General features: G+C 49.8%; 3 protein-coding genes across 3 annotated transcripts; all 3 read right to left on the reverse strand.

The window, feature by feature from the left end:
• Positions 1 to 16,161: 16,161 nt before the first annotated feature.
• LOC125686020 (maestro heat-like repeat-containing protein family member 2B) lies at positions 16,162 to 27,083 on the reverse strand. The gene is made up of 31 exons (XM_048929633.1): positions 27,010 to 27,083; positions 26,592 to 26,713; positions 26,319 to 26,441; positions 26,015 to 26,180; positions 25,770 to 25,868; positions 25,462 to 25,613; positions 24,953 to 25,096; positions 24,336 to 24,428; positions 23,995 to 24,064; positions 23,768 to 23,881; positions 23,610 to 23,683; positions 23,157 to 23,276; positions 22,919 to 23,026; positions 22,570 to 22,729; positions 22,404 to 22,444; positions 22,027 to 22,168; positions 21,570 to 21,622; positions 21,164 to 21,271; positions 20,760 to 20,879; positions 20,443 to 20,565; positions 20,152 to 20,307; positions 19,804 to 19,926; positions 19,428 to 19,507; positions 18,880 to 19,015; positions 18,671 to 18,763; positions 18,185 to 18,271; positions 17,884 to 18,007; positions 17,573 to 17,682; positions 16,963 to 17,115; positions 16,552 to 16,706; positions 16,162 to 16,397 (listed from the first exon to the last, which is right to left on the reverse strand). The coding sequence occupies exons 1-31, from the start codon at positions 27,032 to 27,034 to the stop codon at positions 16,346 to 16,348; spliced, it is 3,426 nt and encodes a 1,141-aa protein (XP_048785590.1). The 5' UTR covers positions 27,035 to 27,083; the 3' UTR covers positions 16,162 to 16,345.
• Positions 27,084 to 29,329: 2,246 nt separating this feature from the next.
• LOC125686024 (maestro heat-like repeat-containing protein family member 2B) lies at positions 29,330 to 40,257 on the reverse strand. The gene is made up of 31 exons (XM_048929647.1): positions 40,181 to 40,257; positions 39,762 to 39,883; positions 39,488 to 39,610; positions 39,183 to 39,348; positions 38,938 to 39,036; positions 38,630 to 38,781; positions 38,121 to 38,264; positions 37,504 to 37,596; positions 37,163 to 37,232; positions 36,936 to 37,049; positions 36,778 to 36,851; positions 36,325 to 36,444; positions 36,087 to 36,194; positions 35,738 to 35,897; positions 35,572 to 35,612; positions 35,195 to 35,336; positions 34,738 to 34,790; positions 34,332 to 34,439; positions 33,928 to 34,047; positions 33,611 to 33,733; positions 33,320 to 33,475; positions 32,972 to 33,094; positions 32,596 to 32,675; positions 32,048 to 32,183; positions 31,839 to 31,931; positions 31,353 to 31,439; positions 31,052 to 31,175; positions 30,741 to 30,850; positions 30,131 to 30,283; positions 29,720 to 29,874; positions 29,330 to 29,565 (listed from the first exon to the last, which is right to left on the reverse strand). The coding sequence occupies exons 1-31, from the start codon at positions 40,203 to 40,205 to the stop codon at positions 29,514 to 29,516; spliced, it is 3,426 nt and encodes a 1,141-aa protein (XP_048785604.1). The 5' UTR covers positions 40,206 to 40,257; the 3' UTR covers positions 29,330 to 29,513.
• Positions 40,258 to 42,603: 2,346 nt separating this feature from the next.
• LOC125686120 (maestro heat-like repeat-containing protein family member 2B) lies at positions 42,604 to 44,251 on the reverse strand. Its single transcript, XM_048929783.1, has 4 exons — positions 43,912 to 44,251; positions 43,302 to 43,454; positions 42,891 to 43,045; positions 42,604 to 42,736 (listed from the first exon to the last, which is right to left on the reverse strand). Exons 1-4 carry the CDS (start codon positions 44,206 to 44,208, stop codon positions 42,685 to 42,687), a joined length of 657 nt encoding a protein of 218 aa, XP_048785740.1. The 5' UTR covers positions 44,209 to 44,251; the 3' UTR covers positions 42,604 to 42,684.
• Between the last annotated feature and the right edge of the window lie 24,990 nt (positions 44,252 to 69,241).

The following is a 69,241-nucleotide window of genomic DNA, read 5'->3' on the forward strand; positions in this document are numbered from 1 at the left end:
CTGAGGCCACCATTTCTTGTGCCCTCTATGTACCACAGTCAGGAGCAGTGGTAGTAATTCACTTCCCGGCTGTCAGCTGGCACACTGAATCCCCATGAGATCTCCCTCCCTGGCACAGAACACTCACATTTCTCTGGGAGCTTGTTTCAGCTCAGAGCAAGCTAGATCAGCTCATTAGGAAGAGCCATAACTGTGAGACAGGTGGGGGTGTCCAGATCAGCTGAGACTGGTGCAGCAATCCCTGTAAACTGATACTTGCCAGCCTTCAGTACATACTTAGTTCTGAAAATCTGGCTGAAAAGTGGTTGTGGCTAAGGGAGGGATGAGATGTAAGGAAATCACAGAGCTGTAAAAGTGAACCATGAGGCTTCACAAATACACCACACTGCTGTTTCAGCCTATTGCCTAAATCCTTACTTCTTGCCAAACCAAGGCTCCCGTGTGTCAGTCATGGGTAACAGCATGACAGGTTAAGGACTTCTTTTCATCGATTGAGCATTACAGTGGATACACCGTTTATTTACTTGCCTGCACATGCCTTTTGCAAGCTGTGTCCAAGAAATCCTCCCCACATAATGGCTTAAGCAATCCACTATGTAATGTTCTTCCTTCTCTCTGTCAAAGGAAAATAATCAGAAAATTATGTTAATTCCTTCAGCGTTTCTGTATCTGTTTCCTTCCACATCCTGTACTTGAATCAAAACCAGCAACATAAAGTGCTAAACGAGTCAATTAAATCTCTATGAAACGAGAAGAGTGTTTGGCCCCTGGCACAAACCTGCTCATTTTCTGCATGCCCTTCTGCCGCAGTATTGCTGTCACCATGCCAACTCCTGCCAGCCACTACAGGCCACTCCTCAGCCTTCCTTTGCATACTTGGGAGGACAGAATTTCTTGCTCCCACACTAACAGGACAAGAGCTCTTTTCTCTTGGAAGCTGAGGAGCAGCAGAGCCTTGAAGTGTTGTGACCAGCTGGGGAGCACTGTAGTAACAAAGCTCCTTGTCCAGTACCAGGCTGGGCACTAGGGACAGGAGTCCTAGAATCATAGAATCACAGAATGGTTTGGGTTGGAAGGAACCTCCAAACCCACCCACCCCAACCCCTGCTGTGGGCAGGGCTGCACCCCACAGGCTGCCCAGGGCCCCATCCAACCTGGCTTTGAGCACCTCCAGGGATGCACAGTGAGACCACAAACATTTTATGGGAATAGCAGTCAAGTGCTGCAGATGTAGAGAGCTTTGCAGAGGTACATGCTTATACACTGGCATTGTTAGGACATAAAGTGTGAGGTTAGAATAGCAGCAGTACATTCCACAATAAAATCATAGCTGTTTGATATCTAAAGATTCACAGCTGAGCTTGCACTACATAGAGATGCTCCTACTGATGATCCATGGCAGTGCTAATACATAATCAAAAATATCATTATGAGAGGGTTTTTACTTCTGCAGGAGGATAATTTTTAGTTGTGCTTCATTCACCAGACAAATGGTTTTATTTTAACACTGATAGAGGAGGTACTTCTTTTGCACAGAAGATTAATGGCCATTGCCAGTATCATTCCCCACTGCACCCAGCAGAGAACATCTAGATAAAGGGCTGCAACCAGCTACAGGTGATAAGGCATGAAACTGCTACTTTTTTTTTCCTACCAACCACCAATACAAGCTTGGAAATCCATGGTCCTGAGAAAATATTAGTAGCATGAGAATAAACAGTATCTACATGCATCTATGTAAATATGTGCACGCACAGACAGAGGCTGCTTGCACATGCACACACGCACACACGGAGCCCTTTGCTGTGCTGTGCCTGTTAACTGCTCTGTCAAAAAAAAAAACTCAGCCCACCAAGCAAATCTGGAATTGTTTGTGTAGAGATTCCCACTGACACACCTGGCAGAACCAGCCTAGCACAGCCATCTTGGCAGAAGCTGAAGACATGAAGACACTGCTGAGCTGTGCCTCCACGCCAGGCCCCAGCCCATCCTACTGGGCTCCCTGCCTACTCCTCAGGCACTGAGGAACTCAGCCCTTGGCAGGGCACTGCACAGTGCAGGAGTCGTGACTATCAATTTTATTAGTGGATTTTGTTCGTTCCATGGCTTGCATTTTAAGCCAGGGGTTGCCAGCTTGCTGGGCTGGGCTACAACCAGTCTGACGGCAGCCCCTGTGAGCCTCGAGGTCCTCATCCAGTGGTCCCATGGGTGTTTGTGCTCCATGGAGTCAAAGCACTGACTTCACCTGTGGCATTTAGGGACCTGGGCACGGGACATGGATCCCACTTTGCTTCTCGCCTAGGCTGGGCCCTGTCCCTGGCTGTGAGATCTGGGCTGACGCAGCCCTCAGAGGCTCCATGATGTGGAGCTGTTGCCATGGGCACCGCAGCAGCAAACAATGATAGCATTGAGGCAGATGAAGGGGAAAAGGGCAAAATAGGGTATCTCTGTCCCACTGCAAATATGGCTTCCAATTAACTGTGGTAATTACCTGTGAAAGAACAACGTGGTGATTCCACGGTTTAGAAGGAAGTCCCTTTAACAGCACACTGCAAGAGCCACTCTCTGTTTTGCCTATAGTAAAGGGGCTTTTTTTCTTTCTTACAAGAAAAGAAATCATGGCCATTAAGTAACTCCCATCAGTTATTACTAAGGCAGCTGTTTCATTATGGCATGCACTACTCCATGTTATTTTTTCCAGACTGTTAGCTGTTGTGCTCTGATGGTCTTCCTGCCCATTCCCCCCAGCCCTGATGGAAGTTTTCCATTTCCATGGGTAAGGGGACATTTGCTCAGCCCCAGTGCACTGAGTTTCTCTCCAGCTGGGCTCTGCGAATGACCCAGAGACTTCATTCCTTGCCTAGCATCTGCATGATGGTCTTGCTAGCTGACCCATCCCATTTGTACCAAGTAGTTGAGACCCATTGCCCTGCCACTGCCCCCTTTACAAATGCACTACGGAAGTGCTGTCAGCCATGATCTTACCTTTTCTGCACTTTCCTACAGCTTCTCTCCAGCAGGTGAGTCACGACTGTGACCTGACCACATGTGACATATGTGCTGTGTGACTGCTTTATCCATCAAGAACCTATTTAACAGAATAGCCTTCTTTTCTGCCAGGTCAGGCATGTTCAAGAGACACCTTCTTCCTCATCCCTTTTCTTCTGCTCAGAGTTGTGTCATTCACAAAAGGAATAGCACAGAAGTGAGCCCTCCCATAGGCACTGCATGCAGGAAAAGGCTCAGTAAAAAATCCTTTGCTTCCGTCATTATGCCCCATGCAATATCCCGGAGTGAAGACTATCCTCTTGTCCTGGGCTCTTCTGCCCTGGGATGTAAAACTTAAGAACACACTGTGTATAGCTATATACAGGACGCCGGTGGGACCTATTGCTTCTACACAAGGTGAAGTTTCTGGCATTAAGAAACCACTCTGCCTCTTTTTAGAGCTTGGATTTTAATTTAAGGATGCTACCTATGCTTGGAACTTCTTCACTGTGGGCAACAGAGAGGTTGTGGTGTCTCCTATGGAGATATTCAAGATCCACCTGGAAACCTGCCAGTGTGACCTGCTGTAGGGCTCCTGCCTTAGCAGAGGAATTGGACTCGTTATCTCCTAAGGTCCCTTTCAACCCCTGTGGTTTTGTGATTCTGCAGACAGTTTCATTTACAAAAGAAAGGCTGTCAAAGTCAGGGCTTTGGGTATTGCCTTCATTCTGGCAGCAGTGTGAAGAGTGCTCCTTGGCTGGCTTCACCATGCACATTCCTGCCCACCATTGCAGGATTTAGTGGTACTGCCAACACACGTGTGTGGCACTCAGCTGTATCAAACTTGTTGTGTGTGCACAAAGTGCTGCTGTGAGCAACTTTTCCTCAGCCAGATCACAAAAGGATGGCAGCATAGCATGCAGAGTGCAACAGTCTCAAGTACAGTGCAAAGGAGCTGTACCTCTGCATGACAACAGACTGTCTCAGTGTAACAAGTCCTTAGGGAAATACAGGATGCCAAGAACTAGATGGTCACTTTAAAAACCTTAAGATCCTGAGAGGTAGTGAGTTACCTGTATATTTGTGTGCATTTCTGCACAAGAAACGGACAAATCCTACAGGTGTGATTCATTATCTATAGCCTGTGACGTGGAGCAGAGATACAGGCTCATCCCCAAAATATCCCTCCCAGCAGATAAACTGCAGCAAGAAGATTTTGAAGCTGCACAGCATGAAGGATAACCTATTTAGGACAAACGTGTGCATGATGCTATCAGCATTACTGACACAGTTACCAGAGCTCACGGAGAGCTTGAGGAAAGGGTTAATACATCAAGTCACCTTTTATAGAAGCACAAAGCTTCTTTAGGTAGACTCAGAACAAAGTCACATTATTGATGTTATTCCCTTAGCCCCAGGGTGCCCCCCTCTCATGTAGTGGGATTATCAGCATGGGAAACAGCAAACAAGGGATGGTTCGTGCTGGAGTGGGTGCTGGAGGGGAGCTAGTTCACCGGATGGGGTAGATGACAGAGGAGGTCAGGTCTTTGTGTGGGTCCAGGCATTTCTGAAGATAATTTCAAGGTCAAGCAGACAGTAGGAAACTTCATTTAGCACGTGCACCCACAGCAGAGGCTTCTTTAGGGCAGAAATGGTTGAATTTATGAAAGGCTCCTGGCTGAGGCAGGAGCACCAGCCGACTGCTGTTTTCCAAGGCAGCCATTCATTAACGTGCCATTTCCTGATTCTCCTCTGAACTCCACTGAACTCTGCTAAGCTCTGATGAGCACCATTTCTGTAAGCACAAACCAGCATCTTAATTTGGAGCACTTGATTGTGCTGTAGGTTTCACTTCAGTTATTCTCCCAGGATGTGAGGCCCCACATTGTATTCTGCACTCCAGCAAAGGCAGGAAACGGCAGAGAAAGGAGCAAAACATCCCTTGCTTGAAACTTCTCAGCTTCTGACAGACAAATCTAAAAGAAAAAAGCTTTAAAACTGTAGGGGCTAACAAACTGCCGTGAAACACACTCGCTCCCACACACAGGTAATATCTCATACAATGTCTAGGCACAATGTCATGCTGTTCTGTTGTGTAAAACCATGACTGATCACACTAAACACATCCATATATGATCATCAAAAATCCCTGCACATAGGGAATACTCTCTTTAGTCACAGCTAAGCAAATAAATATTTCTCTCCCTGGCAGCACAAAGCTGCTGAGATCTGTAGGCAGCACAGCTCCTTTACCAGCCTTTGGTGATTGCACTGCAGTTTGCTGAGCAGCTAGGGGCACAAATGTGTGTGGAAGCAGCAAGGGTCACATAGAAAAATATATATCTAATCAAACTTTTATTAACCCATGCCCTTCCAGCTCCAAAGGACACGGTCAAACCAGTGATGATTTACAGCAACTGCAGCCTCCTGACTGAGTAGCAAATCATTTGAAAACCACTCCTGACTTTCCGCAGGGGTTTTCACTACTTGTCAGTTTGCCAGACACACTGGGCAGCTCTGTGACACTCTTTGGGCAAGCAGCCGCTTGCTATTTGCTCCTTCTGGAAACCTTTCTCACGAAGCCAAGTGCTGTCTTGTCTTCAGCATTACTCCATCTTTAAGCACATGTCACAAACAAGCACTGCACCTGTAAAACAGCGCTTCCCTTCTCCAACTCTCAGCTGCCCTCACCCCAACACACATGATGTCTAACTTGATGGAAAACCATTGTCTGTTCTGCAGCCCACCCTACAAGACCAATGCCACTGAGCCTGTGAGGTGTGTGGCACAGAGGTGGCAGTGAAGCAGGGGAGCAAGGCCCAGTGGCCATCTTCGGTGCCAAAGAGAGCACTGTGTCCTGCTGGTGCACAGGCCCAGGTGCTGCCTGGCTTACATAGCAGTTAGCTCTAGCTGGCACACATGCAGATGGATGAACTAACTGAAACAACAGGTTTATTTATTATTTTCCCTCACATCTGGTGGAAAATTCAGCTAGCTTTTGCCCTTTTCAGAAGGAAAAGCAGTGGCTGGTGGTATGCATCAGCCAGGTGTTTCACACAACAAAGGCTTGTCTGTTACAGTTGGATGGAAGGAAGGGCAAACAATCAAGTGTCCTTTCCTATTTTTCACATCTCCTTCTGTGATACTGATAGAAAAAAACCAAACATCTCCAGGCAGGCGGTGCCTATCTGCAGCAGGCAGGCAATTTCCGAACATATTACCAGCGCAGAGTCAATACAGAAATAGCAGTCCAGCATATCATCCAATTTTCAAATGTAAATAACCAGACCGCTTTTAATTTGGAGGGCTACTACAGGGAATAGAACTCTGGAAAATGCACACAGCGGTGACCGCTGACTGCAGTGCATTACCTTCGGGTGTCAGGTCTCTGTTATTTTTCCCCACTAGCAGCCATGTCATAATGTGGAGAAGAAACATCAGTCTCGTGTGCAAGGAGAGCCTCCACTGTTGGCCTGAGGAGCGCCAACATATCCACATCCAAGCTTGTTGCATATTGGAGCAATATGCTTTGACACAGCAGTTATGGACACAGCAAAACAAGGAGTAGGGAAAGAGCAAGAAACCTCAAGAGAACTGCTAGGCTTGCTGAGAGCAGAATTGTCCCTTTGCTTGCATGGCTGCTGAACAGAGGCCTGTTGTGCTCTTATCTTTAAGGGCACACACTGCTTACAGCACAGACACCAGCACAAGGGCTGTGCTGTGACTCACTGCCGAAAAGAGAATGGGACAGGGCTGTGTAGCACCTTCTCACTGTGGCTGGACTTGGTGGATCTGGTCCTTTGGGTGCCCAGTCCAAAGCAAATGCTAGCAGCTCTTCTGCTGAGTCAGGATGGACTTGGCACCAGGAAAGTCAATGACAAAACCAATCTGTTCAAAAGAGGAGGTTATTTCTGGTGTTTCAGTGTGCCAGCCTCTGCTATGCGCTGCAGGAACAGGCAGGGCCAGTCTGGCTGAGTGAGGGCACGCCAGGGCTCCTCGTCCTACTTTGTGCTTTCCTTGCTGGCATTATGAATCATCGGTGAATATTTATACAGCATGTTCAAGGGAGGGACATGCTGGAACTGCTAAGCATCAGTCTGCCTCGTGACAGCATTGCCAAGGCATCTTTCAAACACTTTCCAAGCTATTAAAAATACTCTGGAAATGAAAAATAAATATCCGCTGTAATGCCAAACACTCCCAGAGGTGAACCTGCTCTGGAGGTGGAGGTGACATATGGCTGGCGAGGAAATGTTGCTTTGGGAAGACACTGGTGATGCCACTCACATTGGTGGGGACGCTCTGAACCACAAAGCTATAAAACTGAGCTATGTGAAAAAAACAAAAAGTCTAAAGCTAAAGACTAAAGAAGGACTTCTTTCCCTAAAGGCTAGTCTGTGCTTTTTTGTTGTTGCTTTCTTTCCCCAGACTCATGAAAAATAAGCCAGAGACAGAAAGTAAAACCCCAGACAGAAATGATGGATGGCCTAAGATTTCTCATGCATCCCGTGCCAGTGGGAAAGGGAGGGCCCTACTGCTGCCGAAAAAGTGATGCAGAATGCTTGCACACTATTTCAGAGGTGTGAGAGCCCCTTGGCTGCCACAGCAGCCTCAGCAGTGTCAGACCTGTGAGAAGCAATGGGTCAGCACAGCCGCATCCCCAGCACAGCAAGGCAGGAGAGCCCGGGTGATCCAGCTCTGAGACTTGCACTCATTTGTGGAGAAGATTTTTCTTAGAACCAATAAAAAATAACAAAGAAAAAGAACAGTGCATAAAGCTGGAAACTGTTAACTGTCTGCTCTTTTTCAGACTTTATCTCTCATCTACATCCACCAGTGTTTGGCCCTGCATGGTTTGACATGAGTCATGACAGCATGGTGCTGAGGTCCAGCCAAGATTAGCTGCTTTGTATAGCATTGTGCTACCTTGCAACTACTGATTCACTGCAGTAGAAATGATAGATTGTTTTACAGGAGGAAGAGAAGGGGATAATAAAATAAAAAAAACCCGGCGGTACTTAAAACAGTGGATGTGCTCCACCTACTGGCTGGTAACAATAAAGTGAACCATGATAAAGGTGACCCTAAAGAACGCTTGATGTTGCCATCTTCTCTGCTTTTTACATTTAGAGGGCAGTCAGGGGGAGGAAAAAAGGAAAAAAAGGACGTGAAGAAAAAAACGAAAGAGTGAGAGAAGATGAGGGCTGCATGGCCAAGGAAAAAAGTATAAAAGAAGATTTTGTAAAGAGACACTTCAAGCATATGTAAGCTTGCAGCAACCTTGGGTATGTAACGTGATTTTGATGTATTTCAAAATTCCCCAAAGGAGAGCACTCTGAATGCTGCATCGCATTTCTGATTGACATCAGCAGAGTTTATGGCTAAGACAGCAGAGAGCAGCTCCCACACCACTCTCTGCTACCTTTGGTTGCCTCTGCCTTCCCCTCCAGGGCTTTGGGTCTGGAGAGGGAAGAGGGACAAATCCCACAGGTTGGTGCCTCGGGGTGCTCCCTCTCCACACACTCCTTGCCAGTGATCGCAGCTGCTCCTATTGTCTTCACAGCTGGAGCAGTTGCAAGTTTGTCTCCCAGGCAGAGATATGAAGCAGACTGAAGGCAACGTGTTCAAAGGAGTGTGGTGTCCTTAAGTCTCTATTCTGATGTAAGAGTGCATACGATTTACACATTTAAGTGCCACCAGGTTGGTTGAAAATAAAATTCTTGGCATTTCCTGGACTTAGCATTGTGAGGACCAGGTCTGATGGCTTGTCAAGCCCACGGCACAGCTGCTGCTTGAACTGGAGGGAAGAGGGGAGCCATCCAAGAACCCCCATCAGCCAAGAGGTTTGTGCACAGGATGCAGTCAGGGAAGGAGAGAAAAGGAGAAAGGGGAACTGTAGTCTTCACTCCAAATCCAAAAGAAAATCAATTTTTCAAAACAGTACTTCTGCAGTGCTCTGGGGTGTGAAAGATGTATCTTAATCACCACCTAGGCTTTTCTCCAGGAAAACACAAACCCTCAGTATTTAAAAAGTATGTCCTGATTCAGAAGCAGATTATTTTTTTTTTTTTAATTTAAATGTATATTATACACATACAGAAAATATTTTAACATTCTGTATATGCTTATAAAAGCATACAGGTATTGCACTTATACACATGCATACATATACGAACACACACAGATGCCCTCACAAAGGAGCCAGGAAGCTCCTTTCAGCCACGATCTCCTTTCACAGTCTTCAGTGCATGGCTGCACACACATGGTCAGCTGTTCCTGCCCTTGCACTGTCTGGTCACATATTCTCTCCACGATGGTGTCACACTAATGAAGACACATGGCCCCAGGGTGGCTGTTGCTCTGCCCAATCTACTTTGAGCATGGCCAGAGGAGCACCGCTCCGTGTATGCCCAGCCATACCAACATGTCTGAAGTCATTCGGATCCCACTGTCCTAGAAAGCCTTGTGCAAAGCAATTGCCCAAAATGGTGCAGCGTGTTTGCAACAGACAGGTAACTAACCATAGGTTAATGCAATAACAGTATCACTTAATATATCTTATGGGACAGCATCTGAATATGTTTCAGAAATACAGATATTACCAGAGAGTTGTAATTTGTCTCTGCCTTTGCCTGCTGCTGCTCCTTTCTATTATTCTAGCAAATATTACATAAATGCAGAAAAGCTACGGAAGAGTAGTAGGTGTATGAAGTGCACTCCTGCTACCATTTCCTGCTGCCATTGTTCTTGTTATTAATCTAATCTACTTCTTCATCATTCTGTATCAAGACTGTCTTGTTCTAAAAAAAATATCTTCCCATTTCACTTTGCGAGGAAGTGTGGGACAGTGATATGAACCTTTAATTCAAGCCTGTCTGCCAGCTTCAGTGCTGCCATGCTAATTTGTAATCAGAGTGAGGGTATGACACTGCTCGAGTATGTACAAAATATGAAGGGTATGGGGGAAAAAAAGAGGAGAGGAGATGGGGGAGAGAGCACAAGGGCATAAGAGCAAAGTAGCTGTTTCTGATGTTTCATTCAACTTCATGCACCAGTCACAGAGGTACACTGAGGGACATGGAGAGAGATATATGCTTGGGGAAATACTACTTCCAGTCAGAAAATGACCATGCTGTATGTCAGTGTATTATCACAAGAGGACAAGTAGGGGGAAAATGAACAACAAGGTCAAGCGGGGAATGAAATGGGAGATAGCAGGGATGGCTGAGGCTTAGGAGATGATGGAGATGCAGGTGGAGCAGACAGTGGAGCGAGGAAAGGAGCAGTATGTTAATGGGGAAGAAGAACAAAACAAGAAGAGAAAGAAAAACATGAAAAACAAGAAAAGACCAAAATGAGCACAGGAGGAGCAGCTGTCCAGACAGCTCTCTGCACACCTCTCACTGGCACTGGCCACCTCTGCCAGACAGACTTGCTGTCCCCAGCCAAGCATGCATGGGGCGAGGAGCAACTGACAATTGGAGCTGCAGCACCCTACATCTCTTCTTCCTTTTCCCTGCAACCCAGAAAGGCCTGAGTAGAAATAGGTGAGGTTTTTGCTTCTGCCGTGTTACAGCTTCCCTCTCTCTGTTCTTGGAGGCTTGGAATAACCCCCCCCCCACACACACACTCCCTAAAAAAGATAATCCTGTTGATTAGGAAGCCTGGGAGGTATCTAAGCCACCTATTCTAACATGCACTGCAGTAAATGCATTTATTTATTTTCTCCTCACTTTACTAAAAGTGCAAACTCCAGTGGCCTTTTTGCACGACAAATCCCTGAGGCTGCAGAGCAATGTCTATTTTCTTTGAACTCCGTTGAGGGGAAATACCTCCCTCTTTTGCTGTGTATGTGAAACAGCTGATTACATTTGAGTTAGTAATCTGAACACCAAGGCATGCTGTATAAAAATTGTAATCCAAGGGCACAGAGATTGAGTGTTGCAAGTTATTAGTGACTTTTTCTCATGATTTCAGTCCAAAAATGTGATCTTAGTGATCTGTCAAGGAAAGGGGCCTTAGGACCTAGGCAAAAATAGAATTCAAAGCTACTGATCACAAACTTGTTTTTTTTTTTTCTGCAAAGAAAACCAATATGCAGGACTGAGCAACAGCATGCTGACTTATGTTATGGCTTTCCTTTTTTTTTCCTCTTGTGAAGAGGTTTCAGCGGGGATTACAGCTTTACTGTGTAGAACTATGTTTTCCAAGTGAGTTGAAGCAGGATTTCTTTGAAGTCTGACAGCACGTATCTAAGCCTTCCTCCATTTCAGATGGTGTCTGTAGAGTTTGGAGCACTTCCAGCAATAGCCCAGCTCATGTGGACAGACTCGCATAGATGCTGGCATTAAGGGGCTGCTTGTCCCTATGCAGCTGGGAGCAAGACTGAGCCTTGTGCCACTTGGGCACATGCACTCATACATGTGCACGCGCATGGATTTCTCTGGTGACCTCCAGGAAAATGGTTAGAAATCGAGTGTGATGAGAACACAGAACAGCCTGCACTGATTAAATATGGGCAGACATGGGCATGGGGAGACAAGCACAGTGGCCAGAAACTTATATAGGTACAACTTCCCCCTTTTTATCATTTTTTCCCTCTGTTTTTTTTACATGTCCCACCCCAAACTATTTTGATCCTTCTCACCTCCAACCTCCTGTTCCTCCTTCATGTCGTGTGCAATCCAAAGATGTTCTATTTTACATTCCATAGTGAGTCCAATCCTAGCCATCAATAGCCGCATTCCAGTTGTGGGAATCATCCCACAATTCCTTAAATCCTCTGAAGTCTCCCTGTTGCCTTCATCATCAGCAGGTCAAGGGCTTCCACCATCACCTTGTCCCTCTAGCTTAGCTAAAGTATCCTGCACCTCGTTCTGGGCAGGCTCACTATCACACCCTTCACTCTTCAAACCTAGTCTAAAGCCCTGTAAATAAGTCCAGAGAGCTTCTGGGCCAGGATCCTTTTCCCCCTTTGACTCAGGTGGTCCCCATCCATTGCTAGCAGGCCTGGTGCCAAATAAACCACCAAAGGATCAAAAAAAAGAAAAAAAATCCCCCCAATGGCACCAGCCTCTTAGCCTCATGTTGATGAGAACAGTCTTCCTCCTTCTCTCAGCATCTTTCCCTGCTAACAAAGGGATGGAGGAAAATACCCCCTGAACTCCTGCTCCATCAACTAACTGTCCCAGCACCCTGAAGTCCCTCTTGATCAACACAGCCTATCCGAAATATCAGGAGTGGTAATAATCAGAGGGCCGCACCAGACTAGGGAGTTTCCTCCTAATGCCCCTGGCCCAGGCCAAGGGAGGTAGTGGATGTTCTTGTGAGGAGGACCTGGTGGGCATATCAGAGCCTCACCTCCCGTCAGAAGGGAGTCTCTTATGAAGATCACCCTTCTGTTGTGCTTGGTAGAGGCTGTCTTGAGGCATGGGGATGACTGCCTCACCCTAAACAGCCCTTTGTATGGGCTTTCTTCATCTTCCCTTACCTGTGCTTCGTGTCCCAGGGCTTCACACCAGTTATGCAAGGACACCTGTGGAGGTGGGGCAGGATGGGATGAGGATCAGCTGCCACCCCATGCAGGAACCTGCCTCCATTTCTCCTTACCCTCCAGACCCATCCCTCTGTCTGGCTGAGGAAGAGGTGAGGGTCCACCACTACTTGTGGAGTGTCCCCCCAGTGCCTTACAGGGCTGCCAGGGAGCGCCTCTACCGGTCGATCTCTCTTTCACACTCTCAGATGCTTCTTAATATTTCTATCTCTACCAGAGGTAGTGGAGCAGATCACCCACCTGCGCACACTGCGGATGTGTCATCCCCACTACCTGCTGGTACTTGGGCCAGGTCCAGGCACTCCCTGCAGACAGAGACATGGACAGCTGCACATTCGGTCAGGGCAGCCACAGTCTCCTAGGTAACAGGTTTTTGCCCAAGTGGAGAACAGGTTCCACTGACAAGGCAGTCAAGTTCAGTTAAGCAAACCAAATGCTTTCAGGGTGAGAAAGACCACAGCCACTGCCATGTTCACCCTTTCTATGCTCTGCACTCCCTGGGAACACTCCCACTCCCAGGGATCTGATCTCCTCATTCCTGGCTCTGCCCTCAGCATGTCAGTGCTGCATCTGCGCACAGGGTTGGCTCTTCCAGCTTGGGAGTATTGGAGTGTGCTCACTCTCCCTGGAAGGAAGGTGTAATATATATCAGTGTTTCCCTGTTTCCCTTTGCCTGCAGTCCCCCACAGTCCCCAAGCGCATTCTGGGGAAAGCGCCAACTGGAATGAAAGCTGGTAACTGGCAGCCAACTGTATCGTCTCCCTCCTGGCTTATGAGCTCTGTCTCCCTGTGCTGCAGAACACTGTGGCAAGCCTTCTGTGCTGCGGTGGGGTTGTCCCCTGCCGCCATTACCCTCTGGCATTAGCATGCAGTTCTATTTGGATCGTGACAAAAGGTGTGGGGCTGCTCATACTCCTGGTGCAGGGCAACCTCCAGCACACACAGGTAGCAAGAGTTGCTCACTGGCCTCTCTTCTGGTATGACAGAGCTGTGTGCCTAATACTGCAGCTAAGACCTTCCTTTTGCCTTGGAAAAGGGATTGCCTCAGCCAAATCCATCCTCTGCAATTAGCACGTGGTTCTTGTGGTTTCTTTCTCATACAATCTCAGAACCATAGAGGTTGTAAGGGACATCTGGATGTCATTGAGACCAATCCCCCCGCTAAAAGCAATTCCCCACAGGAGGTTGAGCAGAAGAGTGTCCTGGATCACCCCCCTCAAGCTGCTGGCCACAATCTTTTTAATGTGCCCCAGGATACCATTGGCCTTCTTGGCTGCAAAAGCACACAGCTGGCTCACAGCCAGACTGATGTCCACTGGGAAGAAGGAACTTCTCTGCAGAGCTCTTCTTCTGCAGGTCATACCCTAGCACAAAGAGTGCACAGCTGTGCTTTCTGTTTTGATATCGGAATTAGAGAATAGGTTTAAAGTTTGCCAAAAATTCATCAACTTTTTTGTTTCATTGCAGCTTCATTTTCCATTGACATAAATTCATTATTGGCCCATTTTCAAATGGCACATGCAGAGCTGCAATCTAAAGTCTGATCTCTTCATTAAACAAGAAAAACTAAAACTAAAACTAAACTAATTAATACAATAAAATTTAAAAAAAGTTTTGTTACTTATTCTATTATCTGATGCAATTTCTGAGGGCTGCTCTGAAAGTAAGGCCCTCCAATGCTGGTGGTGTGGCAGTAGGAGTTGAACTTTCCCACCAGTATTCCATGGTGTGTTATTGCCGTGTGACAGACGGGAGCAGAGGGGTAGTCTGACTCAATGGATCTGACGTGGAAGTGCAGATGAAGCAGAGGTGTGTCACTGAACTCCTCCACGTGGAAGAAATGTCACCCACTGACATTCATCGAAGCACAGGGAGCATTGAAAGAGACCAAGCAGTGGATGTGAGCAGTGAGGTGGGGGGCAGTGGCAACAGCAGGAGTAGGTCAGCTCCGCTGGTGCAGATTGTTACAGGTGCAGCATGGCGTGCAAACTCTTGTTCATTGCTGGTGAAAAGGCATAGCTCATGGTGGTGACAACTTTGTAGCTGAGAACGTGAAGAGGCTTCAAGATAGATTACAGCTTTACTGTGTGGAACTCTATTTTCCAATTGAGTTGAAGCGGGATTTCTCTCCAAAAGTCTGGCAGCCTGTATCTGGATGGCACGGATGCTGGCATTAAGGGGCTGCGTGGCCCTGGGCAGCTGGGAGCAAGTCTGAGCCTTGCTGCCTCTGGGCGCATGCACTCACACAAACAAGTGTGCATGCGTGCAGGTGCACACACACACACCCCCAACTGCCTCAGTGACAGAAGATATTGTCCTCCTGTCTTCCCTGTCTCTGTCTATACTGCTGGAGGCTGTCCTGAGGAGCCCTGTACCCTGAGGTCCCAGAGGAAGTCAGGATCAGGGGAGGAGTTTGCCTCAGTTGATGAGGACTGGGTTAAGGAGCAATTAATCCGCACATCCATAAATGCATGGGTCCTGATGGGATGCACCCATGGGTGCCGAGGGAACTGGAGAATGTCATTGCTAAGCTGCTCTCCATTATCTTTGGTAAGTTGTGGGAAATAAGAGGGTTGCGTGAGGACTGGAGGAAAACAAATGTCACTCCAGTCTTCAGAAAGGGCAAGAAGGAGGACCCGGGTGACTATAGACTGATCAGCCTCACCTCCATCCCTGGAAAGGTGATGGAAAAGCTTGTCCTTGGCACTGCCTCTAGGCATATCAAGGAGAAGAGGGTTATGAAGGGCAGTCACATGGCTTCACCAAGGGGAAGTCGTGCTTGACCAACCTGACAGCCTTTTATGAAAACATGACCAGATGGATAGACGATGGTAAAGCAGTGGATGTGGTCTATCCTGATTTTAATAGAGCGTTTGGCACCGTGTTCCACAACAGCCTTGCAGTTAAACTCAGGAAGGGTGGTCTGGACAATTGAGTAGTGAGGTGGACTGTGAACGAGCTGAAGGAAACAAGCCAGAGAGTTGTGCTCAGTGGGACAGAGCAAGTCTAGTTGGAGGCCTGTATCTAGTTCCTAGTACCCCTCCAGGGTCGCTACTAGGACCAGGACTATTCTGTATATTCATCAATGACTTGGATGAGGGAGTAGAGTGCACTGTTAGCAGGCTTGCTGATGACACAAAGGGATGAGGGAGCTGGGTCTCTTTAGCTCGGAGAAGAGGAAACAGAGGTGGCCGCGTTCACGTTTATAAATATGCAAAGGGTGTGCATCAGGAGGATGGAGCCAGGCTCTTTGCAGTGACACCCAATGACAGGAGCAGGGGTAAAAGGCGCAAGCTGGAACACAGGAGGTTCCACAAAAATAGGAGAAAAAACTTCTTCATGGTAAGGGTAACAGAACACTGGAATGGGCTGCCCAGAGAGGTTGTGGGCTCTTCTCTGGAGACATTCAAAACCTGCCAGCACAGGATCCTATGTGACCTAATTTAGGTGTTCCTGCTAAGGCAGGGGGATTGGACTAGATGATGTTTCGAGGTTCCTTCCAAATCCTGACATTCAGTGACTCTGTGATTCTGAAACAGGTATGGAGAAGGGACAGCAGCTATTAAAATGAAGACTTGGTTAAAAAAAATACTCTTTTCACATCATAGTTGGGATTTTGGTGTTTAATTATTCAAATAAATAATACAAATTTTTAACTCATCTTTTCTTCCCTCTTCCCTCTTCCCTCTTCTCTCTTCTCTCATTCCCTTCCCCTTCCCTCTCCTCTCCTCCCCTCTCCTCCCCTTCTCTTCTCTCTCTTCCTCTTCCTCGTCCTCTTCCTCGTCCTCTTCTCTTTTCTCTCTTCTACCGCCCCCACCGTTGAAGACAAAACTCTCTTATTCTCCTCCATGTCTCACTAGAAAAAGGAGAGTCTCAAGTTGTGACTGAGTCATTTTTGCCTCAAATGGGCTTTAGAGGACAAAAGAAAAGCTGCTTCCTCCCCGGCTCCCTCTGGCAGAAGCAAACTACAAGTGTGACCAGAGCAAGAGCAAAGGCAGGAGTACCAATACCTGTCTGTGGCCTTAGGCAGCCGGGAGAAGTTGTCAATCATGACCTCTTTGTGACAGCGGGTGAGGATGACCACCGCCTGGCACAGGAAGGGCATGAACGTGCTCTGCTGCGCGGATGATGTGCAGCTGCGCAGAATGTAGAGGATCATCAGCGCCTGAAAGAAGAAAGGAAGAAAGAGCAACTTGCTGCATCCTTGACTCTGCAGTGAGTAACCACGGACATTCAGCACATGAGCAGTGCCTGCTCCTTTGACATGCTGCCAAGGCCTGAGCCTAAATTTCATGCCAGCCACCCTGTCCAAGCCCTGGCTCTGCACTCAGGCTGTGCTTCTTTAGCACAAGAGACAAACAGCACAAGGCGTAGTGCAGCAGCCAGCAAAAGTCCAAGAGAGGTGGAAGAAAGTCTCTTACGTCCCGACAGATGTCCTTCCCGTACATCTGCAGAAAGGTGATCAGCCACTTCCCAGCTGCACGCACACGCATTCCCCTGGCTTTCCGGAAGGTGTCCTTGATGGCCGTCATGAAGTCGACGGTTTGTTCCAGGGGGAAGTTGCTGCACACCACCTGCAGAGAAAAGAGAAGCAGGAGAGATCTCATCACTGCTCTGTGGCAGCTCTTCAGAACAGAAAGCAGTCTGGAGGGCGTTCTTAGCTCAGCGGTTTGCTGGTCAGTCAGGTAGCAATTGCAGTGCTCCTGCTGTCCATACCTTCCATTCATATGTATGGGGGTTGAGCGTTCTCTCAGCTTCTCCATCCATGCTGTTTGCTTACATGCAAAGCCTACCTCCCAACAAGCCACAGTCGCACATGCACACGCACACACACACACACACCATGGAATCAGCTCCTCGCTCTGGGCGCCTGAAGGCCAGACATAGCTCAGCGCCTCCTGCTACTTGCTGAGAAAAGTGGTCTCAGGGTGGCAGCTCTTTCTGGAAGTGGTGGGACAGGCTGGAGGGAGCAGAGGGATGTGCAGAAGCCTACACACTGAGATCCTGCCGCTCTTTTTTGGGTCCACTTACCCTTGCGATTTTGGATGAGGTCTGGAGCTGAGCGATGGTGCTGCAGTCATTCAGCCCCTCACACTGGCTCCCAATGTCTCCCATCTCAATGACTCCGTTGGTCACCTTGGCTGGAAAGAGCACGGAGAGAAAATGGAAGTCATGCTTCTGAAAACAGAACCTCTTTCCACGGGGGATAGACAGAGGACAGGGTGGCGACAAGAAGAGAGCTGTGCACAGTGCATCTCCCTCCTGTACACAGGGCCCAGCCTGTGGAGCTCTGGTAGCGCTGCGGAGGAGAGCACAGGGCTGGTGCATCCCGCTCTACTCACCTTGGATTCGCAGAAGGGAGCTCAGGCAGGTGGCGGCCAACTGGCGGGATGCGGGCATGGGGTCACATGTCAGCGGAGCCAGCAATCCCACCAAGGAGCCAAAGTGCTTGCAGGCATCTCCTCTCTGCAGGGATGAGAGGCAGGAACAAAGCTGTAGGCAGCCCCAGCTCTCCCTAGCTTCTCCTGCCCGTGCCTTCCCCACACATGGGTGACACAGCATGCACAGCTGGGCGGAGCTTGCCTTCCAGCTCAGGAACACTGGGGAGGGAGCAGGGGGCATGCGAGGGGGCTCTTTACTCACTTGAAGCTCTTCACAAGCAGCCAGCAGCTGGGAGCAGGTCTGCAGGGCCCTCTTGCGCTCCCACATGTTGTCTGATGTCAATGATCTCTGCAGGACCTGGGGCAGAGCATCCGTCTCACTACGGACATCTTTTCTTTCCCTTCCTGCCACCCTTCTCCTTCTCCCTGTCCCTCCTTTCCTGACACGTTCCCTCAGGGCTTGCCCTGTGGCTCCACATGGCCTCACTGAGCAGCAGCACTGCTGCCTGCTCTCTCTGCAGACACTCCTGCCTCCTAATCCAGGAGCCTTTCCTCAGCTGCGGCCTGCCAGGGGCTGGCTCCTGCCTTTTCTCATGCAGGGCCCATTTCTCTGCCCATTTCTGAGCTCGCAGTGAGCTGGCACGTCTGCAGGAGATTTCTCCCCCTCTCATCGTCCTCTCAGTCCCCGGATCTCTGTCCCTGCTACCAAAAGGCACCATGCTTTCTCCCTTTCCCCACCAGTACTCACGTGGACTATGTTCTGGAAGAAGCTGAGGGTGGGCTCTGTCTTGAGTAGGACCACCATGAGCTGGCCAAGAGCTTTCAGTGATGTTTGCTGAAGCTGAAAGTAGAAGAGGGGATTGAGGTGTGTCATCATGGCTGGTGTCAGAGCACAGGTCGTGTGTGCTGAGAAAGGGCTCCGAGTGAGAGGTGGCTGGGAAAATTGCGGCAGGTTACCTGCAGGTACTGTGCTGCTTGCCGTGACTTCTTGATCTTCAGCATCATCCTCGCTGAAGGGTGCGTCACAATATTCCTGCAGCACAGAGTCAGCATTTCACTCATGTCCTTGCTTCCTACAGAAGGCTTCAGCTTGCTGACAGGAGAAAAGGGAGAGAAAGCAGAAAGAGTCTTTACTAGTGCTCTCCAGAGTGCTTCAGACAACATCTGAGATTCTCCTGATCAAAAGCTGCAAAGCCAACACCCCCAGTCTGTGCTGCTGAGCGCTGTATTCAGTTCCATCAGCACTCGCCTCCTCCCTGGCAGCAGTGAACAACCTCCCTCTCTGAAGGGAAGGAGACCCCAGGTGTCCCTTCTCTTGGCTGCCTGGGGACAGGAGCACCAGGGCCTTTCTCCCTGCCCAGAACCTCAGCTTAGCTGGGCACAACAGCCCAGCCTTCTCTCCTGTAGATGTGGCTCCTCACCCCCTACCCCCTCCAGGCCTTCCGAAGCTATCCTAAAGGGGGACCACCATCCTGCCTGGCAACCCCAGAGGCTCCAGTCCTTACCTCAGCTGCTCCAGGGCCAGAACCACCTTGAGGGGCACTGGGGATACACGGGTGCCCAAGTAATACTTCTTCAGCAAGTCCTGCAAGTACCAGAGAAACATTGTCAAAGTGGGTAAGGGGCATGCGAGAGCTCTTCTGCCCGGCGCAGAGACAGACACAGCTGCCACACACCGGCCCCATCACTCCCACATTTCCCACCGAGGCACTGCAGGATGCAGCAGCTCCACAGCTGGTGGACCTAGCCCACTGCCCAGCACCCAGGGTCCCTGCCAGCTGGAGACGTGTGGCTGAGGGAGACCTGCATGGCTCCAGGGATGGGAGCCTCGTGGCACGGCCCGGAACTCCTCTGCAGAGAGCCCTGTCTCTAGGCACTCACCATCAGGATCTCCAGCAGCTTGCCCTTCAAGGAGGGGTTAAGGAAGGCGGAGCCACCCACAGCATGGACGGCAGAGCTGAAGTCAGTGATGCTCTGCACCAGTGCGAGCTTGTTCTGCAAGTCCTGGGGCCCAAGAGAGAAGAACATTCTTAGAACTGTGGGAAGGGTCAGTGGCTGCAAGGGGGACACATGGGGGCAATGCTAAGGGAAGGGCTTGGATCTTCGTCTGGGCACAAACCGTTCTGTGAGGGACCTTTGGAAAGAGAAGGCCCATTGAAATGGACATCCCCCCACGTGGAGGGGCTGCAGCTGGGCGCTCTGACACCCTGGCACGCTGTGAACTCTCACCTGGCAGCTGCAGCTGTACAGCAGCAGGATGTTGCCCACAATGTCTCCCTCCAGGCGGGCGAGCAGCTGCTCCTTGGAGGCTCGCAGTGCCAAGCTGCCATGGGCGAGGATGAGAGCGCTGCGTGTAGCCTGAGCTCTCGTGCTGTCCAGCTCCATCTGTGAGGGGAGAAATGCCTTGAGACACTCGCTCAGCAGCCCCCAGTGCCCTGCGGTGCACCTGGGCTCCCAGGGCAGGAGCTGCTGTGAAAATAAGGCAGAAGAATGCCAAGATGGAAACCCGTAGCACTTTACCTTCTTGCGCCTGGAAATCCTCCCATTGCGGCCTTTGCACAGCCTGGACGCAAACACGGTGAGTGTGTCCAGGACTGTGTGGAAGTTGCTGTCAGCAGCATGGCTGACAAGAGAGATCATTCCCTGCACAAAAGAACGAGGGGCAGTTGGCGCAGGCCTGAACCCATCGGCGCGGCCAGCCACAGTGGCCGGGCTGGTCCTCACTTGAGGGAAGCAGCAGCGGGGAGGAGATGGAAAGGCCTGGAGCAGGGCCAGGAGAAGCCCTCTGCCCCAGGGACAGAGCGGGGATGCTGGTAGAATCTGGGAGGAGAGCTCACCTGGGCCTCAGATGGCTCCTCTGCATTTGCCCCCTCCAGGTGCTGCAGCAGCTTCTCTTGCACATGGAGGACTTCCTTACAAGCTCCCAGAACGGTCCCCAGAGCCTTGTACAGGAAGGTCTGCGTGGGAAGGGAAGGAATAAGCTGGGATGTGGCAGCAGCCTGACCTGCTGGCAGAGGGACAAGTGGGAAGGACCCACGCTCCCTGGGAGTCGCTGAGAGCAGCTGCAGGGCCGAGCTGTAGCCAGCCCCCAAGCAGTTTGCAGGCAAAGGCCCGCTGGGGGGCACGGGCTGGGGAAGCAGCGTGAGCAGCCCGTGTGGGCAGAGCACCAGCCTCAGCCTCAGCCCCAGCCCCAGTTGGGCACCTGCAGCTGCACCGCTGGGGAGAGCCGGGGGAGACCTACCTTTTCTCCAGAGCTGCTGGCAGAGCTGCTCAGCTGCTGGCTCAGCTCACAGCTCAGGGCCATGGTCCAGGCCTCGTCCTCCATGATGTCCAGTGATGCCCTCACAAACTGTTGGAGAACAGGAAAAGCCAATGATCCCTCTCCCTTTATCTCTTCCCAAATTCCCAAGTCGCTGCAGCCTTCTGGGGATCAGCTCCCCCCAGCATTCCCTCCATTAAAGCCGCCTGCCACTCTTTTCCTAGGACCCCCCTTGGGCTTGGGACAAAGAGGAAGAGGCAGCGCCACAAAGACGTGCAGCCACACCACAGCAGCTTTTGAGAGGCTGTTCCTGGTGGCTTGTATGGGAGCGGGTCTCCTCGAGGCAGGCAAGCACTTCTCTGCACCATGCCTTCCTGCAATGCTGTACCTTTAGCAGACGGGGCTCCCACTCTGCAGAGTCTGTGAAGCTCTCATCTTTCCCTGCACAGCAACAAGAAGCAAAAAACCTTTGCTTGGGATCAAGCCACAGAAAAAGAGCTGCTGCAAACCCGGCTTGGCCTGGGCACTCGGCACTGCCAAGCCGGGACCTGCACCCCCTCCACAATGACCTGTCCCTCCCCACAGACACTGTCCCAACAGGAGCACAGAACTGATGGCTCCAAGAGGGCTGTCTCAGGGGACTTGAAGAGCCCACCCGTGCCCTGGAACGGACAGATCCCCGGGGGGAAAGGTCTGCCAACATCAGTGCTGTCTCCCTCGAATGGGAACAGCAGCAGAGCAAGCGCTGGGGCACAGACAACACTTCCCCTCTGCCACGCTGCAGAGCTGCATTTTCACTCCCCTCCTTCCATGCCTCCGTCCCTCCCTCCCCACCAGCACTTTACCTTCGAGGCACTGCAGCAGCAGAGGGATCTCAGCAGCCCACACAGGCTCCACAGCTCTGTGGATCTTGCTGTGGAGGTTTTGCATGAGAAGCAAGGCAGCGGCTTGGAGTTCGCTGCCTGCAACAGGGCTCCCTGCCACCACCTGAGCAAGAGCGAGGAGAAACTGGGTCACTTGTGCAGCAAGAGAAGTGGCTTCCTCCAGGAGGGAAGCAGCCTGGCTCTCCCTGGAGGGCAAGGAGCAGCCAGCAGCTTTGCCCCTGGTGCTGCAAGCCTGGGTAGAGAACAGCATCCCCAGGGCTGAGGCGGGCACTGGCACGCTTGCCCTTGCTGCTTCCTCCTTGCGTATCGTGGCACTGGCCTCTGGAGCATGTACTCACCAGCAGACGTGCCAGCAGTATCTGGGGAGTCAGCAGTGGGCCTGCAGGGAGAAAGAAGTGCTGAGTGAGATGCAGACACGCCATGCCCTGCCGTACACACCTCTGCTGTCCCTTCTGGGTGCCAACGTGGGTCAACAGAGCTCACAGGGGGAGTTTCTGCTCCTACCTTGAAACATGGAGCTGAGGAAGTGGGGATCCAGTTCTTCCATGTCCCGCACCGTCAGCTCCCCTCTCTCAGCCAGGGCTCGGATGCAGCGGGAGACCGGGATCAGCATGCCGGTGTACTGGGCTGGCACCACGTACAGCAGCAGCCTTGGCCACAGGAGCTGTAGGGAACGAGGCGGTTGAGCATGTCAGCATTCCTGCCTCCGCTCAGAGATGAAGAGGATTCTGTGAGTTTCCCTGAGTCTTGTGTGCATCAGAGCACGTTGGAGGAGAGGCGTAGGGTGTTGGAAGAGGACAAGGAGCACGTGGTGCGAAGGCACCGAGTGGCAGCAGGGCAGAGTGTGACTTACTTTGGAGATCCCTCTCGCGGAGACATCCAGTGACCCCAGGATGTCCATACACAGCTCTTGGAGAGCTCCCTCTTCCTGGGCTTCCTGGGCAGAAAGGTCTCCGGCTGCCTGCACAACAGTGGTGTTGAAATGCCGATTACTCTCAGTTCTCAGGGACCTCTCATGAGGCTCAGTGCTTCTGTGCCAGCCTCTGAGCAGCACTGGTCTTCCAAAGGAAGATGCTGCCCACTGTCCTTACCCTTCTTCCTGTGGTGCGGCTGAACTCACTGAAGATGTGCCCCACCACATCCCAGGCTGAGCAGCTCCAGGCGTTAGCGCTGAGCACATCCCTGATGAAGTGCAGCACAGCCCTCCTCACCTGCCAGGAGTCAATTGTGGGTGTGATTTTCCTGCTCAGAAGGCAAAGGGAAGCCACCTGCTCATTGGGGCTGCCCTTTGGGCATGAGCAGAGACAACAGAGCAGAGGAGAAGCCTTGGCTCCTGAGGTGGAGGCCAGGCCTTAGCATCAGGCTGTGTGCTTTCCATGCACAGCACAGGGACCTGACCACTCCACGCTGCCTGCTCTCTAACCACAGGAGCCATCGCAACCACGTTGTCCATGCTCCAGCACCTCCCTGATCTCCCAAGCCCCGCCCTTGTTGGCATCAGCATCTCCACCCCAGCAGTGCTTTCCTTTCCCACGTCAGCTCACCTGGGTACTGGGGTCACTGCACAGACACTGCACAGCCTCCACAACCTGGGACAGCTTCTCTGTCATGACAGGCTCTACAAGAGATGCACAGAAGCATGCATGGAGGCACAACCCATATGACAAAAGGGATCCCTGGAAGTCCAACCCACGGTACTGACCATCAGAGCGAGCCAGAGCGCCAAACAGACCCAGGGCTGCCACACAACTGGCCTTCCTCTGACTGCCCAGCTGCAACTGCAGAAACAGGACCGTTTCCTCTGGGCAGATTCGTGCTGCAGGGAGGAAATGCCACACTGTTATCAAGAAACTCGCACGCATTCCTGAGGCTTGCGAGAGAGGTTTTGGACAGGGCACTGCCAAGCATCGTCATATCTCCTCTGCTTACCCTGCAGCAGGATGCAGTGGGTCAGCTCTGCTCTGTCAGCCTCGCTGTGCTGTTTGGTGTCGTCAGAGAGCTGTGGGAACAAGGTCCATTTGAGAAAATTGCATCAGCACTGAGTATGGGAAAGAAACTGAGCTACCAGCTCTCGTCTCCCTTGGCACTCTTGGGAAGAGGAGATGCAGACAAAACACAGCCTGCTCCGGGGGCACATGCATGGCTCTGCAGCAGCCACAGGCATGCAGGAGCTAAGGCTGAGCAGCCATCATAGGCTCGGAGCTCCACAGTCCTCCTGAGACTTAGTCAAGAGGGAAACTGCTGTGGGCGCAAGGGTAGGCTCCCCTTACCTGGTAGAACACGGCACTGGTGATGGCCAGAAACTTGTCCTCTGGGATGATGGACTGAACTCCCGCTAAGGCCTCCAGGAAGATATTGAGGCTCTGCAAGAGACCGGGAGAGGAAGAAAGTGCTGAAGCCACATCTAGCCACTTGGGAGAGGAGAAACTGATTCCCAGTGGTTTTTCTGTTGGGAGAAGCTCCCGCACAGGTATTCTGTTTTGTCCCCTCCTCCCGGCAGCATGAAGAAAGTCTCTCTGCTCTCAACCGAGCCCTGTTTGGGCATCGTTTGCAGGCATTTCCCACCCAGCAGCCCTCTTCTTCCCCATCAGATACAACTGGATGTGGTCCCCTGGCTGTCAGCACACAGCTCCTCAGGCACACAGAGTCCCATGGTGGTGGTGATGGTAAAGCCTTCCATTCCCAGGATGGGCCCTAGTGACTCCTGGCTTCCTTCTGGCTCCTGTCTGGGTTATTCCTTCCTTCACTGAAGAACTCAGGAAGCCTCAGACCTCCCTTGGACATTTGTTCCTTCTTCCTCCAAGGGCTCCCAGCCTTCTCCCTGCATCCCGTTGACCCCTCATGGCACTTGCATGGGCTCCACACTGATCCCTGCACAACATCTCACCTTGGTCACCGTGCAGGTGTCTTGGGCCTCCTGATACTGGTGCACGAGCCAGAGGACCTGCTCCCAGACGTGCTTTTGCTGCTGCTCCTCTTGCAGGAGGACGGTCAACATGGCAGTCACAGCCCCAAGGACAGCCCGTTTGTCCTGGAGAGGGATGGCAGAGGCCCAGCATCAAAGACTGAAGGTTTGCCCTTCCTACAGAGAGGCCTTTCTCTTTCCCTTTCCCTTCCCCATTCCCCCGTGCCCAGCAGGAGATGGGCTTGCTCTCCCTGGGCAGGCAGGTTTTCCCCACACCCTCATCCCCGGCTCTCCCTGCCACAGTGCTGTGGCACGCGGCTGTTCCCTGGTAGAGAGATCCAGCCCTGAGAACAAATCCAGTTCAGAGCACTTTGCAGAGCCAGCCCTCTCCCTTTCATCACCCCTCTGCTCTCAGCCTGCTGGGCACAGACAGAGCTGCCGACACTGATGTCCCCATCACCATCCCAGGCTGGGAATGCAGCAGTGCTCACCTCTTCCTCCTTGCAGTCCTGCCAGTTGCTCAGCACAGAGCAGAAGAGCTGGTAAAGATTCTGATAGATCTGCTCTTTCTCTGCGGCAGGCCAAGGGCATTGCTTTCTGGAGTGCAAGTGAACCTTGACTCCTTCCAACCATTGTTTCACAACTGAAAATAAAACAAAACAAAAAAATGAATAATCAATTAAAAAAAAAAAAAAAAAAAGGAGAGAGAGAGAGAAAGAAAAGGGAGCCTGTGAGAGTCTGCAGCAGGGCAAGGTGCAAGGGCTGTCCCAAGCCTCCCTGCTTTGGGGCCGGCACTCACCAGCACAAGCAATGCGCAGGGTCTGGCCGCTCCTCACATGGCCCACCACACTGCACAGGCCGGCCAGCATCAGCCACACAAAGGAGATGCACTGTGGAGCTGCAGAGAGGAAGGAGAGGGGCACGGTCAGAGACCCAGCAGTGAGAGAGGAGGGGCTGCAGCCCTGCATCCCCCAGCTCTACGCAGATCACGAGCAAGGGGTGAGACCCCTTTGCCCGGTTGTCAGGAGGCTGAGGGCACTCTACCATAGATGCTGAAGAGTTTGCTCAGGGTGACGAGCACAAACTCCTTGCACATCTCCCGTGTGGCCTTCAGGTGGCCCTGGAGCTCGGCCATCACCATGGAGAAGTGAGTCCGGGCCAGAGCCACCAGGACATTGCTGGCAGCCATTCTCACGCTGTCCGTCACGCCCTGAAAAAGAGTCACTGGTGACACACGGCACAGGAGGCTGCCCGAGCCTTCCCTTGCAAGGGCTAAGCCAGCGCCGTCTGCAAGCAGAACAGCAGCACGGGCAGGCAGCTCCCTTTGCCTTCGGGAGTGACCCCTCACCTGGGCTGCTGTCAGGTCCTGGGACACCTCAGCCAGCAGCCGGTTCACCACTCCGCACGGCGGGCGGCTGTCCTCTTCCCCCAGGACGTGCTCCAGCTCGCAGTACGCCTGCTCTCGGTCACCCTGGGGACAGGGATAGGTCACGTTTTGCTTTGCCCTTGTTCCTGGGGAGCCGCCCGCTGCCACCATCGCTATGCCGATGTGCTGCCGGGGCCTGGCACCCACGGGACCAGAACCAGGGCAAGGACCGATGGTTGGACGTCCCCAGCTCACCTCCTGGTCTTGCAGGAGCTGCAGCAGTAAAGTCACGGCACAGACAGGGACAGGGCTTTCCACCCTGCCTCTCTCCCTGCGACGTGTGCATCTGGGCATGCAGCCCACACAGGCAAAGAGACCTGGAAGGAAAGAGCAGAGCAGCTGTCCCAGTGTTGCTTGGAGCCAGGGCCGAGCATGCAGCCAGCTCTGGGAGGAACGCTCCTCCAGCCCCACAGCGCGGGGTGGGCTGCGCTGGCACATGCGTGGTTGGTGGGGAGAGGGGAGAGAGCCTTCCCCTGGCTGGGGTACTGGGGAAACCACTGTGGGTGGCTGCAGCAGAGCAAGGACAGTGCTGCTGGCACGTGCTGAACAGGCATTGGAGGCACACACGTGCTCGGGCAGCACCACGGTGTCCAGAGAGGTGGAGGGACCTCACCTCGAAGGGCTCTCAGCCGCTCCATCACAGCAGGATGCCTCCAGACAGACACAACGCTCTCTCTGGGTTCACTTCCTGCGCGTCCCACAAGCGGACTGAGCCACCGCTCCCACTGCTGCCACAGGGGTCAAAGCCACAACTGTGACATCACAGCAAGGAGTGTCACCTCACAAAGCATGACATGCCCTGGGCTGGGGACCTGTTTTCAAATGGCACATGCAGAGCTGCAATCTAAAGTCTGATCTCTTCATTAAACAAGAAAAACTAAAACTAAAACTAAACTAATTAATACAATAAAATTTAAAAAAAGTTTTGTTACTTATTCTATTATCTGATGCAATTTCTGAGGGCTGCTCTGAAAGTAAGGCCCTCCAATGCTGGTGGTGTGGCAGTAGGAGTTGAACTTTCCCACCAGTATTCCATGGTGTGTTATTGCCGTGTGACAGACGGGAGCAGAGGGGTAGTCTGACTCAATGGATCTGACGTGGAAGTGCAGATGAAGCAGAGGTGTGTCACTGAACTCCTCCACGTGGAAGAAATGTCACCCACTGACATTCATCGAAGCACAGGGAGCATTGAAAGAGACCAAGCAGTGGATGTGAGCACAGTGAGGTGGGGGGCAGTGGCAACAGCAAGAGTAGGTCAGCTCCGCTGGTGCAGATTGTTACAGGTGCAGCATGGCGTGCAAACTCTTGTTCATTGCTGGTGAAAAGGCATAGCTCATGGTGGTGACAGCTTTGTAGCTGAGAACGTGAAGAGGCTTCAAGACAGATTACAGCTTTCCTGTGTGGAACTCTATTTTCCAATTGAGTTGAAGCGGGATTTCTCTCCAAAAGTCTGGCAGCCTGTATCTGGATGGCACGGATGCTGGCATTAAGGGGCTGCGTGGCCCTGGGCAGCTGGGAGCAAGTCTGAGCCTTGCTGCCTCTGGGCGCATGCACTCACACAAACAAGTGTGCATGCGTGCAGGTGCACACACACACACCCCCAACTGCCTCAGTGACAGAAGATATTGTCCTCCTGTCTTCCCTGTCTCTGTCTATACTGCTGGAGGCTGTCCTGAGGAGCCCTGTACCCTGAGGTCCCAGAGGAAGTCAGGATCAGGGGAGGAGTTTGCCTCAGTTGATGAGGACTGGGTTAAGGAGCAATTAATCCGCACATCCATAAATGCATGGGTCCTGATGGGATGCACCCATGGGTGCGGAGGGAACTGGAGAATGTCATTGCTAAGCTGCTCTCCATTATCTTTGGTAAGTTGTGGGAAATAAGAGGGTTGCGTGAGGACTGGAGGAAAACAAATGTCACTCCAGTCTTCAGAAAGGGCAAGAAGGAGGACCCGGGTGACTATAGACTGATCAGCCTCACCTCCATCCCTGGAAAGGTGATGGAAAAGCTTGTCCTTGGCACTGCCTCTAGGCATATCAAGGAGAAGAGGGTTATGAAGGGCAGTCACATGGCTTCACCAAGGGGAAGTCGTGCTTGACCAACCTGACAACCTTTTATGAAAACATGACCAGATGGATAGACGATGGTAAAGCAGTGGATGTGGTCTATCCTGATTTTAATAGAGCATTTGGCACCGTGTTCCACAGCAGCCTTGCAGTTAAACTCAGGAAGGGTGGTCTGGACAATTGAGTAGTGAGGTGGACTGTGAACGAGCTGAAGGAAACAAGCCAGAGAGTTGTGCTCAGTGGGACAGAGCAAGTCTAGTTGGAGGCCTGTATCTAGTTCCTAGTACCCCTCCAGGGTCGCTACTAGGACCAGGACTATTCCGTATATTCATCGATGACTTGGATGAGGGAGTAGAGTGCACTGTTAGCAGGCTTGCTGATGACACAAAGGGATGAGGGAGCTGGGTCTCTTTAGCTCGGAGAAGAGGAAACAGAGGTGGCCTCGTTCACGTTTATAAATATGCAAAGGATGTGCATCAGGAGGATGGAGCCAGGCTCTTTGCAGTGACACCCAATGACAGGAGCAGGGGTAAAAGGCGCAAGCTGGAACACAGGAGGTTCCACAAAAATAGGAGAAAAAACTTCTTCATGGTAAGGGTAACAGAACACTGGAATGGGCTGCCCAGAGAGGTTGTGGGCTCTTCTCTGGAGACATTCAAAACCTGCCAGCACAGGATCCTATGTGACCTAATTTAGGTGTTCCTGCTAAGGCAGGGGGATTGGACTAGATGATGTTTCGAGGTTCCTTCCAAATCCTGACATTCAGTGACTCTGTGATTCTGAAACAGGTATGGAGAAGGGACAGCAGCTATTAAAATGAAGACTTGGTTAAAAAAAATACTCTTTTCACATCATAGTTGGGATTTTGGTGTTTAATTATTCAAATAAATAATACAAATTTTTAACTCATCTTTTCTTCCCTCTTCCCTCTTCCCTCTTCTCTCTTCTCTCATTCCCTTCCCCTTCCCTCTCCTCTCCTCCCCTCTCCTCCCCTTCTCTTCTCTCTCTTCCTCTTCCTCGTCCTCTTCCTCGTCCTCTTCTCTTTTCTCTCTTCTACCGCCCCCACCGTTGAAGACAAAACTCTCTTATTCTCCTCCATGTCTCACTAGAAAAAGGAGAGTCTCAAGTTGTGACTGAGTCATTTTTGCCTCAAATGGGCTTTAGAGGACAAAAGAAAAGCTGCTTCCTCCCCGGCTCCCTCTGGCAGAAGCAAACTACAAGTGTGACCAGAGCAAGAGCAAAGGCAGGAGTACCAATACCTGTCTGTGGCCTTAGGCAGCCGGGAGAAGTTGTCAATCATGACCTCTTTGTGACAGCGGGTGAGGATGACCACCGCCTGGCACAGGAAGGGCATGAACGTGCTCTGCTGCGCGGATGATGTGCAGCTGCGCAGAATGTAGAGGATCATCAGCGCCTGAAAGAAGAAAGGAAGAAAGAGCAACTTGCTGCATCCTTGACTCTGCAGTGAGTAACCACGGACATTCAGCACATGAGCAGTGCCTGCTCCTTTGACATGCTGCCAAGGCCTGAGCCTAAATTTCATGCCAGCCACCCTGTCCAAGCCCTGGCTCTGCACTCAGGCTGTGCTTCTTTAGCACAAGAGACAAACAGCACAAGGCGTAGTGCAGCAGCCAGCAAAAGTCCAAGAGAGGTGGAAGAAAGTCTCTTACGTCCCGACAGATGTCCTTCCCGTACATCTGCAGAAAGGTGATCAGCCACTTCCCAGCTGCACGCACACGCATTCCCCTGGCTTTCCGGAAGGTGTCCTTGATGGCCGTCATGAAGTCGACGGTTTGTTCCAGGGGGAAGTTGCTGCACACCACCTGCAGAGAAAAGAGAAGCAGGAGAGATCTCATCACTGCTCTGCGGCAGCTCTTCAGAACAGAAAGCAGTCTGGAGGGCGTTCTTAGCTCAGCGGTTTGCTGGTCAGTCAGGTAGCAATTGCAGTGCTCCTGCTGTCCATACCTTCCATTCATATGTATGGGGGTTGAGCGTTCTCTCAGCTTCTCCATCCATGCTGTTTGCTTACATGCAAAGCCTACCTCCCAACAAGCCACAGTCGCACATGCACACGCACACACACACACACACCATGGAATCAGCTCCTCGCTCTGGGCGCCTGAAGGCCAGACATAGCTCAGCGCCTCCTGCTACTTGCTGAGAAAAGCGGTCTCAGGGTGGCAGCTCTTTCTGGAAGTGGTGGGACAGGCTGGAGGGAGCAGAGGGATGTGCAGAAGCCTACACACTGAGATCCTGCCGCTCTTTTTTGGGTCCACTTACCCTTGCGATTTTGGATGAGGTCTGGAGCTGAGCGATGGTGCTGCAGTCATTCAGCCCCTCACACTGGCTCCCAATGTCTCCCATCTCAATGACTCCGTTGGTCACCTTGGCTGGAAAGAGCACGGAGAGAAAATGGAAGTCATGCTTCTGAAAACAGAACCTCCTTCCACGGGGGATAGACAGAGGACAGGGTGGGGACAAGAAGAGAGCTGTGCACAGTACATCTCCCTCCTGTACACAGGGCCCGGCCTGTGGGGCTCTGGTAGCGCTGCGGAGGAGAGCACAGGGCTGGTGCATCCCGCTCTACTCACCTTGGATTCGCAGAAGGGAGCTCAGGCAAGTGGCGGCCAACTGGCGGGATGTGGGCATGGGGTCACACGTCAGTGGAGCCAGCAATCCCACCAAGGAGCCAAAGTGCTTGCAGGCACCTCCTCTCTGCAGGGATGAGAGGCAGGAACAAAGCTGTAGGCAGCCCCAGCTCTCCCTAGCTTCTCCTGCCCGTGCCTTCCCCACACATGGGTGACACAGCATGCACAGCTGGGCGGAGCTTGCCTTCCAGCTCAGGAACACTGGGGAGGGAGCAGGGGGCATGCGAGGGGGCTCTTTACTCACTTGAAGCTCTTCACAAGCAGCCAGCAGCTGGGAGCAGGTCTGCAGGGCCCTCTTGCGCTCCCACATGTTGTCTGATGTCAATGATCTCTGCAGGACCTGGGGCAGAGCATCCGTCTCACTACGGACATCTTTTCTTTCCCTTCCTGCCACCCTTCTCCTTCTCCCTGTCCCTCCTTTCCTGACACGTTCCCTCAGGGCTTGCCCTGTGGCTCCACATGGCCTCACTGAGCAGCGGCACTGCTGCCTGCTCTCTCTGCAGACACTCCTGCCTCCTAATCCAGGAGCCTTTCCTCAGCTGCGGCCTGCCAGGGGCTGGCTCCTGCCTTTTCTCATGCAGGGCCCATTTCTCTGCCCATTTCTGAGCTCGCAGTGAGCTGGCACGTCTGCAGGAGATTTCTCCCCCTCTCATCGTCCTCTCAGTCCCCGGATCTCTGTCCCTGCTACCAAAAGGCACCATGCTTTCTCCCTTTCCCCACCAGTACTCACGTGGACTATGTTCTGGAAGAAGCTGAGGGTGGGCTCTGTCTTGAGTAGGACCACCATGAGCTGGCCAAGAGCTTTCAGTGATGTTTGCTGAAGCTGAAAGTAGAAGAGGGGATTGAGGTGTGTCATCATGGCTGGTGTCAGAGCACAGGTCGTGTGTGCTGAGAAAGGGCTCCGAGTGAGAGGTGGCTGGGAAAATTGCGGCAGGTTACCTGCAGGTACTGTGCTGCTTGCCGTGACTTCTTGATCTTCAGCATCATCCTCGCTGAAGGGTGCGTCACAATATTCCTGCAGCACAGAGTCAGCATTTCACTCATGTCCTTGCTTCCTACAGAAGGCTTCAGCTTGCTGACAGGAGAAAAGGGAGAGAAAGCAGAAAGAGTCTTTACTAGTGCTCTCCAGAGTGCTTCAGACAACATCTGAGATTCTCCTGATCAAAAGCTGCAAAGCCAACACCCCCAGTCTGTGCTGCTGAGCGCTGTATTCAGTTCCATCAGCACTCGCCTCCTCCCTGGCAGCAGTGAACAACCTCCCTCTCTGAAGGGAAGGAGACCCCAGGTGTCCCTTCTCTTGGCTGCCTGGGGACAGGAGCACCAGGGCCTTTCTCCCTGCCCAGAACCTCAGCTTAGCTGGGCACAACAGCCCAGCCTTCTCTCCTGTAGATGTGGCTCCTCACCCCCTACCCCCTCCAGGCCTTCCGAAGCTATCCTAAAGGGGGACCACCATCCTGCCTGGCAACCCCAGAGGCTCCAGTCCTTACCTCAGCTGCTCCAGGGCCAGAACCACCTTGAGGGGCACTGGGGATACACGGGTGCCCAAGTAATACTTCTTCAGCAAGTCCTGCAAGTACCAGAGAAACATTGTCAAAGTGGGTAAGGGGCATGCGAGAGCTCTTCTGCCCGGCGCAGAGACAGACACAGCTGCCACACACCGGCCCCATCACTCCCACATTTCCCACCGAGGCACTGCAGGATGCAGCAGCTCCACAGCTGGTGGACCTAGCCCACTGCCCAGCACCCAGGGTCCCTGCCAGCTGGAGACGTGTGGCTGAGGGAGACCTGCATGGCTCCAGGGATGGGAGCCTCGTGGCACGGCCCGGAACTCCTCTGCAGAGAGCCCTGTCTCTAGGCACTCACCATCAGGATCTCCAGCAGCTTGCCCTTCAAGGAGGGGTTAAGGAAGGCGGAGCCACCCACAGCATGGACGGCAGAGCTGAAGTCAGTGATGCTCTGCACCAGTGCGAGCTTGTTCTGCAAGTCCTGGGGCCCAAGAGAGAAGAACATTCTTAGAACTGTGGGAAGGGTCAGTGGCTGCAAGGGGGACACGTGGGGGCAATGCTAAGGGAAGGGCTTGGATCTTCGTCTGGGCACAAACCGTTCTGTGAGGGACCTTTGGAAAGAGAAGGCCCATTGAAATGGACATCCCCCCACGTGGAGGGGCTGCAGCTGGGCGCTCTGACACCCTGGCACGCTGTGAACTCTCACCTGGCAGCTGCAGCTGTACAGCAGCAGGATGTTGCCCACAATGTCTCCCTCCAGGCGGGCGAGCAGCTGCTCCTTGGAGGCTCGCAGTGCCAAGCTGCCATGGGCGAGGATGAGAGCGCTGCGTGTAGCCTGAGCTCTCGTGCTGTCCAGCTCCATCTGTGAGGGGAGAAATGCCTTGAGACACTCGCTCAGCAGCCCCCAGTGCCCTGCGGTGCACCTGGGCTCCCAGGGCAGGAGCTGCTGTGAAAATAAGGCAGAAGAATGCCAAGATGGAAACCCGTAGCACTTTACCTTCTTGCGCCTGGAAATCCTCCCATTGCGGCCTTTGCACAGCCTGGACGCAAACACGGTGAGTGTGTCCAGGACTGTGTGGAAGTTGCTGTCAGCAGCATGGCTGACAAGAGAGATCATTCCCTGCACAAAAGAACGAGGGGCAGTTGGCGCAGGCCTGAACCCATCGGCGCGGCCAGCCACAGTGGCCGGGCTGGTCCTCACTTGAGGGAAGCAGCAGCGGGGAGGAGATGGAAAGGCCTGGAGCAGGGCCAGGAGAAGCCCTCTGCCCCAGGGACAGAGCGGGGATGCTGGTAGAATCTGGGAGGAGAGCTCACCTGGGCCTCAGATGGCTCCTCTGCATTTGCCCCCTCCAGGTGCTGCAGCAGCTTCTCTTGCACATGGAGGACTTCCTTACAAGCTCCCAGAACGGTCCCCAGAGCCTTGTACAGGAAGGTCTGCGTGGGAAGGGAAGGAATAAGCTGGGATGTGGCAGCAGCCTGACCTGCTGGCAGAGGGACAAGTGGGAAGGACCCACGCTCCCTGGGAGTCGCTGAGAGCAGCTGCAGGGCCGAGCTGTAGCCAGCCCCCAAGCAGTTTGCAGGCAAAGGCCCGCTGGGGGGCACGGGCTGGGGAAGCAGCGTGAGCAGCCCGTGTGGGCAGAGCACCAGCCTCAGCCTCAGCCCCAGCCCCAGTTGGGCACCTGCAGCTGCACCGCTGGGGAGAGCCGGGGGAGACCTACCTTTTCTCCAGAGCTGCTGGCAGAGCTGCTCAGCTGCTGGCTCAGCTCACAGCTCAGGGCCATGGTCCAGGCCTCGTCCTCCATGATGTCCAGTGATGCCCTCACAAACTGTTGGAGAACAGGAAAAGCCAATGATCCCTCTCCCTTTATCTCTTCCCAAATTCCCAAGTCGCTGCAGCCTTCTGGGGATCAGCTCCCCCCAGCATTCCCTCCATTAAAGCCGCCTGCCACTCTTTTCCTAGGACCCCCCTTGGGCTTGGGACAAAGAGGAAGAGGCAGCGCCACAAAGACGTGCAGCCACACCACAGCAGCTTTTGAGAGGCTGTTCCTGGTGGCTTGTATGGGAGCGGGTCTCCTCGAGGCAGGCAAGCACTTCTCTGCACCATGCCTTCCTGCAATGCTGTACCTTTAGCAGACGGGGCTCCCACTCTGCAGAGTCTGTGAAGCTCTCATCTTTCCCTGCACAGCAACAAGAAGCAAAAAACCTTTGCTTGGGATCAAGCCACAGAAAAAGAGCTGCTGCAAACCCGGCTTGGCCTGGGCACTCGGCACTGCCAAGCCGGGACCTGCACCCCCTCCACAATGACCTGTCCCTCCCCACAGACACTGTCCCAACAGGAGCACAGAACTGATGGCTCCAAGAGGGCTGTCTCAGGGGACTTGAAGAGCCCACCCGTGCCCTGGAACGGACAGATCCCCGGGGGGAAAGGTCTGCCAACATCAGTGCTGTCTCCCTCGAATGGGAACAGCAGCAGAGCAAGCGCTGGGGCACAGACAACACTTCCCCTCTGCCACGCTGCAGAGCTGCATTTTCACTCCCCTCCTTCCATGCCTCCGTCCCTCCCTCCCCACCAGCACTTTACCTTCGAGGCACTGCAGCAGCAGAGGGATCTCAGCAGCCCACACAGGCTCCACAGCTCTGTGGATCTTGCTGTGGAGGTTTTGCATGAGAAGCAAGGCAGCGGCTTGGAGTTCGCTGCCTGCAACAGGGCTCCCTGCCACCACCTGAGCAAGAGCGAGGAGAAACTGGGTCACTTGTGCAGCAAGAGAAGTGGCTTCCTCCAGGAGGGAAGCAGCCTGGCTCTCCCTGGAGGGCAAGGAGCAGCCAGCAGCTTTGCCCCTGGTGCTGCAAGCCTGGGTAGAGAACAGCATCCCCAGGGCTGAGGCGGGCACTGGCACGCTTGCCCTTGCTGCTTCCTCCTTGCGTATCGTGGCACTGGCCTCTGGAGCATGTACTCACCAGCAGACGTGCCAGCAGTATCTGGGGAGTCAGCAGTGGGCCTGCAGGGAGAAAGAAGTGCTGAGTGAGATGCAGACACGCCATGCCCTGCCGTACACACCTCTGCTGTCCCTTCTGGGTGCCAACGTGGGTCAACAGAGCTCACAGGGGGAGTTTCTGCTCCTACCTTGAAACATGGAGCTGAGGAAGTGGGGATCCAGTTCTTCCATGTCCCGCACCGTCAGCTCCCCTCTCTCAGCCAGGGCTCGGATGCAGCGGGAGACCGGGATCAGCATGCCGGTGTACTGGGCTGGCACCACGTACAGCAGCAGCCTTGGCCACAGGAGCTGTAGGGAACGAGGCGGTTGAGCATGTCAGCATTCCTGCCTCCGCTCAGAGATGAAGAGGATTCTGTGAGTTTCCCTGAGTCTTGTGTGCATCAGAGCACGTTGGAGGAGAGGCGTAGGGTGTTGGAAGAGGACAAGGAGCACGTGGTGCGAAGGCACCGAGTGGCAGCAGGGCAGAGTGTGACTTACTTTGGAGATCCCTCTCGCGGAGACATCCAGTGACCCCAGGATGTCCATACACAGCTCTTGGAGAGCTCCCTCTTCCTGGGCTTCCTGGGCAGAAAGGTCTCCGGCTGCCTGCACAACAGTGGTGTTGAAATGCCGATTACTCTCAGTTCTCAGGGACCTCTCATGAGGCTCAGTGCTTCTGTGCCAGCCTCTGAGCAGCACTGGTCTTCCAAAGGAAGATGCTGCCCACTGTCCTTACCCTTCTTCCTGTGGTGCGGCTGAACTCACTGAAGATGTGCCCCACCACATCCCAGGCTGAGCAGCTCCAGGCGTTAGCGCTGAGCACATCCCTGATGAAGTGCAGCACAGCCCTCCTCACCTGCCAGGAGTCAATTGTGGGTGTGATTTTCCTGCTCAGAAGGCAAAGGGAAGCCACCTGCTCATTGGGGCTGCCCTTTGGGCATGAGCAGAGACAACAGAGCAGAGGAGAAGCCTTGGCTCCTGAGGTGGAGGCCAGGCCTTAGCATCAGGCTGTGTGCTTTCCATGCACAGCACAGGGACCTGACCACTCCACGCTGCCTGCTCTCTAACCACAGGAGCCATCGCAACCACGTTGTCCATGCTCCAGCACCTCCCTGATCTCCCAAGCCCCGCCCTTGTTGGCATCAGCATCTCCACCCCAGCAGTGCTTTCCTTTCCCACGTCAGCTCACCTGGGTACTGGGGTCACTGCACAGACACTGCACAGCCTCCACAACCTGGGACAGCTTCTCTGTCATGACAGGCTCTACAAGAGATGCACAGAAGCATGCATGGAGGCACAACCCATATGACAAAAGGGATCCCTGGAAGTCCAACCCACGGTACTGACCATCAGAGCGAGCCAGAGCGCCAAACAGACCCAGGGCTGCCACACAACTGGCCTTCCTCTGACTGCCCAGCTGCAACTGCAGAAACAGGACCGTTTCCTCTGGGCAGATTCGTGCTGCAGGGAGGAAATGCCACACTGTTATCAAGAAACTCGCACGCATTCCTGAGGCTTGCGAGAGAGGTTTTGGACAGGGCACTGCCAAGCATCGTCATATCTCCTCTGCTTACCCTGCAGCAGGATGCAGTGGGTCAGCTCTGCTCTGTCAGCCTCGCTGTGCTGTTTGGTGTCGTCAGAGAGCTGTGGGAACAAGGTCCATTTGAGAAAATTGCATCAGCACTGAGTATGGGAAAGAAACTGAGCTACCAGCTCTCGTCTCCCTTGGCACTCTTGGGAAGAGGAGATGCAGACAAAACACAGCCTGCTCCGGGGGCACATGCATGGCTCTGCAGCAGCCACAGGCATGCAGGAGCTAAGGCTGAGCAGCCATCATAGGCTCGGAGCTCCACAGTCCTCCTGAGACTTAGTCAAGAGGGAAACTGCTGTGGGCGCAAGGGTAGGCTCCCCTTACCTGGTAGAACACGGCACTGGTGATGGCCAGAAACTTGTCCTCTGGGATGATGGACTGAACTCCCGCTAAGGCCTCCAGGAAGATATTGAGGCTCTGCAAGAGACCGGGAGAGGAAGAAAGTGCTGAAGCCACATCTAGCCACTTGGGAGAGGAGAAACTGATTCCCAGTGGTTTTTCTGTTGGGAGAAGCTCCCGCACAGGTATTCTGTTTTGTCCCCTCCTCCCGGCAGCATGAAGAAAGTCTCTCTGCTCTCAACCGAGCCCTGTTTGGGCATCGTTTGCAGGCATTTCCCACCCAGCAGCCCTCTTCTTCCCCATCAGATACAACTGGATGTGGTCCCCTGGCTGTCAGCACACAGCTCCTCAGGCACACAGAGTCCCATGGTGGTGGTGATGGTAAAGCCTTCCATTCCCAGGATGGGCCCTAGTGACTCCTGGCTTCCTTCTGGCTCCTGTCTGGGTTATTCCTTCCTTCACTGAAGAACTCAGGAAGCCTCAGACCTCCCTTGGACATTTGTTCCTTCTTCCTCCAAGGGCTCCCAGCCTTCTCCCTGCATCCCGTTGACCCCTCATGGCACTTGCATGGGCTCCACACTGATCCCTGCACAACATCTCACCTTGGTCACCGTGCAGGTGTCTTGGGCCTCCTGATACTGGTGCACGAGCCAGAGGACCTGCTCCCAGACGTGCTTTTGCTGCTGCTCCTCTTGCAGGAGGACGGTCAACATGGCAGTCACAGCCCCAAGGACAGCCCGTTTGTCCTGGAGAGGGATGGCAGAGGCCCAGCATCAAAGACTGAAGGTTTGCCCTTCCTACAGAGAGGCCTTTCTCTTTCCCTTTCCCTTCCCCATTCCCCCGTGCCCAGCAGGAGATGGGCTTGCTCTCCCTGGGCAGGCAGGTTTTCCCCACACCCTCATCCCCGGCTCTCCCTGCCACAGTGCTGTGGCACGCGGCTGTTCCCTGGTAGAGAGATCCAGCCCTGAGAACAAATCCAGTTCAGAGCACTTTGCAGAGCCAGCCCTCTCCCTTTCATCACCCCTCTGCTCTCAGCCTGCTGGGCACAGACAGAGCTGCCGACACTGATGTCCCCATCACCATCCCAGGCTGGGAATGCAGCAGTGCTCACCTCTTCCTCCTTGCAGTCCTGCCAGTTGCTCAGCACAGAGCAGAAGAGCTGGTAAAGATTCTGATAGATCTGCTCTTTCTCTGCGGCAGGCCAAGGGCATTGCTTTCTGGAGTGCAAGTGAACCTTGACTCCTTCCAACCATTGTTTCACAACTGAAAATAAAACAAAACAAAAAAATGAATAATCAATTAAAAAAAAAAAAAAAAAAAGGAGAGAGAGAGAGAAAGAAAAGGGAGCCTGTGAGAGTCTGCAGCAGGGCAAGGTGCAAGGGCTGTCCCAAGCCTCCCTGCTTTGGGGCCGGCACTCACCAGCACAAGCAATGCGCAGGGTCTGGCCGCTCCTCACATGGCCCACCACACTGCACAGGCCGGCCAGCATCAGCCACACAAAGGAGATGCACTGTGGAGCTGCAGAGAGGAAGGAGAGGGGCACGGTCAGAGACCCAGCAGTGAGAGAGGAGGGGCTGCAGCCCTGCATCCCCCAGCTCTACGCAGATCACGAGCAAGGGGTGAGACCCCTTTGCCCGGTTGTCAGGAGGCTGAGGGCACTCTACCATAGATGCTGAAGAGTTTGCTCAGGGTGACGAGCACAAACTCCTTGCACATCTCCCGTGTGGCCTTCAGGTGGCCCTGGAGCTCAGCCATCACCAAGGAGAAGTGAGTCCGGGCCAGAGCCACCAGGACATTGCTGGCAGCCATCCTCACGCTGTCCGTCACGCCCTGAAAAAGAGTCACTGGTGACACACGGCACAGGAGGCTGCCCAAGGCCTTCCCTTGGAAGGGCTAAGCCAGCGCCATCCGCCAGCAGAACAGCAGCACGGGCAGGCAGCTCCCTTTGCCTTCGGGAGTGACCCCTCACCTGGGCTGCTATCAGGTCCTGGGACACCTCAGCCAGCAGCCGGTTCACCACTCCGCATGGCGGGCGGCTGTCCTCTTCCCCCAGGACGTGCTCCAGCTCGCAGTACGCCTGCTCTCGATCACCCTGGGGACAGGGATAGGTCACGTTTCGCTTTGCCCTTGTTCCCGGGGAGCCGCCCGCTGCCACCCATCGCTATGCCGATGTGCTGCCGGGGCCTGGCACCCACGGGACCAGCACCAGGGCAAGGACCGATGGTTGGACGTCCCCAGCTCACCTCCTGGTCTTGCAGGCGCTGCAGCAGTAAAGTCACGGCACAGACAGGGACAGGGCTTTCCACCCTGCCTCTCTCCCTGCGACGTATACAACTGGGCATGCAGCCCACACAGGCAAAGAGACCTGGAAGGAAAGAGCAGAGCAGCGGTCGCTGGTGTTGCTTGGAGCCAGGGCCGAGCATGCAGCCAGCTCTGGGAGGAACGCTCCTCCAGCCCCACAGCGCGGGGTGGGCTGCGCTGGCACATGCGTGGTTGGTGGGGAGAGGGGAGAGAGCCTTCCCCTGGCTGGGGTACTGGGGAAACCACTGTGGGTGGCTGCAGCAGAGCAAGGACAGTGCTGCTGGCACGTGCTGAACAGGCATTGGAGGCACACACGTGCTCGGGCAGCACCACGGTGTCCAGAGAGGTGGAGGGACCTCACCTCGAAGGGCTCTCAGCCGCTCCATCACAGCAGGATGCCTCCAGACAGACACAACGCTCTCTCTGGGTTCACTTCCTGCGCGTCCCACAAGCGGACTGAGCCACCGCTCCCACCGCTGCCACAGGGGTGAAAGCCACAACTGTGACATCACAGCAAGGAGTGTCACCTCACAAAGCATGACATGCCCTGGGCTGGGGACCTGTTTTCAAATGGCACATGCAGAGCTGCAATCTAAAGTCTGATCTCTTCATTAAACAAGAAAAACTAAAACTAAAACTAAACTAATTAATACAATAAAATTTAAAAAAAGTTTTGTTACTTATTCTATTATCTGATGCAATTTCTGAGGGCTGCTCTGAAAGTAAGGCCCTCCAATGCTGGTGGTGTGGCAGTAGGAGTTGAACTTTCCCACCAGTATTCCATGGTGTGTTATTGCCGTGTGACCGACGGGAGCAGAGGGGTAGTCTGACTCAATGGATCTGACGTGGAAGTGCAGATGAAGCAGAGGTGTGTCACTGAACTCCTCCACGTGGAAGAAATGTCACCCACTGACATTCATCGAAGCACAGGGAGCATTGAAAGAGACCAAGCAGTGGATGTGAGCACAGTGAGGTGGGGGGCAGTGGCAACAGCAAGAGTAGGTCAGCTCCGCTGGTGCAGATTGTTACAGGTGCAGCATGGCGTGCAAACTCTTGTTCATTGCTGGTGAAAAGGCATAGCTCATGGTGGTGACAACTTTGTAGCTGAGAACGTGAAGAGGCTTCAAGATAGATTACAGCTTTCCTGTGTGGAACTCTATTTTCCAATTGAGTTGAAGCGGGATTTCTCTCCAAAAGTCTGGCAGCCTGTATCTGGATGGCACGGATGCTGGCATTAAGGGGCTGCGTGGCCCTGGGCAGCTGGGAGCAAGTCTGAGCCTTGCTGCCTCTGGGCGCATGCACTCACACAAACAAGTGTGCATGCGTGCAGGTGCACACACACACACCCCCAACTGCCTCAGTGACAGAAGATATTGTCCTCCTGTCTTCCCTGTCTCTGTCTATACTGCTGGAGGCTGTCCTGAGGAGCCCTGTACCCTGAGGTCCCAGAGGAAATCAGGATCAGGGGAGGAGTTTGCCTCAGTTGATGAGGACTGGGTTAAGGAGCAATTAATCCGCACATCCATAAATGCATGGGTCCTGATGGGATGCACCCATGGGTGCGGAGGGAACTGGAGAATGTCATTGCTAAGCTGCTCTCCATTATCTTTGGTAAGTTGTGGGAAATAAGAGGGTTGCGTGAGGACTGGAGGAAAACAAATGTCACTCCAGTCTTCAGAAAGGGCAAGAAGGAGGACCCGGGTGACTATAGACTGATCAGCCTCACCTCCATCCCTGGAAAGGTGATGGAAAAGCTTGTCCTTGGCACTGCCTCTAGGCATATCAAGGAGAAGAGGGTTATGAGGGGCAGTCACATGGCTTCACCAAGGGGAAGTCGTGCTTGACCAACCTGACAGCCTTTTATGAAAACATGACCAGATGGATAGACGGTGGTAAAGCAGTGGATGTGGTCTATCCTGATTTTAATAGAGCGTTTGGCACCGTGTTCCACAGCAGCCTTGCAGTTAAACTCAGGAAGGGTGGTCTGGACAATTGAGTAGTGAGGTGGACTGTGAACGAGCTGAAGGAAACAAGCCAGAGAGTTGTGCTCAGTGGGACAGAGCAAGTCTAGTTGGAGGCCTGTATCTAGTTCCTAGTACCCCTCCAGGGTCGCTACTAGGACCAGGACTATTCCGTATATTCATCGATGACTTGGATGAGGGAGTAGAGTGCACTGTTAGCAGGCTTGCTGATGACACAAAGGGATGAGGGAGCTGGGTCTCTTTAGCTCGGAGAAGAGGAAACAGAGGTGGCCTCGTTCACGTTTATAAATATGCAAAGGATGTGCATCAGGAGGATGGAGCCAGGCTCTTTGCAGTGACACCCAATGACAGGAGCAGGGGTAAAAGGCGCAAGCTGGAACACAGGAGGTTCCACAAAAATAGGAGAAAAAACTTCTTCATGGTAAGGGTAACAGAACACTGGAATGGGCTGCCCAGAGAGGTTGTGGGCTCTTCTCTGGAGACATTCAAAACCTGCCAGCACAGGATCCTATGTGACCTAATTTAGGTGTTCCTGCTAAGGCAGGGGGATTGGACTAGATGATGTTTCGAGGTTCCTTCCAAATCCTGACATTCAGTGACTCTGTGATTCTGAAACAGGTATGGAGAAGGGACAGCAGCTATTAAAATGAAGACTTGGTTAAAAAAAATACTCTTTTCACATCATAGTTGGGATTTTGGTGTTTAATTATTCAAATAAATAATACAAATTTTTAACTCATCTTTTCTTCCCTCTTCCCTCTTCCCTCTTCCCTCTTCTCTCATTCCCTTCCCCTTCCCTCTCCTCTCCTCCCCTCTCCTCCCCTTCTCTTCTCTCTCTTCCTCTTCCTCGTCCTCTTCCTCGTCCTCTTCTCTTTTCTCTCTTCTACCGCCCCCACCGTTGAAGACAAAACTCTCTTATTCTCCTCCATGTCTCACTAGAAAAAGGAGAGTCTCAAGTTGTGACTGAGTCATTTTTGCCTCAAATGGGCTTTAGAGGACAAAAGAAAAGCTGCTTCCTCCCCGGCTCCCTCTGGCAGAAGCAAACTACAAGTGTGACCAGAGCAAGAGCAAAGGCAGGAGTACCAATACCTGTCTGTGGCCTTAGGCAGCCGGGAGAAGTTGTCAATCATGACCTCTTTGTGACAGCGGGTGAGGATGACCACCGCCTGGCACAGGAAGGGCATGAACGTGCTCTGCTGCGCGGATGATGTGCAGCTGCGCAGAATGTAGAGGATCATCAGCGCCTGAAAGAAGAAAGGAAGAAAGAGCAACTTGCTGCATCCTTGACTCTGCAGTGAGTAACCACGGACATTCAGCACATGAGCAGTGCCTGCTCCTTTGACATGCTGCCAAGGCCTGAGCCTAAATTTCATGCCAGCCACCCTGTCCAAGCCCTGGCTCTGCACTCAGGCTGTGCTTCTTTAGCACAAGAGACAAACAGCACAAGGCGTAGTGCAGCAGCCAGCAAAAGTCCAAGAGAGGTGGAAGAAAGTCTCTTACGTCCCGACAGATGTCCTTCCCGTACATCTGCAGAAAGGTGATCAGCCACTTCCCAGCTGCACGCACACGCATTCCCCTGGCTTTCCGGAAGGTGTCCTTGATGGCCGTCATGAAGTCGACGGTTTGTTCCAGGGGGAAGTTGCTGCACACCACCTGCAGAGAAAAGAGAAGCAGGAGAGATCTCATCACTGCTCTGCGGCAGCTCTTCAGAACAGAAAGCAGTCTGGAGGGCATTCTTAGCTCAGCGGTTTGCTGGTCAGTCAGGTAGCAATTGCAGTGCTCCTGCTGTCCATACCTTCCATTCATATGTATGGGGGTTGAGCGTTCTCTCAGCTTCTCCATCCATGCTGTTTGCTTACATGCAAAGCCTACCTCCCAACAAGCCACAGTCGCACATGCACACGCACACACACACACACACCATGGAATCAGCTCCTCGCTCTGGGCGCATGAAGGCCAGACATAGCTCAGCGCCTCCTGCTACTTGCTGAGAAAAGTGGTCTCAGGGTGGCAGCTCTTTCTGGAAGTGGTGGGACAGGCTGGAGGGAGCAGAGGGATGTGCAGAAGCCTACACACTGAGATCCTGCCGCTCTTTTTTGGGTCCACTTACCCTTGCGATTTTGGATGAGGTCTGGAGCTGAGCGATGGTGCTGCAGTCATTCAGCCCCTCACACTGGCTCCCAATGTCTCCCATCTCAATGACTCCGTTGGTCACCTTGGCTGGAAAGAGCACGGAGAGAAAATGGAAGTCATGCTTCTGAAAACAGAACCTCTTTCCACGGGGGATAGACAGAGGACAGGGTGGGGACAAGAAGAGAGCTGTGCACAGTGCCTCTCCCTCCTGTACACAGGGCCCGGCCTGTGGGGCTCTGGTAGCGCTGCGGAGGAGAGCACAGGGCTGGTGCATCCCGCTCTACTCACCTTGGATTCGCAGAAGGGAGCTCAGGCAGGTGGCGGCCAACTGGCGGGATGTGGGCATGGGGTCACATGTCAGCGGAGCCAGCAATCCCACCAAGGAGCCAAAGTGCTTGCAGGCACCTCCTCTCTGCAGGGATGAGAGGCAGGAACAAAGCTGTAGGCAGCCCCAGCTCTCCCTAGCTTCTCCTGCCCGTGCCTTCCCCACACATGGGTGACACAGCATGCACAGCTGGGCGGAGCTTGCCTTCCAGCTCAGGAACACTGGGGAGGGAGCAGGGGGCATGCGAGGGGGCTCTTTACTCACTTGAAGCTCTTCACAAGCAGCCAGCAGCTGGGAGCAGGTCTGCAGGGCCCTCTTGCGCTCCCACATGTTGTCTGATGTCAATGATCTCTGCAGGACCTGGGGCAGAGCATCCGTCTCACTACGGACATCTTTTCTTTCCCTTCCTGCCACCCTTCTCCTTCTCCCTGTCCCTCCTTTCCTGACACGTTCCCTCAGGGCTTGCCCTGTGGCTCCACATGGCCTCACTGAGCAGCAGCACTGCTGCCTGCTCTCTCTGCAGACACTCCTGCCTCCTAATCCAGGAGCCTTTCCTCAGCTGCAGCCTGCCAGGGGCTGGCTCCTGCCGTTTCTCATGCAGGGCCCATTTCTCTGCCCATTTCTGAGCTCGCAGTGAGCTGGCACGTCTGCAGGAGATTTCTCCCCCTCTCATCGTCCTCTCAGTCCCCGGATCTCTGTCCCTGCTACCAAAAGGCACCATGCTTTCTCCCTTTCCCCACCAGTACTCACATGGACAATGTTCTGGAAGAAGCTGAGGGTGGGCTCTGTCTTGAGTAGGACCACCATGAGCTGGCCAAGAGCTTTCAGTGATGTTTGCTGAAGCTGAAAGTAGAAGAGGGGATTGAGGTGTGTCATCATGGCTGGTGTCAGAGCACAGGTCGTGTGTGCTGAGAAAGGGCTCCGAGTGAGAGGTGGCTGGGAAAATTGCGGCAGGTTACCTGCAGGTACTGTGCTGCTTGCCGTGACTTCTTGATCTTCAGCATCATCCTCGCTGAAGGGTGCGTCACAATATTCCTGCAGCACAGAGTCAGCATTTCACTCATGTCCTTGCTTCCTACAGAAGGCTTCAGCTTGCTGACAGGAGAAAAGGGAGAGAAAGCAGAAAGAGTCTTTACTAGTGCTCTCCAGAGTGCTTCAGACAACATCTGAGATTCTCCTGATCAAAAGCTGCAAAGCCAACACCCCCAGTCTGTGCTGCTGAGCGCTGTATTCAGTTCCATCAGCACTCGCCTCCTCCCTGGCAGCAGTGAACAACCTCCCTCTCTGAAGGGAAGGAGACCCCAGGTGTCCCTTCTCTTGGCTGCCAAGGGACAGGAGCACCAGGGCCTTTCTCCCTGCCCAGAACCTCAGCTTAGCTGGGCACAACAGCCCAGCCTTCTCTCCTGTAGGTGTGGCTCCTCACCCCCTACCCCCTCCAGGCCTTCCGAAGCTATCCTAAAGGGGGACCACCATCCTGCCTGGCAACCCCAGAGGCTCCAGTCCTTACCTCAGCTGCTCCAGGGCCAGAACCACCTTGAGGGGCACTGGGGATACACAGGTGCCCAAGTAATACTGCTTCAGCAAGTCCTGCAAGTACCAGAGAAACATTGTCAAAGTGGGTAAGGGGCATGCGAGAGCTCTTCTGCCCAGCGCAGAGACAGACACAGCTGCCACACACCGGCCCCATCACTCCCACATTTCCCACCGAGGCACTGCAGGATGCAGCAGCTCCACAGCTGGTGGACCTAGCCCACTGCCCAGCACCCAGGGTCACATACAGAATCACAGAATCACAGAATCACCCGGGTTGGAAGGGACCCCAAGGATCATGTAGTTCCAACCCCCCTGCCTAGCAGGGCCACCAAACATACATATTCAGATCAGGTTGCCCAGGACCCCGTCCAACCTGGCCTTAAACACGTCCAAGGACGGGGCATCCACAACCTCCCTGGGCAGCCCGTTCCAGGGCCTAACCACTCTCCTAGTAAAGAACTTCCCCCTAACATCCAACCTAAATCTTCCCTCCTTCAACTTAAAACCATTTCCCCTAGTCCTGCTGTTGTCAGCCCTTTTGAAGAGTTTACTCCCCTCCTGGGTGTAGGTTCCCTTCAGGTATTGATAGGCTGCAATGAGGTCACCCCGCAGCCTTCTCTTCTCCAGGCTGAACAAGCCCAACTCCCTCAGCCTGTCCTCATAGGGGAGGTGCTCCAGCCCCCTGATCATCTTAGTCGCCCTCCTCTGGACCCTTTCTCAAAATCTCAATGTCTTTCTTGTACTGAGGGCTCCACACCTGGACACAGTACTCCAGATGGGGCCTCACAAGAGCCGAGTAGAGAGGGACAATCACCTCCCTGTCCCTGCTGGCCACCCCTCTCCTGATGGAGCCCAGGATCCCATTTGCCTTTCGAGCTGCCAGAGCGCACTGCTGGCTCATGTTCAGTCTCTCGTCAATCAGGACCCCCAGGTCCTTCTCTGCCAAGCTGCTCTCAAGGACCGCTCCTCCCAGCCTGTACGGGTTCCTGGGGTTCTTCCGGCCCAAATGCAAAACCCTGCACTTTGCCGTGTTGAACCTCATCAGGTTCACCTGAGCCCAGCCCTCCAGCCTGGGTCCCTGCCAGCTGGAGATGTGTGGCTGAGGGAGACCTGCATGGCTCCAGGGATGGGAGCCTCGTGGCACGGCCCGGAACTCCTTTGCACATGGGCATGCATGCAGGCGCGCACACACACATACACACACACACGACAGCCTGCACTGATCTAATGCAGTTATGACCACGGTGACCAGCAGCTTATGTAGATACAACTGCTCCCATTTGTCTATTTGTCCCTCTGTTTTTTCACTTTTCTCTCCCAAACCATCTCCATCCGTGTCCTCTCCAACCTCTGGTTCCTTCTTCATGTTGTGTGCAATCTCAAGATGTTCTATTCTACACCTCAAGAAATGATTGGTGTGGTCAGGGGTGCCTATGAGCCTTTCCCCTGCTTCTTGCGTTGTCCCACAGTTGTGGGGCTGGTCACCCAGCACAGTGAAGGGCCAGTTCCCCAGCCCATGGGCCTCTGACTTGGAAGGAGACTCACAAAAGTTCACTTGAGTGCCATTTCATAGGGATCTTCTAAAAGGAATCCAGCTGTGGGCCACAAAGTTAATAAAGGGCTTAGAGCACCTCACATGAGAGGAAAGGCTAAGTAACCCGGGTCTGGTTAGCCTGGGGAACATAAGACTGGGGGGGAATCTTATAAATGTTTATAAATATCTAAGGGGAGGCGAGAGGCAAATGAATGAGGCTATGCTCTTCTCAGTGGTGTGTAGCAATAGCACAATGATTAATGGCCTAAAACTTGTACATAGGAAGTTCCATACTAACATGCAGAAGAACTTCTTTACGGTAAGGGTGATGGAGCACTGGAACAGGTTGCCCAAAGAGGTAGTGGAGCCTCCATTTTTGGAGATAATCAAGACCCATCTGGATAGCTACCTTTGCAACTGATTGTAGGGTTCCTGCTTTATTTTGATAATACTAAATTGTGGGGAATTGCTGATCCTGTCAAGTCTGGAAAGGCCTTGCAGAGAGATCTAGACAAATTAAAGAGCTGAGCAATCACTAATCACCTGAAGTTTAAGAAAAAAAAGTGCTGAATTCTGAACATGGGAAGGAGCAACCCTGGCTATACATACGGAGTGGAGGATGAGACACTGAATTTTTTGGAAAGGAGGGCAAGGTATGGATGTGCAGAGTAGTGGAGCTACGTGTTCATATAGGATATTGAGTTATAACAGACAGATAGGGCAGTGTTCATACGATTCTGTGGTTGAAGTAGAAGAGTTCGTAGCTGTGTGGAGTGATAATTAAAGAAGCTGAGACTGAAGAGCCAGTGAGTGGCCTATAACTACAGAGTGGTGTAACACCATCATTTTGGCCTGTGGCATATGCTGTATTTGACTAGGGGAACATAACCCCCTGAAAGACCAGCCTCTACATTTGAGAGATAATAATGGCCTATGGGCTTCATAGCAAATAGACTAAATTGGTTCATTCCAAACCTCTGAGTTAAAACAGTACATGTTAGTGGGCACTGGCAAAGTACCAGGGTTAACTCGGGTTCAGGCAGTCTGATGAGCAACAGGAGACCATACTTCTTAGGGTTTGAAACTGTGGTTTGGCTCACTGTCCAAACCCAAATCCCTTCAATCAGATACCAGAAACCAGTTTACTGCCAGGATGATCCAAGAGTGGGCATAGTATGAAGGAATTCATTGGATTTTTCACATCCCATACCACCATCAGGTGTTCTTAAATGTTCTAATGACCTCTTGAAATGAGCACTGAAACCCAAGAGTCAGGATGATCACAATGAGTGACTGATGCAGTAGCAAAAGTCATTGGGGAATTAATGGGTCCTCATGACTCACTGCATTCTTCCTTAATGCCCCATGCGTACTTCCTAGAAAAAGAGAACCTGAAGATCCTGTAAATTCACTCCATTTTCCAGGTAACTTTCCAGCAGTATGGCAAGTACATCTGGCCATAAAGACTGCCTTCAACCCTCACACATGAGTGGTGGCTGATGCACATGGGAAAAACCATCACATCAATACCTGATGGACAGTATGAATTGCATTAATACCTGATGGATAATTTCTTCCAGAACCAGCTCATCTGGGTCCTGGGGTCCCTAGACAGGTCTTGCACAGCCTCCATAACCTGAGGCAGCTTCTCATGGGCTCTGCAAGAGGTACACAGAAGCATGCATGGAGGCACAACCCAGGTAGGAAAAGGAATTCCTGGAAGCCCTGCCCAAGTCCCACCAGCTTATGAAATGTGAACAGAAACAAGCAGAGCCATTTTACTGGGATATGCTGAGGTAAAGACTAAAAGTGGGTAATTACATTTTTAGATTGTCTCCTGGTATACGTCATGCTCAGAGGCTGAGAATGCTGTCATGCATATGCTTGGAAAAAAATGCAATGTGACACTTAGCCAATGTGAGAATCTGTGCTGTAATTTGCTCTTTTTGTGTGTGTGCATTTGTTTTTCCTAGCATTTCCCAGTTCCCAGTACTCAAGCTGCCTGTGTTTCTTCTTACTGTCAGACCAAGACAGACAGGTGCTATCTACAGCCTTGATTTTGCTAGACAGACATTTGGAGGGCATAGGGCACAGCAGGTATTTCCAGGTCCCCAGTCCTGTCAACTGGAGATGCAATAAACCTTTGCTAACAGAAGATTAACCCCAAACAAGAAAACAGTATTCACTTTACCACACCTTTTTACACGTGCTTGTATCATGTAATCCACCCCATATATATTTTGAGGACACCAATTAGCCCTCAGTTTTTCCTAAGCAGGCAGGACCAGTTTATTATACTGGGGGCTGGTTCTTTTACTGCAGACAGTTTGCTGGAAAATTTTACTCAAGTAAGGAAAGAAATTAACGCAGATTCAGACCCTCAAGAATTAACGTGTGAGATGTTGGGAAGCATTTATCCTGAAACGGTGCCCATTTGTCCCTTGTATCTCCTCAAGCCTCTGCTTTTTGCTGATATCTCAAATTGGGACCAAATACTGTTTACTCAAATTTGCTACCCTGTTCAGTTACCACATACAGCATAATATCACAACTTGTCAGCCTGTGTTGCCCTGGTTAGACTTCTAAAACTGCTATTTAATAGAGGAAGGTGATGTGAATCATGGAGGATCAATCTGAATTATAATCTTTAGATAATTTATTATGCACACATTTCTTGTGAGACCCTTAAATCAGCAGAGCTTCTTAGCCAGAGCCGTAAAAATGTTGTCTGTGGACAACTGGAGACTTGACTCACAAATCAGCAGACAGGCCAGCAGGCGCTATTCACGCTTCATGTTTTTTCCCTGTGAGAATGAGACACTTAATTACCACCAAGGTCACAGAAAAGGGGAAAAGCTCTGTGACGCCAAGTTGATTTTGAACAATAGCAGTTCTTGCAACAATTTTTGAAAGCAGAGAAATTCAGAAGCAGAAGGTGAAACTGCAGATGGCAGCACTGTTACAGTATCATCTTCATAATAGGATGAGCTAAATGAGCGCTAGTGCCGTTGGAGTTAGCACAGTTTTTCTTATTCTGCCAGAATAATCATTCATGTTCTTTGTCAGATTTTCTCAGTAAAAAATATTAGTTTTTGTGATATAGGCTTCTTTTCTGTTCCTCGGTGAAGAAAATGTATAGTTTGACTGTTTCCATTTGGGGTCAGGTGCAGTTTGGGGTAATTTATGAAAGGAATTGGATCATCACTTCTCCAGGTAAGCAGTGGTCACACGCTTCATCCTGAGACATCTGCTGGCTGCCCTCCCACCTTATGCTCCCACTGAGCCTAATGTGAGGGCTGAGGGGTGGGGTTTGAGACTAGGGACCACCTTCTGCATGGAGAGAGAAATGTTATCATCCCACTCATCAGGCTGCTCCAGTGCACTGTGTACAGTTCAGTTCTGACTGGAGAAGGCCAAAAGGAAAGCTGCAAAGGGTCAGAGAGCTGGAGACACCAGCCTGTGAAGAAGGACTGAATCAGTTAGGGCTTTTCACTCCGGAGAAGGCTTAGGGGAGACTTTATCACAATATTCCAGTGTGGCTATAATGAGGACAGAGGCTCTCTCTTCACAAGGAGCCACGTGGAAGAACAAGTGGCAATGGGTACAAATTGTACCAAGACAGTGATTCTTCCTCAATAAAAGATTTTTTTTTTTTACTGAGAGAAGAGTTGGTCCCTGGAACAACTTCCCCGGGGACGTGGCAGAATCCCTGTCACTGGAAGTTTTCAAGATGTGACTGAACAAGTTGCTTGATCATCTCATCTATCACCCTTTTCCCACAAAAAGCTGGAGCTGGTGATATTCTGAAACCCCTTCTGATCTGGGCTGTTTTATGATTCTTTTGCCTCAGCTGCACCTACAGCCCTCCTCTACAACTTGTTCCCCTGCTGTGTGATTGAACGCTGGCATCCAGCACGTTGCCTGACCTCACAGTGACAGCACAGATCAGGTGAAACAATGCAGTTTCTTCCCGTTAATGCTGTCTTGTCTCTCCTGTTCAGGTGTGGGGAGGCTGGTTTGGGGTTTATCCAAGGACAGAGAGGGAGAAAGGAGAGCAGGGAGCGCCCTGGGGTCAGTTGTCCTAATGTGGGTGCAGCCCCCTCCTCACTGGCCTCCACCTCCCTCCATGCAGATTTGTCCTTCTGCCCAGGTTTGACAGATCCACCCTATGAAGGGGACCTCAGGGAGACTGGGATTAAAAAAGCAACATGAAAAATGTGCCTAGTGCAGTTCTCTAAAGTCCATTAGCCTACCTTATGGTTTCGATCTTTTATTTTCTTGAAATGGCATGGATTTAGCAAGCATATTGCAATTTTAAGTGGAAGTGTAGGTTTATAAATCTATACTTATCCAGTCAAGGAAATGACCTGAGTCTGGGAAGTGCAAAGCTGCTGCCAGACTCCCCTGAGGCTAACAGAGCTGAACAACAGGGCCTCTGAAAGCCAGGTGATGAATTTTAGAGATTTGCAAACTCTTGGCCTGGGTTTTGCTAATCAATAGTAGTCACTTAGATATAATGAGCTGTCAATTGCACCTAGTTTGAATGATGGATGCTTATTTGATTCTGGAAAGAATATATTCAATGACTTGCCAAAATTTATTGGATTAAATCCAGCAAATCAGAAATAACTAATTAGTACTGTTAATAGTCATTTAAAATACAGTTCATTTTTGGGCACGGTTGGTTCTGCACTGTTTTCATCTTTCCAGCAATGTGGGCAATAGAGTTCATTAGGGTCAAGATGTGCCGGGCTCTGGTCTAACTTCTGCGTTGGGTGGCTGAGCAAAGCAGGTGAGAAGATGGCATCAGCTCTGCCCTCCAGGAAAGGGAGACTTCTGTGAAGAGTAAGAGACTCTACTGAAACACCTGGAGACAGCTGCATGCATAAGGAATCTTCTGGTCCAATGTTGTCAAGGGTTCAGCAGTTTCAGGTCCTCTTGGACTTTGCAGGATACAGTGTGTCCTTTTCTGTTTTATACAACAAAGAACATATTCGTGTTTCCACAAGTGATAATTATTATTTATATTAAAACAAATCAAAAACTGAAATAAAATCACAATATCTGGTGTTTGTTCAAACATGGTTTATTAAGTATACTTTCACTGATGGCAGGGCCATTCCCCCAGGCATTATTGCTGCATCATAAGTGTAAGGCCAGCCTTTCCCTGGAATTAGCTACAGTCCTACCTATGGCTTGGGAGCTTGCCATAGGCAGTTTCCTAAAGTCTCCTGGGTGCCAGCCTTTATTTGCATCAAGGTGCAAAAAAGCCTGCAAGCTGGCCTTGCTTGAGCTGTAGAGCCAGACAGGACCATGCTGCCATCTCCATTGCTTCCTGGTCTCTATACGGTGATTTGACCACGTTATCTTATCTTAGCCTGCAATTCTGCTTTTCCCGCACTCTAGCTCAGGAGATGAAAAGTGATGAGAGATTTATTTCTGGGCTCAGTGCACTGCGAACACGACACAGTCATGAAACAACTGCATTCTTGGCCAGAGAGCAGCAATCACTTCAGCAGTTCGGATTCATGTCCTGTTGTCAGTATCTGAAGTAAAGATGTTTGAAGCTTTGTGAGATACGAGCAAGTGACTCTGGAATTCAGAGCGTGATTGAAGAAGGCATAAAGTTGTCAAGTGTCTCCTTTACCTGTATGGCTGCTGCCAGCTGGATTCTTCTGGTCCAGAAGTGAGGGACTGAAAGTTTATGCGCAGCACTACAAACTGATGGTGCTAAATCTGAGCTGTTCTAGCCAAAGCAGCTACTTTTTACTAGCAAAAACACACTTTTTTTCAGAAGTGTAGTGCTTCTTTTTACTACCTGTTCAGAAACCAAACGAGCTGTAAAGTGACTTGCACTACGTAAAACGAAAACCTTTTTCCTCCTCAAGTACCAAGTTGATTAATGCAATAATGTAATTATTTCTAGATATGTTTGAACAGTAAAAGCAGGTGGGCTTATTTGTTTGCTTAATTTCTAGTGCTATGCTTTTCTTTGCGGGGAGAATGCTGGAAATGAGGCAGGCAGCACTCCGTCTGGCAGGAAGCTGAATGAACAGAAGTACTTGAAGTGTACAAAGCAGACTGCAATTTTTTGACATGGCTTTTCGAACAAATCTTTGAAGAAAAAGCAAGACAAAATGCAATGTTACCACTAGAAATGAGATAGTTTTCATCTTGCTCACCTTATCTGAACGAGAAGCCTGTGAAACGAGAACTTCTAGCTGGGAAGTCCCTGATGGTTGTGGAGCTGGTGCTGGCTGCAGGGCTGATTCTGGGACAGAGGATTTCCTCTCTCTGTGTAAGTCTGAAATTATTCCTTACCCTCTCCAAGTAACTGGCTGTTTGGAATGAATAGCATTTATCACTACCAGGAGGTTATGCTGACACTCCTTTGTTATGGTCAACATCACATCTCTGTGTGAGACAATGTCTTGAAAGACATTGAGATTTTGGAAAGGGTCCAGAGGAGGGCGACTAAGATGATCAGGGGGCTGGAGCACCTCCCCTATGAGGACAGGCTGAGGGAGTTGGGCTTGTTCAGCCTGGAGAAGAGAAGGCTGCGGGGTGACCTCATTGCAGCCTATCAATACCTGAAGGGAACCTACACCCAGGAGGGGAGTAAACTCTTCAAAAGGGCTGACAACAGCAGGACTAGGGGAAATGGTTTTAAGTTGAAGGAGGGAAGATTTAGGTTAGATGTTAGGGGGAAGTTCTTTACTAGGAGAGTGGTTAGGCCCTGGAACGGGCTGCCCAGGGAGGTTGTGGATGCCCCGTCCTTGGACGTGTTTAAGGCCAGGTTGGACGGGGTCCTGGGCAACCTGATCTGAATGTGTATGTTTGGTGGCCCTGCTAGGCAGGGGGGTTGGAACTACATGATCCTTGGGGTCCCTTCCAACCCGGGTGATTCTGTGATTCTGTGATTCTGTGATTCTGTGAGGTAGGACAGTCAAAGCAAGCAAGAAGGCTGGCTCACGAAATTAATATCAGCACTTTGACTTGATAACACATTTTTTATTGAATAAATGTCTCCTAAAAATTTCTGCTTCAGGCATCAGTACCTGCAACCAAACAAACACATATTACTGCATGATAATGCTCAGAAATCACGAGTCAGGCCTTTGGAATTCATTAAATTTTCTCAAAAATCACAGTGGGCACATTATCACATAGGCACACGTACATACTGCTTCTCTCTGCCCAGGGAACACTTACATCACCTTCCTTGGCAATCATGCACACCAGGAACGTATTTCATTTTAATGAACTCAAGATTTGCCCATAGGCACTCATCCCCAGGGCTTTGAGAAAACAAACACTCAGCAGCAGGGCTTATTTGGCTGCATTGTCACAGCCTGGATCAGCAACTGCAATCTAACTTCCCAATACGTGCTTAATAGTGTTGGAGAGCCTTGCTGTTATGCCATGCATTGATCAAACAGGGCTCAAAGGCCTTCTACAAGTTTTAAAGCTTAGTCCTGATGGTAATAACATCAGTGATGAAATTGCAATAGTATTTGGTGAGAGGAACAGCAAACACCTTGGGTTTTATCCTGAGAAGTTCCGAGCTGCTGAAGTCCCCAGCCAGATCAAGGAGAGCAGTTCAACACCACACAGAGGCACATCCTTGTTTAATAACAGTGTATTTACCAAGCAGTCCAATTAAACTTGACAGGTTGTTTACAGAGGCTTTCCACCCACTAGCCACTGTAGGGGTATCAGCCAACAGTCCCAACAAGCTGGAAGGCTGCAGCAAATTGAGCAAAAGGTGCTGGCACCGATCTCTTCATCACTCACAAACGCTGATGCAAATCCAATAAGGCTCGTGGCACATTTCTATCTAGTGTAAAGAACATCAAAGACCTTTGATACTGATAATGTTTCTCAAATTTTATTTTGACATTCAAGAACCTGAAAATATTCTGCACCATCATCATTTCAAGGACATATGCACTCGGTACTCATTAAAGAAAATGACAGGATGATAGGAGTTGGATAGCATAGGTCAGCTGCCAAATTCCTTACCTCCCACAACTAAGCATGAGCAGCCAGTGCACTGAAGTGGGGTAGTAGGGTGGGAGAAGGGGTGCTTGTTTTGTTCTGGACTGCTAGGCCTCCCAGCACTGCCTCCATACCCAGACAGCTTTCCATATGCCTGCCACCTCTCACTAGCATCATTGTCTCTTGAATCATGACCAGACCAGACAAGATCTTCCATCTCTCTCCTTGGGAGCGTTCGGTGTAGCTCCTAAAGTGTATCTCCTCCCACCACATACAGGCCGAGAGCAAATCTGAATTTTCCCAGTCAGTGTATTTTTTTACGCAAGTTTTATTCTCTGATTACTGTATACTGCTTTTTCTTAGTCACATCTTCCTATTAGAGAATCCCTTTCACTTTGTTAAATACATCTCTGACTAGATCTTTTTTCTTTGAAACACATTAAAGTCTACCTACGTTTAAAAAAATAATAATCAGACATTATAGTAGTAAGCAAAAATAACAAAATAGCAACAAATGAAGGTATAAATGGTTAAAACACACTGTTGGAAAGGTAAACAGAGACAAGCACAGAAAGCAGCATAGTAACTACAGTGCAGTAGCATATTTTAAGAGAAGAAACGTAGCTACTAAATGAAAGTACTCTAATAATCATTCTCTTCTTTACTTTCTGTGTCACATTTTCTAGCTCTGCACATTGTGTATTTCACTCTGCTATTTTTGAATGAGTTGAGTGCCTCTTCAAAGGGCCCTCGTTTTGAGAGGAAAGCACTTCTTTTTTAGTAAATTTGCATATTGCTTACTGGATGAAACATTTATCTAGCTGCTATTGCTCACGCTTTCTGATGTTACAAATAATTTACATGCACACAATAAGCAGACTGAGGATAAGAATGTAACCTTTTGATATTTTTTTACTATGTTATAGAGATGAATTTTGAATGTAAAATTAAATTCAGCTCCCAGAAACTATAAAATTAACTCTTGTAACTAAATTTACCGTAAATGTAGTCGTAAGTATGTTTTCCAGATCTAGACAATTTTCAGAAGTCTTTGGAAGTGATTTAGACACCTGTAATCTTTCAGTAGAAACTAAGGACTGCCAACAAAAAACTTCAGACACCTATCTCAACTGGCTTGTAGAAAACCTCCTGTTGTCAATGTTGTACCAGTACCAATCAATATGAGGCAGTGATCCTGGAAGAAACCTCCCAGATGCCCTGCCTTTGGCCAGAGTGGATTTGAAGGGATCTTTGCAGCTCAAAAAGACGTGGGACAATGGCTGGCTTTCGCTGTGTGTTTGAAGATTTATGTATTCAAAGTATCAGGTAAAGAAGCTGATGAACATTCTGGACAGCACTTGATTTTTTCCATAGTATTTTTCCCTCTGACTTATTTCTATCTTGTATTACATTAAAGATGTTTAGTATGACGCTCATTATAGTGTCTTTCATTGGAATATTTCTCTTGAGTATGGGAAGATGATCCACATTAATATGTGATTTTTTTTTTTTTTTTTTTCCATTATGGGCTACATTGTTAAGTTCATTGTTGTATTTTAATTGATGTTATTATAGCACACTGAGTATTTTCATATGGTTTAAAGATAGTTTGTTAATAACGCTATTACTAAAATAGTAAAAGCTGCATTTCTATTCTGGTTGATACTGAAGCTTTCAAAATTGTTCTCATTCTGTCACATAGCTTGGGATCACAAATCTGGCATTATCCTACTGTCTTTTGTAGTACTTCTAACTTCTCTAGTAATCTGCTATTTCAACAATGGTTTGATATATCACTAAGCTAGGGGTGACACAGAATAGATCACATCTGGCTGCAGACATTGGCTTTGTCAAAGTCTTATCCTACTCAAAAAGACTGAATGAGTTATGCTTTGCTATTTAAAAGACTATTGACAGAAGGACTGCCAAGCCATTTATAAAATTACTACTAACAAAGTGAGGCTTACTCCAATCTGTAGTTGCACTGTTTTTTCTCCCATCCAGTATTTGTTTCAGTTGCTTTTGTGGCTCCTACATCCACGGCAGAACTGTAAGCATCTGCATCAAGGCCAAATAATTTCCTGAAATGTACTGTGTGAACTAGCAGATTTGAATTTTCAGCCATAGTATTTCTATTTCTACTTATTAATTATTAAAAAAAAAAAACAAAAACAAAAAGAAAAAAACACACCAGTTTTCTATCCTGTGTAAAGTTTCTGGTTAAATAATACCAAGAAAATGAAGGTGCCTGCCTTTTCTCTTTTGAAAGGTCATCAGTTAGGCCTGTATTCAGTACTTAGGTTTGAGGCTTGCTTTAAGCAGACCCAGACTGTGGTCTATGAAATTCAACACCACAAAGGATTCTGCAGCATTGCAACTTGGTCAGATGTACTTTTAAACCACTGCAGAAATCCCTGGGATAGTTTTGGCCCAGGGTAATTAGTTTTCTTCAGAATAGTCCCTGTCCTCAGGCTAGGAGTTAGCACAGCTAACTCCATGGTCATCCCATGGTCATCCCATGGTACTCTTTGTGTAGGGCTGCACTGCTCAGTATGATAAGAAAGACCAACAGTGCATTCAGGCCCTTCTGCACAAATTGACCTCATTGCCAGAGTGTAGCCAGCTAGTCCTGCTGAAATGATGGCCACTTCAACAGGTCACTGACAAACACCCTTCTAACTCTTTTCCACAGAAGCACAAGTTGCAGAAATGAATGAGACATTATTTTCCAGTCGGTGTGGAAAAAGCATTCCCATCAGCTTCAGTGAGAGATAAATCAGGTCTTTCAGGCAGAAAGCTACAGATAAGTGAAACAAACATGGAAAAACACTGCTTTTTCTCCAAGTCTGTTACTCATGAAGCTCAAATGGCCCACATAAACTTCTGAAAGCTTGAGAGGGAGTTATCTCAACTGTACTATTTCACACACTACAAACTAGATCAGTACAGTCCATTCATAACTCTTGAGACTTGGTTTGTTCTAATGTTCTATTCAGAAGCTGTTTCATGACCATGAGGCTGGGACTGCTCTCACTTTGGCAGGCAGAAATCCAGTTGTTAGAATCCATTTCACTAGGTTTCCTGCTGCCTAATGGAAAGCTCAACCCTTTCTCATCCATGATGGGAATCTAATTCACACTGCTGGGAGTTTTCATTCTGTCACTCCTTCAAGGCATGTGGTGTGTTTTTTGAGCTCTCTGTTGTGTGGAAATTTTGATATGCGATGAGTCAGGTAAGTAGATGGCCATCTTCACCAGGATGATAAAGGGACTGGAGCACCTCTCCTGTATGCAGAGGTTGTGAAAGCTGAGACTTTTCAGCCTGGAGAAGATCAGGGAGATCTCATGAATGTGTATAAATTCCTGAAGGGAAGGTGTGAAGAGGATGGAGTCAGGCTCTTTTCAGTGGTGCTCAGTGCCAAGACAAGAGGCAGTGGGCATAAACTGGAACACCAGGTGTTCCTTCTGAACATCAAGAAGCACTTCTGTACTGTGCAGGTAACAGACCACTGGCACAGGGTGCCCAGAGAGATTGTTGTCTCCTTCTTAGAGATAATGAGAAGCTGTCTGGACATGGTCCTGGATACCCTGCTGTGGGTGTCTGCTTTTGAGCAGGGTTTGGGCCAGATGGACCCAGAGGTCTTTGCCTTTCTCAGCCTTTCTGGGGTTCTGTGATTAAATGGCATAAAAAGCCTAAATATACCAAAATTCGATCTCCTTGTTTGTGCACAGAATTGTGAAAGAGGTGATATGCTCAGCTGGATGGATATATCTCTGAATGCATTGCTCTTGACTTTCTCTCTTCTTACCCTATTTCATGCTTTCCCCACAATATGTACATTTACCTTTTATATTTGTGGAAGATAAGACTACAGAACTGTTCATCACTGTTAAATGGGATTCGAGAATCTCTGCTTCAAGTGGTTTTCCTTCAGATTTCAGTCAAACTGACCACAACCTGTGTAACTTGTGCCATCAGCACAACCAGGCAGTGTCTGTGGGTCTTGCCCACAGAAAAGCAACTCTACTGCACAGCTCTAGAAATGTCAGGCAGGGCTGAGTTATTGATTGCTATTTGTCCTAGAATTTGTATGTAGATTACAGTGTACACAAGCTCTTAACAATTTGAAATAAATGAATTAAACCTGACATTTATAGATTAGGCAAGTCAACTACAACTTGGTTACACATTTTTATGGACTCTGTCACAGTACTCTTCTAAGCAAAAGTACTTCATCTAACTTCATCAGATTAGTCTTTCTCTCTCAGGCTTTTTTTTTTTTCCAGTGGAGTTCCTCCTGTTCTCTCAGATGAGAAATCTTACTCATCTTTGGACAATTTATTCCTTCCATGGAATAATGAAGGTCTTCAGGGTGGCAGTCATTATGACTTGTGATGACAGTGCTGAAGCAATTCCACCATCCCCAAACTTCCAGAAGAAGTACCAGATTCTCTGAGCTTCAGCTTGGTTTTATTCGTTTTTTGTTGGTTTGTTTGTTCGTTTGTTTTTTAACCACAAAATTGACTGAAAACAGCTCTCAAAAACCTTTTGTTGGCATTATGGCATAAGAAGAATTTACGGACTACAACTATGTTGAGGGCACCCAGAGGCATGTATAGAGAGCAAAAAAAGCAGCACACTATTCCTTATCTAGACCTCATACATAGTGTTTTTTTTACTGCTAGACGACAACTCATTTTGACTTCTGCATTGAATATGAAGGTCACAGAATCACAGAATCACAGAATCACAAGGTTGGAAACGACCTGCAAGATCATCTAGTCCAACCACCCTCCCATTCCTATCAGTGCCACAAGCTACTAAACCATCTCTCGTAGCTCCTCATCCAGGCGCCTCTTGAACACTGCCAGGGATGGCGACTCCACCACCTCCCTGGGCAGCCATTCCAGTGCCTGACCACCCTTTGAGAGAAAAAGTTTCTCCTAATATCCAGCCTAAACCTCCTCTGGTACAATTTCTGGCCATTTCCTCGGGTCCTACTATTTGCCTGGGAGAAGAGGCCAGACCCTTTTGCACCACAACCTCCCTTCAGGAAGTTGTAGAGTGCAATGAGGTCTCCCCTGAGCCTCCTCTTCTCCAGACTATTTTGTTAATCCAATTACTTTCACTCCTCTGTAGAGGAAGTTTTTTAGGATTGTCTTGATGACCTTCAGAGCTGTCTTCCCTATTGTAACGCTGGAGCCCAAAAGCTTTGTTTTAATTCTCATTCTGCTGCAGGGATCTTCTATCAGGAGGTCAATTAATACTCTGCTGCTCCACAAACATCAATGAACATTGTGGTAATAACTGACAGTTTTTGACAGAGCTCTCATTAGCATCTGCTTCATTAAAATTTTATTTTTACTTTTAAAAGGACTCTCCAGATGATGTTAGAAAAGACCATTTTTGTGCAGGCAACAATTATGAGAGAAGAAAATCCAAACATATTCAGCGTGAATTCTCCTCTTCTTCAGACATAAAAGGTTCCTCTTTGTTTCAGCACTACGCTGACTTGTTTTTACATGACTCAAGAAAGTGACTGCCAGGTTGGTGCAATAAAGTCATTTCATTCTTGGCTCTTTTTTTGTGAGAAGGATATGTAATCCCCACTCACAAATGTAATATGCATCTCTCCTCTCCTTTCCTTCATCCACAGAGTAAGAAACTGTTATGCACCTCCTATTACACGCCACAAAGGATACTGTCATACTTTGTCACCAATAGCCAGAATTTGCTCCTGGCAGCCAGCAGGAGCCTTGGTCTGGGCATTTTATGGTGTTGCACCCATTGCAGGCCAGAGCACTCTTCTACAACGCCACACAGCTCTACGGAGATCTACATCCACAGAGATCTGATATCTACAGAGAAAGCATGTGATTTTTCTTTGCAGCAGGGGAATAAATTGGTGCAAAGGACAGCTGAATCAGAAGAACACAAAAAGAGGGGAAAAAAATGTCTCAATATGTTTTAAAACTTTCTCAATCTGGGGACTGCCACTGTCCACAGAAGAAGCATGCAATGAGCCCTAATGTTTCTGATTTCCATGCGAGTCAGTTTCAATAGGCACCAGCAGACAAGCTTTCTCACATCTGACCAGGATGGGGCCCTGTGGCCCCGTCTGTTTCCAATGAAATTGTTCCTCCTTCTTCCTGCTTTCTCCCTACTTGGAAATGCATTTAAAGGGCAAAATGACCAGGTTGCCCTCTTACTGTAATTACATGTGGCTTTCTTTCCAACTCCCTTCAGAGCTCACAGTTAATTAAAACCCTCTAATTCCTGAGAAACAGTTTCTGAGGTCATGTTATTCTGACCTGCTGGCAAGCTGCATACACGTAGTGAACGAGAGTGGAATCAGTTCCTGTGCAAATCCCTCATAAGGGCAAAAAGGAGCCTGCTGTGCAGAATGTATGCCATTGTAGATTGTTGCCCTGTTCAAATACTCAGTGACAACTGAAAAACACCTTTTGTTGCTGCAGCTTCTGAGGACCGCTGCAGTAAATCGTGGCTATCTGTGTTGTTGCTGTTCTTCTTCAATACTGCTTTTAGAGTGAAGAAGTACTTTTTCCTGCTAGGCCTTAGCATACACTCATGCCATGTTTGTACTCTATCAGCTCAGTGCTGAAGCAGATCTGGGAGAGGCGAGTGCCCCAACTGGGGATACCCAGCACTCCTGGCCTGCAGTGAGTCCTGCTGCCATCTGCCTGACCCACCTCCCAGCCCTGCCTTGTGCTCCAGCTCAATGGAACCCTGCCAGGCTTTGCAAAGCCAACAGCTCTTTGTAGCACTTGTAACTGTCAGTCTCCATCAGGGCTCTGTCGGGCCTCCGGGCAGGGGGCATCAGCGAGGGTTCAGTGTCACAACACACTTGTCACTCAGATGCAGTATTACAATTCAGAAGCCCTAGTCATCTGGGTAGGTTTGTCCAGGCAGCCTTTTTAATGGATGCCAGTAGCCAAGCAGATCTGGTTCAATGCCTGCATGGATGTTGGAGCTGAAGGCACGTAGCCATCAACCTGGCATCACTGTAGGAACATCGACACGAGTGAATCCTGCAGGGAAGCAAGCAAAGGCACCGAGGTGTTTAAGTTCCTCCTTCCCAAGGGAGATGCAACAGCCTGTGTTAGGGTAGCTGCTTCTCCAAATCAAGTTGCAATAGCAATTACTACATATTGCTTTTGTTTGCTTTCCACAGAGCCTAAAACCAATTAATCTCTTGCGTTTTTGTATGTTCTTTATTTCACTTTTTTAATGTATTTTACATACAGAAATATTTTAACTGAGGAAGATAAGCTTAGCTTACATTATTTTTCTATCCCAATTGCATTTGTGACTAGAGTAAGGTGAGCTGGTCCACAGACCTTTCATATCGCTTAGTCGCCACAAGGCCTACCCTGAAGCATATGTTATTGATGGCATTTTACTTCCTTAAGGCATTATCCTTGTTATTTCCCTACAGAAATAACTTTTGGTTTAAAGAGGGGCTGTGTAATTATTCTCCCTGCCCCGACTGCTTGTTGAAAGGGTTCTTGGCTTATATGCACGATAAAGAGCATGTTCAGAGTGGGAATCAATAACTCATTATGCACCACATTTGGATATATACTCATTAAATCCTCAAGTGAACCAATTCCCACATAAGGAATTCATTAGTTCTTAAACTCCGGGACACACGTGGCTATTATGGCTTTGCGCAGTAATTATGTAGGAGCAGCAGACTGGCCCTGCAGACACAACTGTGCAGCAGCTCTCCCAGCCTGAGCCCTTGCCTGGTAACACCAATTAGCATGACAGTGACCCACCTGTGGTGGACTCATCTGCACATGCACATCCACACGCCTCATCAATTTTTGTCACATTTACTAACACTGCCCTTCTAGTCCCCTCCACTCTGCCTCATGGACATCTGAGGCAGCAACTGTTCCACTCTGTGCAGGGTGAGATGGGGCAGCTGCCCCAACTCTTTGGGCATTGCAGAGGACAGGCAAGCAAGCCAGCTTTGGCATTCACCTTTGGAGAATGAACAGAAAAATCATAATACATTTAATGAAAAGAATAAAAGGTGGTGCACACCCCACCAAATGTTCTAGTAGCAATTAAGCATCTTAAAAAAAATTCTCATTCTAGCTGCTACAGAAAGCACAGCATTGCAGTTTCCCTTTTGCTCCTGTTGCTCCCTGCTGCTTCTTACAGTGATGTAGCCTTCAGGTGCTCGGCAGAGCCTTGTGCACATCTTGATTAAGAGACTGCTTCCTCCTCAGAGGCCCTGTGGCTAGCTTACCCAGTCCTTGCAAATCACAAACTATTTGTCCAAGGTGTTATTTATGTTTTATCTTATATTTTTATTTTATTTTCTTTCTGTAATTCTTGGTTTAACAGGTTAACTCCGTTTCCTCAGGTAATTAATACTTTTAAAATACTTCTAATGAGTATTTTTAATACTTGGAAAAAAGCCCACTGACTTTCATGTGGTTTCATTGCATTTGCTGACAATCAGGAACAGAATGCTCAGTTCTGCTAAACTGTGCTGCTGGCTTTGCAGACATTACAAACCCATGCATCCGCTGGCAGCCCAAGGCCTGCCACATGGAAAACCCACAGCCAGCTAACACTGCTGTGTCCACTGAAAGTTTAAAAACCTGGATCATTTTTCTGCATCAAAAGGAACTCAAGACAACAAAATCTAAGCAATCAACCTCAGTGAACACATAGTGAAGATGCTTTATGATGCTTCACTGATAAGCCCTGATTCAAGATGCTCAAGATGGAACTTGTATGCGCTGACAGCAGTCTCCTTCACCTCGTGGCAGTGCACAGGAATGGACAAGAGATCAGGGCTGAGGAATTTGTAGCTCTTGTCTTCATCAGTTTTCCCAACTGCAGCAGTGATGGTCCTCACACTGACTAGCTGCAACAGGCAGCACAGAGAAGGCCACAGTTCTTGCTGAAGCAGTGTGTCTGCATCTTTCTCCATCCTTTGCACTGCACCTGGGGATGCAGCACCCACAGAACCCCACTTGCAGGCTGAGACATGTCTGTGATGGAGATTGGTGCATAACCTTCACTGACAGATGACAGCCATTCAGGAAGAAACAGCATAAAAACCCCAAATACTGGAAAAATAATAAAAAGCCAGCTGCATGCTGCCTGCAGGACAGTTACCTTGCTTGAGGACTTCTAAGGCAGGAGCTACCCAACAGCATAGTGAGCATCTCCTTGACACATGCCTTGCAAGAAGGCAAGGGAAGAAAAGATACCACCTTGAAAGGAGAGCAGAGATCACATGCAGAAAGTCCCCATTCAGTTCATCAGTCTGTGACTGTAGATACCTTGGGGATTGTGTCCGTTTTCTTCAGAAACATCCTTTTCTACTGAGCCAGCATTGAAAGAATGTGTATGACATTCAATCATCCACAAAACTGCCTTTCTGTGGTCAAAGTACAACAAAATGCCAATGCATGTTCTTGAATGTGGGCTGTTTTGTACCCTGACAAAGCAAATGGGTCCCCTGGCTCCAGGGAACACATTTGTTCCATTGAAATCAGACGTTGCCATATTATCCCAGTAGAGATCAGGCCAGGCCTAGCCTGCAACAGCTTCTGCTGGTGGACAGCTTGGTTGTGTAGAGGCACAGAGCTTACAGAGCTGTGAGAGCAATGGGAGCAAAGGACTGAGCATCGGAGGGGCAGGTGATGGAGAGCTGAGAAATGTCAGCCTGAGGAAGAATGGAAATGCTGCAACAGGTGCTCAGCATTATTAGAATGAAGTAATATTTTTGAAGAGCTGGTGAAGAATGTGGATAAAATGATGAGAAAAAAAGGAGTCCTCATTTTTATGTCCACGTCCCTATCAACATTTTTGGGGCTATTTATGATGATGCTTAAAACTAAAATTATTTAGCAGTGCCTCAGAGCAATAGGCATGGTAATTAAACTTATAACAGAAGCTATGGCAGCAGTTTGTAGGAAAAAATAATGTGCATTACATGTTTTGCATTAACACAATTCAGTTATATTAACTTAATACAAGAAGAAGATCTTTGTTTAGAAAGAAATCACTTTAGGATGAAAAGCAATAATGTGTCAGATGTGTCTCACTTTCAGATGTCTGTAAGTGCTCTGCTGTGCAAGATTTATCATTTTCAAAGGTTTTAGTACCATGTGATTTGTTCCACATCCAGCTGAGTGACCCTCTTCATGAGAGGGCACTAATGGAAATCAGCCGAGGATCCTGTTGCTTGAAAGTGGCAGCAGTTCTGATAAGGCTCGGTAGAATCTTACCTGTCTGTTTTCTGATTGGAGTACTATGTGTGTCCATGGGGGCAGAGGTGGTGGCCCAGTGTCAGGCACTCCAGCACTGCCATCAGCTAAAGCTCAATCAGAGCAATCTGAACATCTGCCAGTTCCCTTTTTGCACATACATGGCGATGCACTGATCAGGGCAGAGATGACATAAAACAGTGTGAACTGCATAGCAAGTTTCAAGGCTTAAAGCATCAAAATCACAATTTCTTTTTCCAGTTGAGACATCCAAAGACTTGTGCAAGTACGTTTTATGACCAGGACAGCAGGGCAGAGGCATCACCTCCCTCCAGCTGGCAGCTTTGCAGCTGGTCTGCCCAGAGGAGCAGAGTTTGGCGAGTAGCAAGGAATCTGTGGTCAGAGCACTCAAAAGGAACTACTATAGGATTTCATCAGAAATATTTTCTTGGTGTGCAGTTGTAGAATATCATCACAAAATACTTTACTTTGCTTTCTTTTCCTAGCATCTGGGAAAGTTGCCTTGGCTATTCATTCTTCTTCAGCAAAACAATTCACTATAAGGTAAGAAGATGACTTGATACGGTTGTAAAACAGAATGTTGACATTTCTTTCTCAGTATATGTGTATATGTCACTGGGCTCTAAGCTGAGTTAAACAGAAAGAGGGCCATTTCCCTCATTACTATGAGATGAGTGCTGAACTCACAGCAGGCTCAGCTGTGACAGGCACAAGCAGAAGAGCCATTTATCTTGATGGGGTAACCTGTGAATAAAATCAGTTGGCAACTGGATTTTGCAGGTTTAGGTCCTGTTTATCTGACTTGTTATAGGCAGCAGTGACTCAACCAAATCTTAATCAATTTTTGGGTTGGAAAAGCATGCCAAAAACTAGTAGTTTTGTCATCTAACATGTTGCGACTTCATAACATTGAAAACTCCCTGAGGCATATGTTGTGCTAATTAGCTTGTTTTCAATAGCTGAATACATCTGAATAATAAATTCAATTTCAACTGTTGTATATGCTACAGAAGTGGGATGACATGAGACCACACTGTTGTTTATTTAGTCGTCTGAGGACAGTATTCCTGCCACGAGAAAAAGAATTAGGGAAAATTATCGTATCCACTGCTGAAACAAGAATAAAGGTAAGTTATGCCTACAGTGGGTCTGACTGCTTGGTGATGTATATCCATGAGAACCTGATGAGAAACCACCAAGGTGGGACAGGGAGTTGACATTAGCTTCAGCTGGCAAGAGCTCAGGTCCTTAGTTTATTCATAGGTGATGAGAACATCACTGTGGAAGCACAGGAAACGTGGCCAACAAGACCTTTTTTGTGAGGCAATAGAGAATATCCCATGAACGAGCAGTCTGGCAGTTGGTTCAGGAGAACCAGCCTCTAGGGTCTAACCCTCCTTTTACTGCATCTTAAAGTTTTGATTCTGTGAGTTTTCCCCAGTGAAGTTCAGTAATACTCATTTCCTGCAGTGGGCCTGGAAGGACTCAAAGTCTCTTGGAGAGTTCCCATGGCTGATGATAAACCTATGTGCAATATTCTGAGGTGAAAATAATATCAGACCTGCGTTGTGAATTATTTACATGAGTCAGTTTAGCTAAAATCAACACTTCAGAGATACAACACAGAACTTCAGTGCTCAGGAAATGGCTTCAGTGCACCACAAGATCCTTGAGCCATATCTGCCAACACAATCAGCAGCAGCAATGTGAAGTTAAACATCTGCACTTATACCAGCTGCAAAATATCTTAAAACTACAGACGTTGGGAAATTTAAACTTTCTTAAAATTTCCATCACATATCTTATTTTTTAAACAGTTTTCTAACAGTTTTAACAATTTAACAATTTCTAGTCCCCTGCTGCAATGCAGTGTAAAAGCTCTAAGATTTCAAAATGTGCTTAAAAGCAAGTAAAAAAATCTCAGTCTAGATCTCTGTCTAATTTGGATTAGCTTATGTTCCTATGGTTGGTTGTTTTTTTACTTTTCTCATTTTAACTGAAAAGCCAAAGGAAAATCAAAAGAGCAGTTCTAAATTGAACTCGTATTATTTTGCTATTTACATAAAATAAGCATATTCAGTTTTGTTGAAATCACTTTCTCTGCAGATGAATGTAAACAACTACTGTCTTCTCAGCTCAATAATCTGATTCTGCATTTCTATGTTATGAAGATGTGAAAATATGCCTGCTTTGTTTCATCAACATTTGCCTTTTCTGAAGGCATGAAAATACTACTTTCGTTTAGCCTCTAGGACTCAATAAACAGAGGCAACAGGAAAATTTTGTATTCTTCACAATGTTTGTGTTATAAACACTCCTTAATGACCTGACCACTCTTTTTTACAAGCTTGTATTTAATTACAAACCAAATGATTATTTAGCACTATACATAGCATAAACTTTCTGTTAATCAATATAGGTCATGAGAAGCAACTCCTACCAAATCATTGTTTATTGAAGTTAACATAAATAAAAAAGGAAGAAAACTCCAAACGCTGACCAAAATTCAGGAAGCCTCAAGGCAGTAAGCATTGCACTCAACACATTCATAACTCAGTGCTGCCTGTGCTGCACAAGCTCTGAGGGGCCCTACTGGTGGCTGTGATGCAAACAGGACCAGCCACCAAATGGCCAGTGCTTTCTGAAAGAGTTAGATTAAATGCCCCAAAATGCAGATAACATATCAACTTAGATACAGGTAGGATAGAAGAGATTTGCATACCAAAAATTGCCTGAGACAGTTTTTATATGATAGAGGTGTTGCTTTTTCTTTGCAGCAGGAGGAGCCTCCACCAATGCAGGTCTCCAGCGTCATCTAACTCACCTCTTGCTACAGTCAGCACCAAGAGTGATCACCTGCTCTTTTTCTGAGCCTGTCTTACTCACATTTTGGTTCTGACTCTATCAGATGTGCAAATACTTTGTGTTCAGCAGTGCCTCGGTGTTTGCAGCCTACTACAAAGCCCACGCATGCTACTCAATTGCAGCCCATAGAGTGGTTTGCAGGGGTGATGGTGGGCCCTTCTGAATCTGTGTTCCTCCTGATAACTCCTTAGTGTAGTTGAACTGTGTGATCTTGCCTTCTGACATATCCTGTGAAAAGCTATTCTTATTCAAACACATACTCTTTACTCATTATTGCTGGAAAAGCAAGGAGAAACCCAATATAACCTATTGTTCAGCTGAGGAATTTCAGATCACAGATGTAAAGTCCACAGTCTCACTGATATTACACAGAAAAATCTCTGTAGGGTAAATATTATTCAGGCTAAAAGCAGGGAAGGAATATAGGTAAAAGTGGACAATAAATCAGCATCTTAAGAATTCTTAACAGTGTGACCCTTGCTCTTTCTATACTACTGCCACTTAGTTCCTCTATTTAAGCTGCAAATATTTATCCAGGGCTTGAGGGGATGGTAGGGCATAAAGTTTTTATAGCAGCTCGCTTAGAACAGCACACCAAGAAAATACAGCATGCAGGTCATCTCAAATTAGTGCCAATAAAACTTTTACGGACTCTTCCTGGGTATTTATGTGATGCTCTCATCTCAGTGCTAGCCAAGAGGCACCATGTAGCAGCAGTGCGCCATGATTACGCGTCTGTTTCAGATGTTTCAGATGCCACAACCCTGGAAGCCAC

This window comes from Lagopus muta, chromosome 1, assembly GCF_023343835.1.
Source record: "Lagopus muta isolate bLagMut1 chromosome 1, bLagMut1 primary, whole genome shotgun sequence".
In the NCBI taxonomy this organism is placed as follows: domain Eukaryota; kingdom Metazoa; phylum Chordata; class Aves; order Galliformes; family Phasianidae; genus Lagopus; species Lagopus muta.

Excerpts from the sequence above, each read along its gene's own strand:
- LOC125686020 (XM_048929633.1), bottom strand. The coding sequence starts at position 27,034 with ATGGAGCGGCTGAGAGCCCTTCGAG. Across the intron at positions 26,181-26,318 it reads AGGACCTGACAGCAGCCCAG|GGCGTGACGGACAGCGTGAG; the intron begins GTGAGGGGTCAC and ends ACTCTTTTTCAG. Across the intron at positions 19,508-19,803 it reads AGCTGCTGGAGATCCTGATG|GACTTGCTGAAGAAGTATTA; the intron begins GTGAGTGCCTAG and ends TGGTACTTGCAG.
- LOC125686024 (XM_048929647.1), bottom strand. The coding sequence starts at position 40,205 with ATGGAGCGGCTGAGAGCCCTTCGAG. Across the intron at positions 30,851-31,051 it reads CTCCCTTCTGCGAATCCAAG|CCAAGGTGACCAACGGAGTC; the intron begins GTGAGTAGAGCG and ends TGCTCTTTCCAG. Across the intron at positions 29,566-29,719 it reads CTGCCTAAGGCCACAGACAG|TGAGACATGGAGGAGAATAA; the intron begins GTATTGGTACTC and ends TCCTTTTTCTAG.
- LOC125686120 (XM_048929783.1), bottom strand. The coding sequence starts at position 44,208 with ATGCACCAGCCCTGTGCTCTCCTCCGCAGCGCTACCAGAGCCCCACAG. Across the intron at positions 43,455-43,911 it reads CCTCATCCAAAATCGCAAGG|GTGGTGTGCAGCAACTTCCC; the intron begins GTAAGTGGACCC and ends TTTTCTCTGCAG. Across the intron at positions 43,046-43,301 it reads GGAAGGACATCTGTCGGGAC|GCGCTGATGATCCTCTACAT; the intron begins GTAAGAGACTTT and ends TTCTTCTTTCAG.